Source organism: Micromys minutus, assembly GCF_963924665.1.
Source record: "Micromys minutus genome assembly, chromosome: 8".
In the NCBI taxonomy this organism is placed as follows: Eukaryota; Metazoa; Chordata; class Mammalia; order Rodentia; family Muridae; genus Micromys; species Micromys minutus.
Genome location: NC_137977.1, coordinates 38,570,354 through 38,642,442, shown reverse-complemented (window position 1 = coordinate 38,642,442; position 72,089 = coordinate 38,570,354). Strand labels below are relative to the sequence as shown.

The 72,089-nt window shown below is 39.9% G+C and overlaps 2 protein-coding genes across 4 annotated transcripts; one reads left to right on the top strand and one right to left on the bottom strand.

Moving 5' to 3' along the window:
- Nucleotides 1–13,048: 13,048 nt before the first annotated feature.
- LOX (lysyl oxidase) lies at nucleotides 13,049–26,442 on the top strand (the record flags this gene model as incomplete). Of its 3 annotated transcripts, XM_080919979.1 has the most annotated exons (8): nucleotides 13,049–13,067; nucleotides 13,296–14,181; nucleotides 14,507–14,615; nucleotides 15,838–15,975; nucleotides 17,717–17,873; nucleotides 21,247–21,342; nucleotides 21,687–21,802; nucleotides 23,200–26,442. In XM_080919979.1, the coding sequence occupies exons 2-8, from the start codon at nucleotides 13,569–13,571 to the stop codon at nucleotides 23,204–23,206; spliced, it is 1,236 nt and encodes a 411-aa protein (XP_080776105.1). In that variant the 5' UTR covers nucleotides 13,049–13,067; nucleotides 13,296–13,568. The 3 variants fall into 3 exon arrangements, with proteins under 3 accessions (XP_080776105.1, XP_080776104.1, XP_080776106.1); XM_080919978.1 differs by lacking the exon at nucleotides 13,049–13,067 and having other exon boundaries at nucleotides 13,216–14,181; XM_080919980.1 differs by lacking the exons at nucleotides 13,049–13,067; nucleotides 23,200–26,442 and having other exon boundaries at nucleotides 13,216–14,181; nucleotides 21,687–21,806.
- Nucleotides 26,443–47,408: 20,966 nt separating this feature from the next.
- SRFBP1 (serum response factor binding protein 1) lies at nucleotides 47,409–71,574 on the bottom strand. Its single transcript, XM_080919872.1, has 8 exons — nucleotides 71,465–71,574; nucleotides 65,656–65,744; nucleotides 64,684–64,756; nucleotides 56,391–56,462; nucleotides 51,406–51,487; nucleotides 50,055–50,769; nucleotides 48,998–49,035; nucleotides 47,409–48,611 (listed from the first exon to the last, which is right to left on the bottom strand). Exons 1-8 carry the CDS (start codon nucleotides 71,528–71,530, stop codon nucleotides 48,424–48,426), a joined length of 1,323 nt encoding a protein of 440 aa, XP_080775998.1. The 5' UTR covers nucleotides 71,531–71,574; the 3' UTR covers nucleotides 47,409–48,423.
- Nucleotides 71,575–72,089: the final 515 nt, after the last annotated feature.

The window sequence follows — 72,089 nt, the reverse complement described above, 5'->3', positions numbered from 1 at the left end:
GTTTTATCTTTTTATTGAATATTCTCTGTATTTTAAATTTCAGATGTTATCCCCTTTTCCCAACCCTATTCCCCTTCCCCCTCGTAATACCTCCATGAAGGCGCTCCCTCTCCCAACCACTCTCTTCCCACTTCAATGCCTTGTCATTCCCCTACACAGGGAAAATGAGCCTTCACTGAACCAATGGCCTCTCCTCTCATTGACACCAGAGAATGCTATCCTTTGATGCATATGCACCTGGAACCATGAGTCTCTTCATGCAAACTCATTGGTTGGTGTTTTAGTCCCTGGGAGCTGTGGTGGTTTGATTAGTTGATCATTTTGTTCTTCCTGAAAGGGTTGCAGATTCTTTCAGCTCCTTCAGTTCTTTCTCTAGCTTCTTCATTGGGGTCCCCGTGTTCAGTCTAATGGTTAGCTGCAAGCAACCCCGTCTGTATCAGTATGGCTCTGGCAGAGCCTCTGTGGAGACATTCATATCAGGCTCCTGCCAGTAAGCACTACTTGGCATCAGCAATAGTGTGTGAGTTTAGTGGCTGCATATGGGATGGATCCTCAGGTGAGGCAGTTTCTAAATGATCTTTTCTCCAATCCCTGCTCCTCCATTTGTTTCTGTTTTTCCTCCCATGAATGTTTTGTTCTCCCTTCTAAAAAGGACTGAGACATCCACCTTCTGGCCTTCTTTCTCTTTGAGCTCCATAATTTCTTTGAATTGTTTCATGGGTAGTCCGAGCCTTTTGGGCCAGTTTCCGCTTATCATTGAGTACTTTCCATGAGTGTTCTTTTGTGACTGGGTTACCTCACTCAGGATGATAGCTTCAAGTTTTATCCATTTGCCTAGGAATTTCATAAACTGTTTTTAATAGCTGAGTAGTATTCCATTGTGTAAATGCACCACAATTGTATCCATGCCTCTGTTGAAGGACATCTGGGTTCTTTCCTACTTCTGGCTATTATAGCTGCTGTGTGCATGGTGGAACATGTGTCCTTGTTAAATGTTGGAGCTTTTAGGGGTATATATGGCCAGGGTGGTATAGCTGGGTCCTCAAGTAGTACTATGTCCAATGTAAAAATCTTTTGAAGTTAAGTTTTCCCAGGAAGAAACAGCATTGAAACTGAATCTTAATGAATGAGAAAAAGTTGGCTAGAAAAATACAAGGAGGAATGGTTTATGTAAATATAACAACAAAATGAGAATCCTCAGCACACAGGAGTTAAGGTTGTGGAAAGACAGAGTGACAACCTTGAGGCCTGCAAATGTAGGCAAAGCTAGAGTCTGTCAGATTTACATTTGAACTTTAAAACTCTACCCTAAAGGCAGTAGAGTACTTCTAGATTGTCTTTAAAAAGAAAGGACAGAGTTTCACTGTGCAGCTAGACTAGAATTCACCATGTAGCCCGGGCTAGCAAAATAAAAGCTTTATTATCAAAGGGCTCATGGAGAGCAGCTAAGGCTGAGGAGAGGCTGTTGATGAAGATGCAGACTTCACTGCAGTTAAGCCCAAGAATTATAGGGGTCATGGAAAGAAGAAGTAGAAGATTTCCACACATACCTGCATTACATTCTGTAAAGAGAGGCCAGGAGAGGGTAGTGGAAAAGGGGCAGCCTTACTTGCAGTAGAGACCCCAGCATAATGGAGACACTGAGACCCTAAGGCACTCATCAAGGACAGAAGGGTGTGGAGGAAAGCCAGTCTGAGCCTATAAAACAAGCTGTGTGTGTTGCAGATGTCAGAGGTAGAGAAGTGCTCTGTTCAACTGCCCAAGTCAACTAGAACCCAGAAGATCATGAGTGAGTCCAAGACATTGGGTACTGAGTTATTGATACTGTTAGGGTTTAGGTTTGCCTTTTTAATTTGATTGTGACTGGGACCCAGTTTTGCTCTTTTGGAATAAAAAAGTATTTTAGGTATTTATTTATTTATTTATTTATTTATTTATTTGTTTATTTATTTATTTATTTTATTTTACAGAACCCCACGGTTAAAAGTCTTTGGACTTCTAATTACATATTGGATACTTTAAAGAGAGTGAACTTTTTAAGTGTTGGGATTTTTAAAGGACGGTAACATCAAGTTTCACTCTGCTTTATGTTATAATATTGACATGAAATCTTGGGAATAAACAGAAAAGCAACTGTTACCGTTTGAAGTGAAGTATTCATATGTCAAATTGATAATTGTAGTAGTTACACTTTTGTCAACATGGTAGAAGCTGGGGTTATCTGAGAACAGGGACCCTCTACTGAGAAAGTGCCTCCGTCAGACTGACCTGTAGGCAAGTCTGGGCACTTTCTTAGTTAATGCTGGTTGTGTGAAGATTCATTATACTATGTGCACTGCCACCTCTGAGATGGTAGGGGATCATGGACAGAAAACCAGTAAGCAGCTTTCCTCCATGGCTCTTGTTTTAGTTACTGCCTCCAGATTACTGCTTTGAGTTCCTGCATTGGCTTTTCTTAGTGAGGGATTGTGATTGGAATATGAACAACAAGTAAATTCTTTCTCCCTCAAGTTATTTTTAGTAACTAAGAGTAACTAAGAGCAGCAACTGAAGAGTAACTAAGTCAATAACTTTTGCACATCTAAAGCACTTAGGAATGATACTAGCATAAAAAAATGCAAGCATTTTATTTTGGGTACTCAAAAGAAAATTACTGAGAAGGTCAAGAATGCCCAAGTAAACCAAATAATATGCCATGCGCTTGAATTGACATATTTATATTTTTAAATGCAAAATTTCCACATTTCTTTATAGATTCAAGTCAGTCTCAAAATTTTAGTTGCTCTTTAAAATAGAAATTGTCAGATTCTTTTTAATTGGGCACACATACACACACATACACACACAAACACAGGACCTAAAGCAGAACACTGCTGAAAAAACTAATGCTGGAATGTTTCCACCACATGATCTCAAGACTCACAGTAAAATACAATAATTAGGAGAGTATGATCTATGTATAAAAAATATAAAGATATTTATAAGCAGTACAGGGAGAATAAATTTATGTACACACATAAGGCACTATCCTGGTGATTTTATTGTCAGCTTGACACATCCTGGAATCAGTTGGAAAAACTCAAATGAAGAAATTATCTAGATCCAATTGGCCTATGGACCTGTTCGTGGAAATACTAGTTGTTTTTCCGGTACTGTAATAAAGAACCAGGACCAAGTCAACTTATAGAAGGAATAGTTTATTTGGCCTTAAGTTCCACTGGGCTAAAAGCGTATGATGGCAACATGTAGCTGTAGAGACTGGATCAGGATGCTGAGGGCCCCTATCTTCAAACCATAAGGACAAAGTAGAAAAGCAGCTGGGAAATGACCAGTGGCTTTGACACCTCAAGTACACTTCTGGCAAGGCTATGACCTCTAAACCTACGTGTTTTGGCTATTTCTCTATTGCTCTGAAGAGACACCATGATCAATGTAACCTTTAAAATGAAGCATTTAACTGGAGCCTTGCTTACATTTTCAGAGGGTTAGTTCTTGTGGCAGGAAGCATAGCAATGAGCAGGCAGACATGGTGCTGGAGCAGTACCTGAGAGTTCTGATCTGTAGAAAGGCAGGAGAGAGAGAGAGGATGAGAGATAGGGAAGGGGGAGGGAGGGTGGGAGGGGGGGGAGAGAGAGTGAGGGAGACTAGTTATATAATAAGCTTTAGAAACCTCAAAGTTTCAAACCTTTGTGACACATCTCCAAAAGTCCACACCTTCTAATCCTTCCTGAACAATCCAATAACCACAAGCCAAATGTTCAAATATGTGCACTCTTGGGGCCATTCTCACTCAAACTACCATGCTGCCCAAACACAGTCACCAACTAGTAGCCATTATTGAAACAGCCAACCGATGGTATAGGGAATGTTCTCATGCAAACCACAAGACTGGGATAGTACCTTGGTTGCTTATGGGGGGTTAGGTTGTGGGCTAGATAACCCTGAGCTATGTAGGAAACTTATCCAAGCACGGGCCTATGAGTAAGGGAGCCAGAGGATGAGACAGCAAGCAACATCCTTCCATGGTTTCTGCTTCAAGCTCTTGCTTTGGGTTCCTGTCCTGACTTCCCATGGTGATTGTTGGAAATGCAATTATAAGTCAAATGAGCCCTTTTGTTTTTATCTTAAGTAGTTTTTGGTCAGTGTTTTAGAATAGCATATTTATTTTTTCACAAAATGCATCTAGAAAAAGAGTAATCTTCACAATAACTAGTACTGGCTTAACTGTGTGTGTGTGTGTGTGTGTGTGTGTGTGTGTGTGTAAGGAAACATAAGCCTTAACTCTTACCTCATATTTTATATAAAGAAGGTTTAGAAATGATTATAAACCTAAACATAAAATTAAATTTGAAAACTCATAGACAAAAACATAAATACTCAAAATCATCAAAGAAATTCAGATTAAGTGACAATAAGAGGAACTGGAAAGGTGACTTAGCAATAAAAACACTTGCTAAGGAGCCTGATGAACCCACATGGAAGACAAGGACCAAGTCAGAAAGCTGGCCTCTGACCTCCACATGCACAGTGCGAAGTGTGTGTACACCTCCAACACACATTCACAAAATAATGAAATAAATGTGAAAATTATATTAAGGTAATACAAAGAATGCAACGGAATTCTGAATGCTATGACTGAAGAATTTTTAAAAAATATTTAAAACATTCCACATGTCCTCACAAAGTTAAATATGTATATGTCCTAAAGATATGGCAATTTTGTCTCTTAATGTTTACCCCCAAAGACATGGAAGTCCGTGTGCAGAATAATTTGCTGAATACCTGCAGCAGCTTTATCCATAAACAGTAGGGAAGCAGCAGATGATGACATGTTTATAGTATTAACACGTGAGCTACAGATAGAGTGAATGAATTTTACAGTCAGACTCCTGAGCAAAAGCATATACGCAGAAAGGATGTTCTGTGGGATTTCCACTTATGAAAACTTCCAGAGTACATAAGACTATTGTGGGTCAAAAAAAAAAAAAAATCAGAACTGTGCTTTAGTGCTTGGAATCAAGTGATCTCAGGGTGAGTCTATGGGACTATTCAATGCCTTGTATCAGATGTATTGACATACATATTGCTAAAATTTATCAAGCCAAATGCTTGAAACTCGTTGTACGTCTTATTTTACATGCATTATAGATGAAAAACAATGATTTATATCTTAATCTTGCCAGATTAAAAACTAGGCCACTCTTCACTGCCTCCAGAAAACTTCACTTCGTAGTGGGTGGAGGTCAACGCAGAGGCACAAGTGGTCACGGTGATAAGGATAAGTGACAGAGGAGCACTTGTCCAGAAACAGGGCGTCTACTTATCAGCAAGTCTCAGAGAAGGCGCCAAGGCCGAGGATTGTGAGCCTGAAGTTGGGGAGAAGGGCTAAGAAGCAGCATCTCTGGGACATGCCTTGACCATTGCACTCACGAGCTCCCTACAGCTGTGGTTAGCTGAGAAAGCCGTCACAAGAGTGGGTGGGTCTATTACTATTTCATCATTCATGAGGAAGGAGCTCACCAGGCCTCACCCCTCACTGAGGGTCTGTGGTCAGAAAATGGGTGCTAGGTGGTTCTCTTTTCCTTAATGGTGTAGCCAATGATAAATAAATAATCCCACTCATGCTTATATAAGCAACTGTAATTAAACTCAGTAGGACATGGAGACATATACACACACCACCACCACCACCACCACCACCACCACCATCACCATCAATGTAGATGGAGGGACCTTGACCCTGTTTGGAAAAAGCAGGGTTTCGGCAGGAGAAAGAGGAGAATAGGAGAAGAAAATGAGAAAGGTTAAAAATTATGAAATTCAAAATACATGTGTATAAGACTGCCAAAGAATAAAAATATGTGGAAGGGAAACTGGAGAAGAGGATAACATTTGAAATGTAAAAAAAGAAAATAGCCAATAAAAATATTTAAAAAAAAAAAAAACAAATAATGGCTCCCTTCCTCATGTTTATAGAAAACGCCTCTCAACATGATTGTCTATGTGCAAAGAATCTTTGTCTCCATTTAAATTCTACCATTTAAATGACAAGCAGTAATGCCAATTGCCCTCTATCCAGCGCCTAATAAGAGCTAGAGTCTCTGTCATGCACTTATAAACATCGCATGCTAGGAACAGAGCCCTTCAAGATTGGTTTTACTTTCTTTACTTTTGGTAGAGAAATTCAAGACTCAGAACAGTTAAATAATTTGTTCAAGGACTCGCTGTTACACATTGCAGGGACTGCTTGTCTCCTGCACACATCTTCTTTCTACTCACACTTCCTTTTCAGCCAACTTGCATATCAGATCCCGAAACCATAGGCACAGGAGGGTAGTCACTGCCAGTCTTGTAATTTAACCAACCTGGCCCCAATCTCCTGGCTGTGTAGCCTTTAGTGAATCACTCAGTGTATTTCTTCCAACAATTAAACAGCATAGACCTGGGTTCAAAAGCCAGTGCTGCCAATGCTAAGTAAGCATGTTGCTTAATCCTACGAAAGCTTTTGTTTATTATCCATAAGACAAAAACCATAAATAACCCTGTCACAAGATGGCTAGGAGGACAAAATGGGGCAGTACAGTAAAGCACCAGGCCTGCTGCCACTGATGTTGTAAGTGACAGGAGCTAGACATCGTTATTATCAACAAAAGCACAGGGCAGTCTCATAAGTGGATAAGTAGGATGCTAAGTTCTCTCACTATTTCCAGTTTTATGATTATTTCTTCTTCTGCTCAAAGGCTACCAGCTCTGTTACACAGGCATCAGAGATTTCTAAGCCACAGATCATTTTGAATGTGTATAAGTTAAAATGGCACTCAATATTAATTTGTAAATAATGTATTCAATAATTTTTCTACTATTCCATTATTATTGGTCCTTGTACTATTAATGTTCTCCAGAAGAACACAGACAGCATTAAAAAATCAAGTTTAAGTGGTATGTCTCATGCCCATCAATAGCTTAGGATAGTGTCCTAGGTCATCAGCTCTGCTTTGTGTTTTGTTTATCCCTGAGCTTTCTAAAAGTGATAACTACAATTCATAAAGACAACTGAGATGTAGAAGAAAAACAGGTAGAGGGCAGAGAAACCCATGCTTGCTGTGATCCAGTTACAGTGTTCACTGACCTTCTTTGAAAGATCTTCATTTACAGATTTGTCTCAGAATGTGTATGTGCAAGGTCCCGAGTTCAACCTGAAACTAAGAAGACTTCTTGACTTCTCTTAAGCACAAATAGGAAACAAATAGCTGAGCTGATGGCCTTTTAGTAGAGAAAGAAAATAATCATAAAACATGCAATAGTAAAAGAACTTAATTAACTACTGGTGGGAGTGCACTTGACGCTTTCGTTAAAGGTTTTCTCTTTCATGGCCACATCACCTCTTTCTTTCTGCCTCCGCCCCAGACACACAGACGACTTTCAAATGTTCTTATAACACCACTGTGTAGAGCAAGTTCCATGGAACTCCATTACAGAATGACAGAATTTGTCATCGTGTTTCTGCTGGACTGCAAAAGAGAGCTGTGTCCACAGATCAGTTGAAAGAAGAGAGATGCCTGTTGGGAGATCATCAGTGGTGGAAGTACCTGACACAAGCATACATGTCTTTCTGAAACACACTCCTGCATAGCAGGACAACATTAATGTGTGAGAACATAACTGTTAGGGTAATGGCAGAGCAGAGGGGTGTGGAGGGAGTTAAGGGGCAAAGAAGCCAAGATGCAGACCTCATTGCACATCCTCGCCTATGGAAGCCCGGACACAGGCCATGGCACCTACAATTTCTCTTTTCTGTCACTGGACTGTCACCAGCCCAATCAAATTACTTGGACTTCATTTAGGTGTGGCTTTGCCAACTGGCTGACTATTTTTGTGGTCAATATAAACAAATTACTTTGCCTGACTCACTATGTTTCAAAGATCCGTTCTTCTCTCCTGAGGCCTTTCTTCCCATTTTTTTCCATTTTGCTAGGCTGACTAACATTCTTTACTTAATCACATATGGATAACCATTAAAGAAAGCCGGATAAAATACTTTTCTAGTCCCCAGACTTAAATTCCACTTTTATTTTAAAGGAGGCCCAAGGGGATAAGTAACCAAGCCAGATTGACTTAAAATTCATTATTTCTGGGCTATTTCAAGCCAGTTTGTTTACTTATTTTCTTTTTTAGCTCAGTCTTGACACACAGACAAATGTGTACCAACTGTCTACTTTTTATATTTGGGTGAATACCTGGAAGCAGTATGTGGCAAATGCTGGGATGCCGCAAAGGGAGGGTAAACTTGCTCAGGCTTCAAGTCCACGGGCCAGCATCTCTCCACTCAACTGGAAAGCGTTGGGTTCCGTTTCTCTGTTACTCTTCCTGATCATCTCAAAGAGTGTATTCAACACCTCAGTTCGGCTCTCTGTCCTTCCTCTACTGTTACCTGTTCTCATCACTTCTTTTCCTAATGGTGTCATTTACACTTAACCTTTCCACCTCATTTGCTTTGATTCCCTTCGATGGGTTAAAACCACAGGATGACAAACTATACAAACCATCAACTTTACCGAAGAACGAGACTCGTACATGTTTCCTCGGCGTCCTGACTTTCTATTTCTGTGTGTGCTGTGGTGTGTGTGTGTGTGTGTGTGTGTGTGTGTGTGTGTGTGTGTATGTGTGTGTGTGTGTGCTGTTGTCCCCAGAGGGCAGAAGAGAAAGCCAGATTCCCTGGAGTTGCAGGTGCTTATGAGAAGACAGTCTGGTGTGGGAAAACTAGTCTGAGTTCCTCAGAGGAATGGGATGTAGACTAAATCTCCAAGCCATCTCTCCAGCCCCCAAACAAAAGAGGTGATGCTCACACACTGTTCCCTTGATTACGAAGTTATTGTTCTGTTTCTAACAACTCAGAGGTCCTGCTCTGCAGTTTTACCTTTCTGAATATTTCTATATCCTGTGAATAAAAAGTTATATAGCAAATTCCTGATACACAACCTTTTAACTTTTTTTTTCAAAAATAGAACTTCTAATTTGTTGCTATTAAAAGTGTGGGTTTTAAACAGATTCTTGGACTCAGGTCGTACCCATCAGCTCATTCAGGAACCGCCTCACCATCCATCGTTTTCCCAGAACCACCACCTTCAGCATAGCTCTCCATGAGTTCTCTCAGCTCAAACTTGGGTTTCTTCAACATTTTTACTTTTCTAATGAAGACACCACAAAGAGAGTAAATGGGCAGGCAGTTTTCTCTGTCTATCCCATTGCTTTCTATGACCAATTTATTCACCACTTCCTTCAAGTCATTTGTCTACACAGTCCCATTATCTCTGTCATCTATTTCCAGGTCTGAATGACCTGCTGGTGCTGCACACAGGACACCTTGCATTTCTGACTGTTGAATTTTTTAGTAAAACCAGAATGGACAGAGTGAAGAACCATCAGTTGTCTTGACATCAGCCTGAGCTTTAATCATGGTCCGGTCAACTGTCTTTTGACCATGCAACACATTTTGTCCTGGATACAATCCATGCCATGAAAGTTAGCCAGATTTTTGCCCTTCTCATCCTCAGTAACTAGATTGAATTTTCTAAATGACACCTTGTTATTCTATAGATAAGCAAAGGTTACCTAAAAACAAAAAACAAAACAAAACAAAAAACTTGAGCCTTGAGGCCATCAGATGCAGTTTTGGTTCCTTCAGTCCTTGTGCCTAGTATTTCTCCAGCACGTCTACTGAACACAGCCAGAGCTTCTATATCGTACCAACCTTCCTTAGCAAATGGATCAAGCCCGTCTTCTTAGCTCCCTCCCTGCTGCCAGGTGTGTGTTCTTGCTGACCATGATGGTGCTGCTCAGAGAACCAGCAAGAAAAGTACAGGAAACTTGTGAGAGAACTTAAGTGAAGCGGGGCGGGACTAATTTTTATTTCTTAATACAAACTAGAACCTTGCTCTCAAAAAACAAGGAATTTGGATGAGTCCCTCCTTTATGGCATAAACCATAGAGCTGTCCCAAGAGAGCCGGTCTCAGATTGGGATTTGCTGTGTATCTTCCCAAAGTTAACGAGCTGGGGCATCTTAATATAGCTAGTTATTCTCGTCACTGTTAGCACTACTAGTATTGTTTGTGTTGACTTCAGTGGTGAGCGGGATGAGACTGGCTTTTCTAATTTTGAAAAGAGAAGTTTTGTCACTGAGAAAAGAACACAGTCCTTAGCTACGTGGTCTCACTCCAGGGTCGCAGATACTGTCTATTTTCCTCAATGTGGTGACCACATGTTCTCCTTCTTTCTTTTTCTCCCAGATAGCTAAGCCTTAAGCAAGAGAATTTGGAGGAAATGAAAGAGGGACAAAATGAACCGTATTTTCTCCTCTCTTGTGGCATTTAGAGTATATGCCAATGGGTTGAAGTTGAGGGTATATGTGAGCATGCATGTGTCTAATAAAAGAAAATAACAAAACACATTGTTACTGTTCTGATTAGTCATCTCTGTTTTCATGAAACAGTTTTAAATCTTTTGAAGCAAACTGGGAGAAAATGATCAGCCTTATCTGTTATAAAGGATCATGTGTACAACTCATTTGAACAGTAAAGCATATATGTGTTCATGAGATACTGTAAAATAAATAAATGCACAACGGAATTTCACTGATGGAAAATAATTAAAAAGTGAAAATTGTGTTCTGTAGGCTTTGCCTTCTAGAGACACACAGCTACCCAATATTTTAAAGTCAAACTCAAGGAACTATCTACTCAATATCAATGGTCATAATGAAATCTTGCAGTGAATGAATTAAAAGTAAGATAAATTGGATATTCAAGAAAATCAAAAAAAATTGAAACTTGGAAAAATATTTTGAAGACGATTTGGATTAACTGTTAAATCTTTCCAAGAACTGAGAACCAATAAATAAATAAATAAATAAATAAATTGCACATACAAAGAAACCTCTTTCCTCTCCTTTTCCCCTCATGCCCCTCCATTTTATCCTTCCCTCCCCAAGTACCAGAACTGAAAACAAAAGTATGTTGACAGAGATTTAGGATGAACGTTCTACCCTCCCATAGGAGCTGCTTTGTTCTTTTGCTCTAAGTTGACCTCCATAACGGTCTTCCCCCAGGAACCCATGGTCAGGTAGTAACATCCCAGCCATCCCCTTCTGGAAATAATCTGCTCATGGGCAGAGGTAGAGCCTTTTTTTCAGATGAGTGGTAACTATAATCAATCTCTTCCTGTGTCTCCTTATATTTCTTGTGTCTATCTAAATTATATGCATCTTTCTTTCTCTTTTTAAAAACTCTAGCTCCCTTACCAGGTCTAGAGAAATGCAATAGTTAATTGTAAGCCTTGTAGATACTCAGTAAAATGACAGCTAGTGTTATCTTAGACATAGGTTTTTGTCAGAAAAGAATTCACTGTTGGCTTGTGTGAGAGAATTTGTTCTTACATTGCATTGTCATCATATAAGCAACAGGTGGGCAAAATTCTGTGTCAAGAAAGGTCATGTGCAGGTTCCATCTAACTTGACTCCAAAAGCCAGGCTCCTCACATTGGACTCTGACATGTGATTTAACTGGCTGAGAGAAGCAGCTTCACCCTCCTCCATGCCAAGCAGGATTCCTCTGTGGCAGAAGACAGAAACTGGCAATGTTAATCCACCAAAGAATGCACTAAAAGTCTGAAGGAAAAGCTAAGGACCCAAGACTTTTCACTTTTCCTAGCAGTGGGAAGAGAAATATTTTTGGCCACCTAAACTTTCAGATTCTAGGAAGATAGTTTAAATAGGGCAAACCCAGGTCTCATGACCAGCTCTTGAAGTGAAGGAATCCCACAAATACCCTTTTAGTCTGACCACACTACAGTGGGTTGGAGGAGGATCCAGGCAGAGTTTAGGGGGGAAAGAAAAGAAAAGAAAAGACAAAAAGAGAGGGGGGAGGGAGAGAGAGGGAGGGAAGGAGGGAGGGAGGGAGAGAAAGGGAAGGAGAGAGGGAGGGAGAGAAGGGAAAAGGATATGGAATATGGAATATGGGATATGGGTAGGAAGCAGTCAAACCACCCCACCTCATGAGGTTATGGAAAGACAGAGGCTAAGAGGTGAGTTTAGACCACAGCTCAAGGCTGGGAGCAATAAAACGGATACTAAAATCTGGCATTGTCTAGAAGTTTAAATCAGACCACGTAGTAGCAATTTTTTTTCCTTTGAATTCGGTCCAGAACTTCCCAGACCCTGTGTAGGATGTGAACAGCTGCTCTATTAAACATCTCTCTGCAGTTGCAGATTATCCTCCTACTCAGTCTCCTGGCCACACCTACTGCCTTCTTTGTGCTAAACCCAGAGGCTTCTTTTCTCTCACAACACCTTTGTTTAAATTGGAAGATGAATTAAAAATCTGCTGAACGCTTTATTGAATTCCAATATTTGACATCAGTAATTTGATTTTACAATGTGAAGTCAATCCTCCTTATTAGACACAAGAGAAAACAAGAAGCCAGATAAAAGGTCTACTTGAAGGGGCCTCTGAGCGCTGCCTTGCCCTGCTAGCTCTCTGGTATACAGTGGGGATGAAAGAATTCTTGATACTTAAAGTGTGAATTGGCTGGTTCCTTTAAGACAAAAAGAAATTTAAGGGGGGGGGGTAGTCGAATTTACTCACTTTTCAACGTAGCAAGCTTTGTTCCCTGTAAATTTTCACTTTGGTTATTAAAATATTCACTGTAGGAAACAGATTTGTAACCCATTTCTCATATTACCTACAGCCAGAAAAACAAAATTTGATATCCTGGGGTTTATTCGCTGAGGGCGCTTCCCATAAAAGTGGGGTGAGTATGCATTGGGAAATCTGTCTGGTTAACTCCTTTATGGATAAGCGTTAGTCACAACCTCCCCCATCCCAACGCACACAGTTTGGCCCCCATCGCTCTCCCCACCTCCTGCTTCCCGCCTCTCCAGGGCTGGTGACCTAATAGCATTTTTCTTCATGCATATTTTGGCTTGGGCCCATGGCCTGGCTGCCTTCGTCTGTCTGAGTCTTTTGAAATTCCTGCATGTTCGGCCCAGATTAAGTCGAGTGTGTCTCAGGATGTGTGTTCCGTTTTGTTCTTTCCCCTTAACTCTCCCTGTGCAACGTGTCTGGGGAGGAGGGGAGGGGGCGGGAGACGGAAGGAGGGGCAGAGTGGAGGAGCTGTCCGCCTTGCACGTTTCCAATCGCATTACGTGAACAAATAGCGGAGGGGCAGCGGGGCCAGAACGGCTTGTGTAACTGCAAACTTGTCAGAAAGTTTAAAATCTCTCCTCCTTCTTCTACTCCAGACACAGTGCGCTCTCCTGGACCGTCGTGCGCCGCTCCCTGTCGCCTTCAGGACTGGGAAAGAGGAGAGGAGGACGGTGCCACGTCCGACGGCCGCCTGGACTGGGGGCAGGGTCTGCCGTTCGCCTTTGGCACGACTCCCTGCGACCCATCCCCGCGCCTCGCCCTCCTCCTCCCTGCTCGAAGAGGTCTCCCTCCTTCGCGGGATCTGAGTCCCCTCTTCATTTTTCTCCTAGCTACGTCCTCCCCCCAGAAGGGACGAGCCAGGGAGCATCATGCGTTTCGCCTGGACCGTGCTCCTTCTGGGGCCCCTGCAGTTCTGTCCCCTTCTCCGCTGCGCCCCGCAGGTCCCGCGTGAGCCGCCCGCCGCCCCGGGTGCCTGGCGCCAGACAATCCAATGGGAGAACAACGGGCAGGTGTTCAGTCTGCTGAGCCTGGGGGCGCAGTACCAGCCTCAGCGACGCCGCGACCCCAGCGCCACTGTCCCAAGACCCGACGGCGACGCAGCCTCACAGCCGCGCACGCCCATCCTGCTGCTGCGTGACAACCGCACCGCCTCTGCCCGTGCGAGGACGCCAAGCCCGTCTGGGGTCGCCGCGGGTCGCCCCCGACCCGCCGCCCGCCACCGGTTCCAGGCTGGTTTCTCGCCGTCGGGGGCTCGGGATGGAGCCTCGCGGCGCGCGGCGAACCGGACTGCGTCGTCACAGCCTCCGCAGCTCAGTAATCTGAGGCCACCCAACCACGTAGATCGCATGGTGGGCGACGACCCCTACAATCCCTACAAGTACTCCGACGACAACCCCTATTATAACTACTATGACACGTACGAGAGACCCCGGCCCGGGAGCAGGTACCGACCTGGATATGGCACCGGTTACTTCCAGTACGGTAAGCACCCCTAGGTCCACGGTAGGTACCAGCCACCCTGGCCGAAGGTCAGTACTGTCTAGACGTGGCGGTCTGGGCGCGGCGGCGGGATCCGGTCCCGCAGACTCAACAACCCCCTCCCCTCCCCCCAATCCTGTCCAGCCAGTTCTGGAATCTGATGGAAACCATGCTCCTGGCCCCAGCAGCTTCCTTTTCCCTTTCCTTCCTAGCCCCAACTTTCCCTGTTCTTCTACCCACTCAGCCCCACCCTGCAGACTTGGCCGGTGAAAGGTGACAAACAGGGTCTGGGAGTCAGAGGTCATCCATCAGCTTGTCTTATCTTTAGGTCTCCCGGACCTGGTGCCGGACCCTTACTACATCCAGGCATCCACGTACGTACAAAAGATGTCTATGTACAACCTGAGATGCGCCGCGGAAGAAAACTGCCTGGCCAGGTATGGTTTTCCACCGCCCAGTTCCAGGTTTTGATCCTGGGATCACTCCTCACTCCGGTTGCCTAGTTTTGACTGTTTTTTGGTGCAGACAAGGGCTCGGAAGTGGGACAAGGGCTGGGAAGTAGGACGTGACCTCCTGGGCATGCTGACTTGGAGAGGGAATTAATTTGGAATGTTTTTATGGGTACCGCCTCAATGAGAGTCGCAAATAGGAGGAGGGGGAAGAAAATCTTTATTCTGGAGAATATTCTGGGTATTCTGGGTCTCAGGTCTTGCCCAAAATACCTATTGGGCATTAGTGCCAACTATCTCCAATAATGTTATAGAAAACAGAAGTTCAACAACCAACAAGACGGTGTGTGTCTGGGAGGGGGGTTGTATCAGGGTGGGGGGTGAAGGAAGCACTTATTATTCTCTAATGGTCTAGGGGTGTATTCGTCACGGTGTTTCCCCCCTCCCCCAACTATTGGTAAAGAGCACATTCCACATTTCTTTCAGGCCGTGATTAACTGGGTTGTTTTGGTACAAGACCACAGGCAAGAGTTTTGTTTTCTGTCAGTCCTAAAATAAAATAGCTATTCTGGTCTTGGAATGCTCCGAGTCTGCCGCTGCCCACCAGCAGAGGGAGCACAAGATGTTTGCGTGATTCTGGTAGTACGCTAAGGAAAATGGGTCACTAACAGACCTATAAAAAAGATAGGCATGGTACAGGATGTTTATGTGAACCTTCCATGTTGACTTTTTACAACCGTCGGGCTAAGGGAAAAAAATTCAAGCTCGTTTGCGTTCCTTACGGCATGATCCACATCACGTAATGCTGAGGGATATTAAGAAGCGCCCTCAGTTTGGTAGTAGTCAGGTATAAAGCTAGGTGTCTAATTATAGTATTTTATATCATAGACTTTATATCATAGACATATCAAGTAATTAATGGACACCTATGGATCTTTTTTTGGCATGGAATCATTATTATAGCAATTTGACAGTTTTTAGATGCAGAGTCTCTTCTCTATAATCTTTTTAGTATAAATCTTAATCTCAATTTAGATAGTCGCTATGTGTTTATTCCTCCAAAACTGGACAGGAGCTCGGGATCTGCTCCTTGAGTTGAGAGGCTAGTTGGGGAAGGAGATGCCAGGACCATGTGGTGGGGAGCGGTTCTTTCTATTTTGTTTTTCACCCATGTTCAGTGAACTAATGTTTCCTTCCTACACATGTTCAGTTCAGCATATAGGGCGGATGTCAGAGACTATGACCACAGGGTACTGTTACGATTTCCTCAAAGAGTGAAAAACCAAGGGACTTCTGATTTCCTACCAAGCCGCCCTCGGTATTCCTGGGAATGGCACAGCTGCCACCAGTAAGTGAATGGGCCTCTTCTGGGATGCTCTTAAATTTTTCAGATGACTAGTCATACACATCTTACGGTGTTAAACTGTAAGACAGCCCCCTCGCCCCTAAATCCCGTTATCTCTTCAATTGGAAATTGTAAGTCATGCTCATTAAAACGACTGAAGGCTTAATGAAGAAAATGGCCACCAATAGAATTCACTCTTACATTAAAGTGTCTGCCATAGGGAAGATCGTGTGCAGCTGGTTACATTTGATAAAAGCATGGCATCTTTAACCTAAAGGATGTACAGACCATCCTCAATGAAAGATACACTTCAGGACCCAATTCACTTCTATCTTTTGAAAGGCCCACGTCAGCCCCAGAGTGGTTGCCCTGCCCTTTCTAAATGTAATGCCTTTGATTTTTTAATTACATGTGGTTATGCCATCATTTGCCTAGGTAATGTGCTCAAGTAGTTGATGCCAGGAAATCATGATGTGTGGTCTCCCACTTACAGAAATTCAAACTGGTTCTCATGGTGGCTCCTCCCCCACAGGAGAAGAGGAAGAGCTCAGAGCTTTCTATTTAAGGCATAGAGAAGAGTGGGCTCTAGCTGAAGCATTCCCATATTAAAATAGAAAGATTTTATTTTGAAATAAAAGTTTGTGCTTAAACAATAGCGATAGAAGATTTTGCTGTTGCTTCCCCTTTGCATTTCTAAAGAGATTTCATGAATGTCTCAACTCTAGTTTTTAGCATCTCACAGCAAGCCCTCCAGGGTATACAGTTCTTGTTTGAACTCTTCACCATATCAATAGCCACAGTGGCAGCCAGAGAAATACCCTAGAAACTGCACAGGTCACAGGCACAGTCAATCAACTGTCTGTATTTAATGTTCAAACATAAAACCTGCACAAAGGAACAGATACCATTGTATCTTTACCACGTTGTGAAGTTAAAACCTTGAAATGTTCATATAAAAGCATGTGGCATGAATATCTCTTTAAGAAGATAAACCTGGGAGCCAGGCATGGTGGCATATACCTTTAGTTCCAGCCCTTGGGTGGCAGAGGCAGGCAGATCTCTGAGTTCAAGAGTCTACAGGACTGACTAAAAAATATATTCATACAGTTTTATGTAAAAATTATTTTAAAATCTGAAAAAAAGTACTGACAAAAATGTATTGTATAATTTTATGCAAACAATGCTTAAAATCTGTACATTTATCTTTGTTTTGTAAAATAAAGTTGTTAAAAAAAGAGTCTACAGGACAGCTGGAACTACACAGTTTAAAAAGGAAATAAATATACATACATACATATATAATATAGACAGATAGATAGATGTAGATGTAGGGAGATAGAAATAGATGTAGAGAGAGATATGTATATATATGTATGTGTATTTATAGTATATGTATATATGTATACATATTTAGGATGGAAAGTTGGCTCTATAAGAGCACTTGCAGAGGACCCAGATTTGATTACCTGTACCCACATTGAGGTGCACAAATCTCCAGCTCCAAGGAATTAGAAGCCATCTTCTGACTTCCTCTGGCACCAGGCACAAAAATGGTGCTCATACGACTTGTAGACAAAACAGTCACACACATGAAATAAATAAATCTAAAACCAAATTAAAGACAAGAAGATAGACTTACCCTGTTTTAAGTTGTGAGCACAGCACACAACTTAAGGAAGTTATTTAGTGTCCCCGTTCTTTTCTGTGTCACTGATGGCTGTGTGTTTGTTGTGTGGGACATTAGACATTACCACAGCATGGATGAATTCAGTCACTACGACCTGCTTGACGCCAACACACAGAGGAGAGTGGCTGAAGGCCACAAAGCAAGCTTCTGTCTGGAGGACACGTCCTGTGACTATGGGTACCACAGGCGCTTTGCCTGCACTGCTCACACACAGGTAGGCTGTCCCCTGACATAAGGAGCCCACAGACATCTAGAGAAGATGAGGACCAATCCTTTGCTGTTCTCTGTCTTCCTGCTCTTCTTTTTAAAAATATTTTGTTTCCTTTTTATGGTTACTTAATCAACATGGAGAGTAATTTGGAAAAGACAGATGACTGGGTGATGTAGATTGTCTTTAAAGTGTTCCCAGCTGTGCGTGTAACCCCTGCTGGTCATCACGGAAGGTCAATCTGGATCCTTGCTACATAACACAATGAAACATTAACTTTCCAAGTACACAGGAATGACCTACAGCATCTGCCTTCACCCTGTGTTCTTCAGTGGGGTATAAATATGGTTGGCAATGTACATCTGTCTCTCACCTGTGAACCCATTCCGTGATCTGCTTTCATGCTTAATACGGAATAGTGCCTGAAGTTAGAACAGAAAGTTGAAGCCAGTTTCTCAAAGATTTTAAACAGCATCACTTTTAATAATGCAAATAGGAACAGAAAGACACATTTCTTACTCCACACATGTATATTTAAACCTCCAGTGTAATTAATGTCAGATGTCCTTTGGATGGATTTGTTTTTAATAGTGCTGAGTTAAGCACTATTGTATGTCTTAGAATTGGAAAATGTGTGTCAGTTAAAAGCTGTGCCAGTATTTCCATCCAAAACCCTAATTTGTAAAAGGACATTATAATTTTACTCCAGCCCAGTTCTTGGCTAGTAGTTCCTGAATGTACATTACCCAGGGCACAAAGACTTTAGTGGTGATCATCTTGGGAAGCAGATTCCAGGACTGTGGCAGGAAGCTTTTTGGTGACCTACATGTGGTGACCATTCTTTCCTCTGGGTTTAGCTCATCAAAGTGGTTAGAAAGGGAGAAAGTTATATTTAACATAGGTTGGGAAGGGCAGGACATATGCTTTAAGTGAAAAATATAACACACCCATATATTAAGCATGAACACATTGCTTTCTCATTCTGTGATCACCCTGAGAGGACCTAGAGCAAGCATTTCCCCTATTCTTAAAAGGACACTCTCTTTCTCTGTTAGGATAATTGCCTGGGGGATTGATCATCTCTCTCTCTCCCTCTCTCTCTCTCTCTCTCTCTCTCTCTCTCTCTCTGTTAGAATAATTGCCTGGGGGATTGTGCACATATCAGCCACAGAGGCAGGGGCACCCCTATTAACTTGTCTAATCTTACTTCTTTATGTGGTAGCTTTCTTTTCTATCCTTCTCTGTGCATGCCTTAAAAATTCTTCATATGGTCTTGCATTGTAAGTGACTTAAACATTTCTGTTTTTTTTTTAAGTCTTTTGAACAGACCATTTATAGAAAAACACATTAGTTTTGTTATATTAATCATCCTCCTTAAATGTATATAAGAATCTAACTAGGTACAACATATGCATATATTATATAAAACCACATGTTCTAAGATCACAAAATTTGCATGCAAAATATACACACAATTAAAAATAGTTACATCACACTCAGTGACCAGACGTTGCAGACAGGTATGTTTTGATGAAACCAAACAACACATTTAGATAATCTAGAATAAAGTCATATTTTCAATTTATTTTCACATTTGACTTCAAATACACGAAATTTCTACTTGCTTAATGGCCTTGGCAACTTCAGGCATTTGTCTGTTAGTTCAAATAAGCGAAGCTCAAAATCAACATATTCTGCCAACTGGCGAATTGTAAAGTAACAGTGTCAGCCAGCAATTTTTGTTCGTGTTCATGTGGGTGCGCGCGAACACACACACACACACACACACAACACACACACACACACACACACAAATAGTACTTTTAAGACTGTGTGACCTAGGTTGCTGTCACATTCAAGGGCTTAAACTGCCATCCAGGAATTAGGACTATAAATTTAGGCCAACAGGCTACTGTCAGCATCTTCCAAACACTTTCATTACCTGGCAGTGGCATTACCTGTACCCGTCTTCCATGGCTATCTGATCCCGTGCACATACAGTCCTATGTGAGGTAGCAGTGACAGCTGTGGCAGCAGCTACTACTTACTGAGTGCTTAAGGTGCCACAATCAGAAAAGGATGAGGTGGAACCTTAAAGCTCTTCCTTTTGTGTTTCCTACTCGACATGTGAAATGAGCATGAATTATGCTGGGGATCCAGGAGATTAGGGCTCTCTCTCCTGTGGTTCCAGTAATCTCCAATTGTCCTGTCCATGCTGTGCTGTGCTATTGACAGCAAGATTTCTCACCCTTCCCAAATCCAGCTGCAGCCAAACCCACGGCGCTGAAGCACATTGAGATAGATGTTTGGGCTATCTTTGCTGACCAAAATGACCTTAAGCACCAAAGCAAACTCAAGTGACAATTTTAAATGACACTGATGAGTTCAAACGATTGTCACAGACACCTTTAAATCAATTTGGATTACACCAATGAAAATGCAACAGTTAAAAGTTCTCATAAGGAAATGAAAAGATACACATTGTTCTAATAGAAGAAATTTCTGCAGACTCGTGATTGCAAGAAGCAAATGTTCTTGGCATTTTTCTCCAGGCAGCCTTGTGAGATTCCCATTGGCTTGCTGGTGTGAATGTCTTAGCAAATGGACTGATGTGGCTTTAACCAGTTTGGGCATCTATTCAATCTTCTGACTCCACAAAGATCCCACTGGTTACTTGAGAGAGGGAGTGAGATAGCTGAGGAAAGGTACCCTGGACCTTGTTTATATAATCCTGAAAGCAGCTCAGCCATTGCCCAGGCGTTCATTGATCTTAGCATGCCTCACTTCCTCATCTATAAGAAGGAGATGGTAACACACCTGTCTCATGTACTTGTGAGAACTGACTTTATATATTTGAGATGGTCTTGGTTAACAATATATGTTAGCTATTCAAATATGCAATTAGCCTTCACCTATCTGTAAGGTGTTTATATTACATTATTTCAATATGGCACAGAAGAGGAGGAAGGCTATGAAGCTACACGAAACAAAATCCCATGGACATCCAGAACATAGGAAGGTCATTGCAAGGAGTCTCACTGACAGGACACTGGAATCCAATTCCTATGAGACCTTTCTCCCTGGTGTGCTTGCTACTCTTGAATTGTGCTGGGGGTCTATTTTGCTGCTTAAGACTATTTTCCGCTGGTGACTTCACCAGCAGGGCACATTACTTCATGTTATAACCTTGCAGCTTTTGAAAAACTAGATATTATAAGACTGGCTAAGGTGTCTTACATGTTTTTTTTTTTTTTTGTGTGTGTGTGTGTGTGTGTCCAATTCTTGTAGGTACTAACCCAAAGTTTCATTTGCATATAATATCATACAGGCAATCTGGCCATGCCCTATAATTTAATTTAAAACTATTTTCTGATTTCAGGGATTGAGTCCCGGATGTTATGATACCTATGCAGCAGACATAGACTGTCAGTGGATTGACATTACAGATGTGCAGCCTGGAAACTACATTCTAAAGGTAGGGCCTTGGAGTACATGTAATTTACCACTGCGATTCAACACACTTCCTTTCTCTGCCTTCAAATATTAAGTAGCCATGTGCTTGAAAGTAATTAAACACCTTTCGGAACAATTTTTATACAATCCACGGTATGATTTTGTTTTAAAAGAAGAACTTAGGGAAATTTACACAGCTTTCTTTTGTATATGCATAACTACCTGCTTTACTCAGACTCACTTTTTTTTTCTCGATGTAGCTGAGTGCCTGGTTAGTAATTTCACTGTAGCAATGTAGAAATAGGAGGGGATGGCAGTGTACATTCAGCATGAAATCTTCCACACCATGCTATTTTTCTTTTTTAGGTCAGCGTAAACCCCAGCTACCTGGTGCCTGAATCAGACTACAGTAACAATGTTGTACGCTGTGACATTCGTTACACAGGGCACCATGCCTACGCCTCAGGCTGCACCATTTCACCGTGAGTATTATTGGGCAAAGCAAGTGAATTTTTTAAACAAAGTGGTTCATACTTGATTTTAATAAGCAGTATTGATCAAATGGGAATATAAAGTTAATCAAACTTAATTGTTCTTAATAAAATAAATATCCTACTTAATCTATGAGTGAAAAAATAAATGCTCAGAGGACGAAAACCCCTGGAGGATAGTCATATTTGCCTCTTATATTCTGACTTTCACCTCCAAGTTCAGAAGAAAGAGAGATTTCCTCAGCCCATAACTGGAGAGTGCCTTAGAGCCTGTATGAGTCTGGCCTTGAGGGCTCACAAGAACAAAAGCAGAGCTGGGAAAGCATGCTGGGGAAAGAGCACGCACTAGGGGTTAGAGTCAGGGGCAGCTGCAGAGCAGGAGTGAACTGCAGGCAGTGTTGGCAAAGGCGGCTTCCAGTTGGGTTTGTCTGAGGTGGTCCGATCAACAGAACAACTGAAGAGCAAGCTAAGAATTTTGAGTTTCTCTCTGAAGGCAATGAAAAATATGACATTTTTTTGAGCAGGAATGTAGTACATCTGAAGCTGTGAGGACAGTCTGATGGCCATGTGTATGTGTTCTCATGCTGTCATTACTGGCTTCCCTCCCTCCCCCAACTCTAATGACATGTCACTGTTAGTTTAGTACTGGTTGTTTTTTATGTCAGTCAGATATTTGAAACCTTTCTGATGGGATATAAAATCCACCCAATAATTTGGTGTGTCCCATTCATGTAGCCTCTTTTCCCCAGTCTTCCCAGATGTCTTAGGCCCTGTCCATTCTGCAAGGCTATGCCCAGGCTTTCTCCTCACGGAACTTGTTGTGTAGAAATTAAGTTTATTGTCTGCACCCTAATGCATTCTTCCTTATATGACGACCACTGCTCAACATTTCAACATAACAATACCTATTTTGTGGTCTATGTTCCTAACTCTGCCCATTAATGTGTCATTCTGTACCCAGAAGCATGCAGACATGCAGACAGAGAAGGACAAATGCAAGATGGCGCAGAAGTCATGACTATACCTCCTGGCAAATGTGTCATAGAATGGTCCATAGAATGAGCTCACCTGCTTGGCTGCTAGATCCATTAGTCCATTGGATTCTCCTCATTTCAGTTTTATTTTTATTCATTTATTTACTTACTTGTTTAGCCTTTTAAACAGTCAGCCTGTGGACATCAGACATGCACTTCATATTATCAACACATTCCGTCCCTCCGATCACTGGCCAATCATGTTCTAATAGTCATTTTACAAGGTGATAGTTGCTGGGGCAGAGGGAAATTGCTATATCAAGTTTGGAGAAGGCTGAGTAAAATGTTCTTTGTTCTGCTTACTCATGATATTACCCTGGTAATAACCTGTCCCATTGTGTTTTCTTAACCTAGGTATTAGAAAGAAGCCCACTTCCCAAAGGATAAAGCAGTACCTGGTGTTTGAACATATGAAAACCATAGATTAGCTTAAGTAGGAAGGACTTAACACATTTCAAAAGGCAAACGGAAAACAACAGAGGTTTTGTTTGGACTCTTCCACAACCTGGATTTGGAGTGTTTAAATCAGGAGTAGTTTGGCACATTTTAAATATTTACTTATAGTGTTTTATGAAGTAAGGGTGTTTCAATTCTGGGGTGCATGCTGGGCTCTTTCAAAGAACTCTGAATTTCTGCTTTTGAAATGTATAGTGCAAAAGAGAAAATGATACTTTAATGAATGAGCCACAATTTGAACTGATTATTTTTCTAAAGTGCTAAAACCCATGAGACAATGATGATGGGCTTTTATTTGTCTCAAAAAATAGACTGATTTTTTTTTTTTTTTTTTTAAAAAAAGGTGTTCCTATTGTGTAAACAAAAATGAATACACTTGGTGCTGAGGAAGGGTCAAACACCTAACCGTTGTCATGAAATACAGCTCCACAGCAGAGAGATGGTGATTTATGTATTCAGATAGTTACATTCCTATATAAAATTATGTTTACCTTTTAGAATTACTAGATACTTTTCTTTCTGTTAATTGCTTAATTTCATTCTGACTTGAGTCAACTTCTCTTTTGGAATGAATTAGATAATTCCAAATTCCTGTTTGACATTTGTAGATATCCTCCCCACGCTTAGTTTTTCTGTGAGCAGAAATGTCTAATGTGACAATCTTCACATTACCAGTTTTGAGGATTCACAGCACAGGGACATCACTCTGATGACAGGTATGACCAATGGAGAGCTAACATGCCCTGCAGCACATTGTCCTGTGAGCCTGAATTAAGTCACTGTCAACACAGCAATGATACAATGAATCTCTAATATCACAACCATCTTTCAAATACTGTAAAATAAAAATACTGGAATACCTTTTTAGATTTTTTTCCAACTCTTCAATGCATCTGAAATGTTCAGCTATTTAAGGGGACTGTCAATATATATTCAACCCAAATTAGGGAAGCCCAAATCAGTGAAGCACATAGCCCTGCATACTTGAGAGGTTGGCAAACAAGAGGGAAGCAGGTACTTTCTGGAAAGACAAGGACTGTGCACCACAGTGAGACCGCTGTGACCTTACTTCAAACTGTGAAACTGTGTGCAGCAGTAAAATTTGAAGAGTATTAAATTCAGAAGGAGCAGAAAGAAGTCAAGTTAGACTTATGAATTTCTGGTGCTTATGCTGAGGTTTTCTTTTATTTTGCCAGCATGAACATCTCAAGTAAGGTATCTCCTGTGCCAGACTGTGTCAGGCAGACCTTTCTAAGTGAGCTGGAATCCTGCCTTATGAGTCACAGAGCTGTGAGAGCAACAGTTACGAATCATCATACTGTATATTCATGCTGCAGGGCAAGTAAGAAAGGCCAGAGATGGGCAGTCACCGGGGGCGGATAGCGCGGTACACATAATTCTCATCCGCCTGAAAGTACACTTGCCCGTAAGGGAATACAGACAGAACTTTGACTGAGCTGGTATCTGATCGATAGGATTGCTTCTTTGATGCACCTCTTTGCCCTAGCTAGCATTTCAGTTTTAATGCTGTAGAACGATCCTTCCCAATAGTAATCATTCTGATAGAGATATTTTAATATGCGTGCTTTTAAAAGCAAAACAAAAACTACTGTTAGTACGAATACTGAGCCAGACTGGCATAACATAGATTTAACATCTTGTCTTACTAAGATTCTTAACTCTATAAAAATAATACGGTTTTTAGATACATAGGCTAGTAATTTCAATGAGACCGTTATCTTTTAACATTATGTTAGGGACAGTATAAACAAGCACTTACCTGCTGCACATTGGGAAATAAAATGGCTGTCCCCAAGCTTAGTAAGTACGAAAATTAGGCTCAACTTATTTCATTTTTAACTGCTAAAGGTAGGTCTATAGAGTTTGAATTCAAGCACCACTATTTGTCATGGCCATATATTATTTTCCAAAAATTAGGTTAAAAGCTATTAATTATATACATGTATGTATTTCTAATAATTAAAATACCTTTCAAATCCATGGAATGCCTGCCTTTTAAATGTAATTCAGCCTTTTTGTTTGATTTGTTTTTAAGTAGCTGTTTATTTGTAAACATTTCTTCCCTTTCAATGATTTAAAAATACTTCCAATTGACTTTAAATCCTGACTACTTTTGACCCTTGGGCATCTGTTCTCCGTTGAAGTGGTGTAGAATAATGACAGAACAATTCTCAGACCAGTCTAACTGAACTCTAAATTCTTAGAAGTACTAAGTGAGAATGACTTAGTCACCAAGAATTGAAAAGAAGCAGGTCTTTAAAGTAACACCGGCCATGAAGAAATGGAAGACAGTGTAGTTAAGTCTGCTCTTTGCCATCCTAGTAGAATCAGAATATGGAGACCACAGACTCCATCTCCTATGGGACCACCATAGAGCACGCCCAGTTCCTGAAAATATTCTTCTCGTTTTACATAATAATTTAATTACAGTTTCCACTGAGTTCTTCGTAACCAGAGTGTGTTAAAATGCTAACGTTAGATACGTGTGTAAACATACTCCCTGTGTTTCCTAAAGTTCCCTCCTCACTGATCAATCACTAATCGTCAGCAGATTTTATAAAAATACTGAATTCTTAGTCAGGAAATATTTTAGAAGTAATTTTGCTAACAGTATGTTAAGCAATAAAACTACCCACTTTATGTATGTTTTATTTTTTAACTCACATATACAGTATTTTTTTTTTTTTAAAAAATATGGTTTAAATTTTATTCCCAGCTACCCAAAGTCCCAGCCAACTTTGAAAACAGATTTTGTTAGCCTTCAAGTTTAAACGGTGCTGAATTGTCTTAACTTGAATGTAAAAACGGACTGAGGCTTAGCTCATGGGATACAAACATTTAATATGTGACTGCTTTCTACGTACTAGGGGACATGTCATTTGATGTTAAATTGTCTATAATAAAGTTCTGTTTCTTCCAGTTTTTTCCTGAATTGTTATTTGTAAAGTCACTTGTAACTTGTACGATGAGCTTTGATGTTTAATGTCCAGACACAGGCTTTATGGTGCCTTCTCATAGCCTTTTATCATGATAACCGCATGATGTCATAAAAAGTACCTTAAGTAAGCGATTTCAGCATCTCACATGGTTGTTGCTGTTGCCTACAAAAAATAAACTGAACTTCATTTTTGATTAAAACATTATAGCCATGTATATGGTTGATATTCTTGTTTAAGTGCCTTCTTCCAGTAAATTTTACTTTTGAAATTATAACTACATACTTTTCCCTTTCCCTTTCTACCCTCCAACCCAGCTCTCGCCTTCTCTTAAATTCATGTTTTTTCTTTAGTTATTGTTAGTTTTATACACACACACACACACACACACACTCCTAAATACATAAATAAAACCCTCTCAGTCCATACGATGTCACCTGTATGTACATAATCAGGAAACTGACCATTGGCTGACCGGTTCAGAAGCGTGCTCCTATGGAAGACCCCGCTGCTCTTTCTCAGCTTCTAGACTCCACAAGTTTTCCTTCCACGTTTGCACCTTCATTGCTGTCAACATTTTTCAGGTCTTGCTTCAGTAGCCGTGTTGATAAAACTTAATATCAATTTGGTCTGACGTCTCTGACATAGGAGACACAGTCTTAAAGAAAGCTCCCCATTCCTCTGGCTCTGAAAGTCTTCTCAGTCTCTATCCCACAGTGATTCCTGAGCCGTAGGTAGACTGTTTTGTAGGTTTATCAGTTGTGACTAGGAACCACAAGATCTCTTGCTCTCTACGTTCAGTCAGTTGTAGTTTTCTGCAATGATCTTCATCTGATGCAAAGAAAAGTTTTCTCTTTTTATGGGCAAGAACTATATTTAGCTATGAGTATAAGGATAAATTTTTAGCATGTAGTTAAAAATGTGGTGGTTTGGTAAAATGACAGATATGATTCTTCAAGACCCATAACTTTACTAGTACCAAGTAGTTAGCTAGATTTCCAGTGCCAGAGTGTTTTCCTTCTTGTTGCACGGGAGCTGATGGTTATTGCCATCAGCTTAGTAACCTTAAGGTTATAGTGCCATGATGGTTGTTGTAGTTCATCGCTGTGATAGCTCGGTAGTGTGGGTCTCCCTTGGAAGCTTGCATGGTGCTTTCTGTTCTGTAAAAGCTAGTTCTCAACGAAGAATCTTCAGGTTAATTCCAAGTCTCTAAAGAGTCGAGGAAGCCACATAAGGAAAGTTTGTAGGTATGAAAGGTTGGCCTATGAGGTTTAACACTAAGCACAAGTTCAAGAAAGTAATGGTGTATAAGAGGTCACACTTGTATAGCTCACCCAAGCTAACTAATGTAAGGCATTACAGTAGCAACAGATTTTCCATTCTGACAAAAAAACTTATATGAGAAGATGTCTTCTAGGATTTTATGAGGCAGATGTAGGGAAACTAAATACCTAGTTTAAAAACTCCAAAGCATCAATGATACTCTTGTTATGAGGCAATACCGCTGTTGACTTAAAATTGAAACATTTACCTATGTGCCCTTACCATTCCGAAAATCCTAGAGCCTTATTCTCCATCAATGGATCAATAAACCCTAGGTGACATCTGTTTGAAATATGACTTACCTAACATCTTAAATTCATCTTGCAGAGCTAGTTTTTAGAAACAAAAATTCCCACGAAAATGTCACTCCCCACTGGCAGGCAACACACCAAGAGCTGTGAAGAACGTATACAGTGAGGTACATTGAGATTGTCTTTGGGCTTGTGAGCATGTCACCCATCCTGCAGCTCATAGATCAGGAGGAGTTTTAATATTTAACTATCACAATTTAAGCAACATTTCTGAGGCTCTCATTGCTATAGACACTGAGTCATCTGATGGCCCTGTACAAAATGAAAATCTTGTGAAAGTTTCACCCTCCCAGATACAGTTAAGGACGTTTGTGAGGAGGAGGTCAAAATAACCCCAACCTAAGGACATGAGAAGTCAAAATAACCTCAGCAGGATGTTGGATGAAGTTGAATGCAGTCTTCATGGGTGATTCCTGGAACTCAAGGCTTCATTGAAAGGACAACTGCAGATGTAGGAATAGAGAGGAGCAGAACTGGAAGCTCAGCCTGGAGATGTGGCTACATTGTAGTGATTTTATGAAGAGACATTAACAGGTGATAAGAATGGATGGTTGATGGGAGATGGGAAGCATCTTGGAGTAATGTTTCCTGCTAGTAAAGATGCTGGGAACATTGTTGAAATGGCAACAAAGAATAAACTCATTTGGAAAACAAATGGCATCAGATATAATTCCAGTGTTTGTGAATGGTCATATAATGGGTCAGAGGCTATGAAATAGCATCCTCTGCTGCAGAGAAGACATTCATAAACCTGAATCAGGTAATAAATCACTGAAACCTTATTTTAAGGAACCTCTACACTCAACTTCATCTTCAGCAATCTCCACCATGATCAGCAACTACCAACATGGACCTTCTAGTATGAAATATATTTCCAACCCATTCAAAGCTAAAATTGTTAGAATCTTTTTCTGCAATAAGGTATGCTAAAATTTAAGTCATGTGTACTTTAGACACAATGCATATTTCATAGGCTATAGCTTATATAAGGCAGTTTCTATATGCATTGGGAAGCCAACACACATGACTCATCCAATTATGGTACTTGTTCTATTGTAGTGGTCAGGAACCAATGCACACCTCCTTGGGCATGCAACTTGCACTTACTAGAATGTGAATGCGGTGAGAGTAGCAGTTGTAATACAGTATTTGTGGAATCACAAGATTATGTTGTACAAATTTGGTACAGACTCATTTATTTTCCATTTGAATTCTGTTGAGTGTGGGCTGGCAGAACATGGAAATTTCAGTTTCACAACATGCCATACTCAAAAGAAATTTCTTAGCAAACCACATCTGGCACATGTAATCTCTCTAGTGGAGGTTTCAGTATATATTAGTATATGGAAAATTCTTCAAAGCCCTGCAGTAAAGACATGACTTATTTCTACCATTATTTCTCGAACTTTATTTATTTTATTGTATTGTATTTTATAGCACTTATCCCACTACAGTAATTTTGTTTAGAAGAATGTTGGAGTCTCCATGTTAAATCATTTTCATTACACATATGCAATCATTTGTAAATTACTTAAAACAAATACACAATGATGTGAGCATTTGAGCTGTGGGTATAGGTTTCTGAACCTAATCAATTTGTAAATTGTCTTTTATTCTGAAATGGTATGTATAAGTGGGACCTCTTCAATGGGAAGGACTACATTGCCTAAACTTTCTTTTCAAGAAATATAAATCATCCTATTTATTAAATTAAAGACTTGACTGCTTTGGTACCCCTATTAAAATCTCTCTCTCTTCAAATATTAGCTATGGACAGCACACCTAGTGGAACCAATTGTGATCTTCCTGGCTCTTTTATTTTGTACATTCACTACTTTACATTGTACTTAATAATACAATTTAGCTGAATTTCAAGCGAAATTTAGTAGTCATTACAGGAGGCAGGGAATCGGGAGATTGGATGGAGTGACTTGGAAAGGAGGGTGTGTGCATTCACATCCACAGTTTTACTTTTGTTTCTTTCAGTTACTTGTGGTTATTCATGGTCCAAAAATATTAAATAGGAAATTCCATAGATAGACAATTCATATGTTTTAAATTATACACATTCTAAGTAGCACACTGAAATGTCATGCATTCCTGTTTCTTCCTGCCCATTCCTGTTTGTTCCTTGTTCATTTGAAAAGAGTGTTGATAACAGTGTTGGTTACAGTACTGATGCTCAAGTAATCCTTATTTTAACACAGGGAAGTGCTATGCAAGCTCCCCAAGCAGAGAAGCAAACAATAGTCCGACCTATCTGTGAGCCTATAATTTACACAAATTACTATCATGGTAATATATTCCTAAATGCACAACAGTGGCACACATATCTTCATGATACCCAACCACTATCTAATGGAATGAAAGCTCCACTCAACAGGAGGGCCTAGAAACAGCCAACAACTCATAGATTTTAAAGGAGAATCCATAATTGCCACTTTGCCAAACCAGCATTAACTTTTAACAACTGTATTCTAAATACTTTTCCTTATATTCATCGAGGAGTGTAGTTCTTACCTTTCATCAAAGAAACTTCTTTTTGCAACAGTAGGAGGCTATTACAGAAAACCGTAACTGATCAAGATGAGAGAAAAATAATCATGTGGTAGCCGGTCCCTGCTGGAAGCCTCATTTATGATATTCAACATTATAATTGACTAAACATGACCTAGACAAATACTACATCAATCAACATCCTAATATGGAAAGGGGGGAAAATCTTGTGGGGTTCCAACATACACAATCAAAGGATTCGAGAATGAAAGGAATAGTCTTCCTCAGGAGTGAATCCCCGAATTCGTTATCCAATACCAATTAGTCAGCCATTAAATCATATATATATATATATATATATATATATATATATATATATATATATATATATATATGTTTGTGTGTGTGTGTGTGTGTGTGTGTGTGTGTGTAACATTATATAGACTAAACAAATTGTATTTGCATGTCACACATATATATGTATAAACACATATATACATATATATCTGTATCTATCTATATCTTTATATAACAATTTTAAGAAATGAAACAAATAGAGGCAAATGATCTTGGCACCTGAAGGTACTGGTGTCTACCACCTACTTTGTTAACCAGAAAGAAAATGCTATTAATCTGTGGTTTCAGCTAAGAAGGTCCAGAGAAAGCATTTAGTAGATTTTGTCTGTTTCATGGAAACCATTGAACCAATGTGTACAGATTCTATGACTGGCCTAGATGGGGTTGTGATCTAGCTTCTGGAACCACCAAATCAGAAGAGCTGGGGTGGAGTAAGAGACTGATGGTTTCCACCCAAGTCACATGGCTGAAAAGAAGAGGGGGTGGGGAGAGGACAATTGTCACCCAGAAGTGGGTAAATAAGATTCTTCCACGCCAGAAAGTCACTTTGTCTGTGTTTAGTGAAACAAAGAAAAACTATAAAATCCTAATTTTATGCCCCCTCTCAAAACGTTTTCCTCTAGTCTGTTCAATAAGATGGATTTTGTTAAGAGAAAACCTACGTTCTCAGATCTAAAATAGCATATTTTCTATCCATCATCTTTTTCCATTATGTGCTTCTCTTGCTGACAGGTCTAAATAGTTCGATTACGATTACTACCATCTCATCTTCCTGGTTGCGCTGATACTTACTACAGCATCTTCAGAAGGAAGTCCATCCTTACGCCTGAGAGCAGATCTCAGTTTCTTCTCACTTAACCACTCTCACTGGAATTTCAAAAGCAAGGTTCAATCAAAAAATAAAAGAAGATGGAAGAAGAGGAGATTCTTTGAGCTTTTGTTCTTCTAACTGCTCCTCACTATCTCCACTGACTCCTATGTCTCTCCTAATGTCTATCTGAAAAAATGCCTTAGTCTATGTGTTACTGCTTCCTTCTACTTATTACACTGTATTCAACATATCCATAGATTCTGTGGAGTGGCTGTAGTCCAACTGTACAATAAGAAAGGAAATCTTAGAGACAACCAAAGCAAGATGTCCATGTTTTGATGAAACTGTAGGGTATCAGAAAGCTCAAGCCGAAGCAGCTGACAGTCAGCTTTATCTATTTCTTTCCCCATCACTCTTTGTGGTATCCTTTTTATCTCTTTAAACTCTGGGTGCAAAATCATACTCATGGCTGGTTCTGAGATGAGGCAGGCAGGACTTTACTCATGAACCCTGAATGTTTCTGAAACCAAGTCCAAGAGAATTAGTATCTGCTTTAAACATGCCTTTCAGTCCACAGCCCAAAGAAGATGTGGTCAGGAAGATAAAATGCAAGGCACACACAATGGGCCTTCTTAACCAACTTAGCTACTTACTTGCTCTCCAAAGGATGACAAACTAGGTAATGTATATTGAAGGCCCAAGCTGGCCAGAGATGCCTTTTAGTCCACAGGACATTACTCTGTTATTATTTTGGATTTTGAGAAGGATCACCAGCAGCTAGACCCAGATGCCCTTATTTCTTCCAACACCCTCTTGGTTTCCTCAGAGGAATACTTCTAAGGGAGGCATGGAAAAAGCACACATTCTCCTTTTTTCTCTCCTCACATGCAGAGTTGCACAATGTGGCTACAGGAAATCCTGTGGGACTTTCTTTCTCAATGTCCTGGCAGCTACTGTCCAGTGGGAGTGCTTTAACCTTAAGCATTCCTGTCATTTGAATTTGCTTTAAAAATAAATAAAAAATAAAATGAATTAAAAAAAAACCCAAACTTTGATTCATCCCATGAGAATATTCTGGATCATCACTCAAAATCGGTGCTTTCATCTTGGCTCTACTAAGATATCATTTAGATGGTTGTTGTCATCAAATGACACTTACTTCATTGGAGTAGCCAGGCAGTCTAAGTGCCTTACAGTCTTTTCTCTCAATTATATGCCACTGATTTTAGGTAATTCCAAAAATATTAAGTCAAGTGCTCTTATAGTACAAGAGGCTTGCTTTTCTCAAATGAAGTCTCACAAAGGCAAGCAAAGGTCAATATTTTGGGGGGCTAGCTGAAGGGAAGTGTGGAACCTTTCATGACAGACATCAGAGGTATAGTAAATATTAAATGCCTGGAAATGTCCTTATCATACTCTATACATAGAATTATTCATTGAATTATTGTCTTTTTACAAACTATTCAGAAGAAATTTTATTTTTCTCAATTTTCTTGATTGCAGAAAAGTTTCAAGAGGTTGTCACTGTTTAGGTTCCAAAGACAACCCAGGATAAATACATGAGAATTAATATAGATCTAGTGGGATATCCCAACACAAGATTCAAAATTCTTTGCTATGCTCGTAAGTCCTGGTTGGGAACAATAGCTAGATTTTGCAGAGGATCACATGTATAAACATCCCTGGGAATAATCTTGGAACCAGGCTTATGTGAAGAAAGCTCGAATTGTCTGTTAAACAAGAAAGTATACTAATTTATATGAAGACTGAGTACTATATATAGTTATTTAGATAACATTATCTTACAGTGTAATCCATGAGGGGAGAAGAACGTGATCATACAATTTCAAGAAACTTAAATTACATTAGAATGGGGCAGCGGTCTCACCAAGAACAGCAAAAATAAGAAGACAGTTTTGTTCAACACAATTCACTAGCCAGCGCTGGCTCAAACATCAAGAGTCTGACACTAGCAGGTTTACTTTAGGCATATTTAAGCACAGCACAATTTGAAAAATTATGTTGATAATTAACTTCTACGTGTACAATGAAACTGAAGATATGACTACACAGAAAACTTGTATTGAGTACAAGTGTGCAAGTGACATCTTTCATAATGATAGATTCCATTCATTGACTTTGGAAACAAGCTCAAGATAGACAAGCTCATGACGAGGGTCTGGGAGGGCCAGTGTGTCTGGCGAGAAGGATAGTGTGATAGGTTATTAGCCACATCTGTTGCCAGTTTTCTGGGTGAAAAATGGGTTATGCATTATTCTCTTTGAAGAGTCAATGCTGTGTGTTTAACATTCTTGGTTTCTCCAGTGTTTTTCTCGGAGCATAATGACCTATACTCCGCCTATACTTTAGGACTGCATATAATAACCAGACTTAAAAAGAGTGACTTAGGCAGCATTAGCAGAAAAATTTTAACCCTTAGACAGAATCCGTGTAAATGTTACTTTCTAATGCTACTATAACAAGAATTACAGTGTGTCCTTTAATTATTCTACTTTAAGTTTGGCCTACTGAGAAAATAACCTTTGCAATCTGAATATAGCCACACCCTAAAGGTTTATACCAAGAGACTGCTGAACTTTCTGTGAGTGAGACTAAAATGTAATACAAAAGTAGTCAAATAGACCTTTACTGTGTCATCTTGGTTTTAGAATCTTCTTGAAAGCTTTTCTTTCCGTTATTCTAGATTGCCTCTAGTGATGGTCTGCACTACTTTTTATTAGAGTACATCAAATGTAAAAGGGACTAGAAGGAACAGTGTGACAAGTCTCCATCAGCTTTAGTGTCACCATTAGCCATGATCAGAACAGGGTTGGGGGTTTCTATTCCTTACTTCTAAAGCTCTTGCTTACTCTATTAGCATAAAGTAAACACACCATACTGCATGGTTTGATCCAATTGTTCATTGAATTTCTTATGGTTAGGAAGTTTTATAAAACACCATATTATCATCTTGCCTAAAACACTTAACATTTCCCTAAGATTATCACATACCTAGCCAATATATATTTCCCTTCTATTGTATTTAAAAACTATTACTTTAATTTGCCAAGTCATCATGTTTGAATCAGAATTAAACTACGTCAGCGTATCAAAATTGTTTATTACATGTTTTATATATATTCTCCCTTCTTCTACTCCATCTTCTCCACCACCTCCTCCTCCTCCACCTCCACCATCTCTTCCTCCACCACCACCTCCTCCTCCACTTCCTTTTCCAGATCCTTCTCCTCCACCACCTCCTTCTCCAGCTCCTCCTCCACCATCACCTCCTCCACCTCCTCCTCCAGCTTTTCCTCCTCCACTTCCACGACCTCATCCTCCACCACCTCCTCCTTCTCTACCTCCTCTTCCACCACCTTCTCCCCCTTCACCACCTTCTGCTCCTTCTCCTCCTCCACCTCCTCTTCCTTCACCTCTTCTTCCTAATAGTGTCTGGGAAAATACATATTTTTATTGTATTATATGTTATGTATTTTGTTAATTACATCTTGTGGTGCTCTTGAACAAAGCCTTCAGTTCTTCACAGAACTATGAAAGAGCATATCCAGAGACTGAAGGAGATGAAAGCCTTTAAGAAGGCAGCTGCATCTTACAAAGAAGCACCATATATATATATATATATATATATATATATATATATATATATATATATATATATATTTTTTTTTATATGATGTTAAGACTAGTAGGTCCATTGATGGCTGTAAGGTCAACTGATCCATTACAAAATTGTGCATCATATTTTCACCTACTTATCTTGCTAGTTATTAATGAACACTGTTCTATCCACTACCATAATTAGTGTTATTTTTAAAGAACTAAGACTGTTGCATAATGGCATATTTGCTTTTTTATGTGAATTGAACCATTGATTTCATTCATTAATGTAATTCATTAAATTAAATAGTATTTAAGATGCAAACTTGATAATAAACTACTTTTTCCTTTTAGTAATTTGAGAACGTTTTGGAAGCTCATGAAAGACCTCCAAGGTGCGGTGTTCCTTCCTAAGAAAAGCAAAAACATTGTTTTTGGAGTTGTTTTTACTCTGTGTATGTGTATTTTTCCCTCATGATGGTCAAGTGTAACTTTAACTTTCCACAAATTATCTGTTGATTTGAAATATCATAGGAAAAGTTTGACCTAGAACATTTTAAGAAAGGTTGGTTACTGGAAAGACAGGAGGCTGAGGACACTTGGCAAGGTGACTGACTGTCTTGCATTCTTTACATAATATTCTTCTTTCTCAAATCTTTTATTTTAAATTTGATTTACCAGTTTCTTGTGAACTGATTTTCAAGTACCCGGAATAGCACTCAAGGCCTTCTTTCATCTGTCACACCCATTGGCTTCTTTGGGTTTTCACTCAAGTGCAACACAAATATACCACTGACTACAGCTGACTGCTTCCCTCAGAACTGACCCTCAGGAGTGAAGCACCTGTCCCTTAGAGGAGTCACACCCTACTGTGTTTCTGTCTCTCAGTCTGTCTCCCTCCTTCCCTCCCTCACTCCTTCCATCCACCCCTCCTTCCCTCTCTCTGTCTCTGACTCTGTCTCTTCATCTCTCTGTCTCTCTCTGTCTCTTTCTCTGTCTTGAGCATAGTTTTTTAAAAACAAAGTTTCTCTGTTCATCTGTGACTGTCCTGAAAACTCAAAGATTCAAGAACAATATTATTTTTTATGGAGGAAAGTAACTGTAGAGGAAGAAAATTATAGTAATTTAATCTTTATTTAGCAAAGGCACAAAGAAGACACTGTCTAGAGAAGATCTTGATAGACATGAGCTAAAGATAAATTCAGGCCTTCACCTGCTTTTGCCAAGTTTACAGGAGCTCTTTGCACTCAACATCTACATATTGTCACTTTTCTACTCTAATAACAACATGGAGGGGCTGCCAAGATCTTATGTCTTGAAATGCTTAGAATATGTACAATCTTGTCCCTTACAGAAAGTTTGATGATCTTTATTCTAAAGCAACTGACTCTTAGTGTAGTCTATAAAATTACCAGTATAAATATCATTAAGTGGCAGAATTACTGAATTTGGTGAGAGAATCACTATCAATGCAGAAGGTCCAAGTAGAAAGCAATGGCAATGTGATTAATGGGCTACATCTCAGTGGAAAGAAGGAAAATTAGAAAAAAGAAAGACTCATAGTGATGTATAATAGTTACAAGCTTAGAAGCCAAAATGAATCAGAACTTGTGGGCTATTGCTAAACGTTGACAAAACAACAAATACTTCAGTGGAATAAACTGTTAAGCAATTAAGCTAGAAAAATGTGAAGGATAATGATGAGAAACTAAGAATAAAGTCCATTGTCAAAGTGGCCAAGAACCTGAGACACAGATGGACCACAGGTTTAGAGGCAAACCTACTACAATTACTCGACTAAAGGAACACAGCAATGCAATGAGTCCTAATGACATATGGCTGACCCGTCAAGCCCAGCATCACTCAACCCTCATCAGAGAAGCCGTTTCTTACAGAAAACAGAGACTCACTACTGAACAATGTCTAGGGGAGCTCAGCCCTAAAAGCTCTCCCTTCAAAGCTCAGAGACCTATTTAAAAGAAGAGACTGAACGTTGTAAGAGACACGGATGAAGCAGCATCTTCCAGACCCAACAGTGCTGATGCACATACGCATGCGCAGAGCCTGTGGACAGTATGGTGCAACATACACAGGTTCAAACCAGAGGAAAGCCTCGCACCAAAGAGGGGAGTGGATACAAAGTGCCACCCCTAACTGCAATAAGATATTTGCAATTGATATTTTCTAGGAAAGGAAAATCAGTTTTCCCCAGTGGGGTATCACTAGGACTGTCAACCACATCCCAAAGCAGGCCCCATGCCCAGGAGTAGCTGGTCATCGTAAAATGGTGTCCATATATCTTGAGTACTTTTTTTTGTTTGTTTACTTATTTGATTTTGTTTATTTGTCTACTTTTTACATGTTTATATTTCAAGAGAGAAAGACTATGAAGTTGAGTTGATAAGGACGATTAGGGAAGCCTGGCAGGGTTGGAGAATATGAAAGATTATGATCAAAATATATTGTACAAAAAAAATTAAAGCCAATGAATACAAAAAAGTTTATTTGAAAATAAAATAAACAAATAAAAATGAGTTAAGAAGTTGCATAGATAATTTAAATTTTTCACCTCTTGCCTTTAGATAAATAAAATATACATAATTAATGAAGTGGTTGTATTTTTAAGAAAAATAAAAACTGGTTTTATATAATAATCTAAACATAATAAAAATATACAAAGTGTCTAGATTTACTAAAAAGTTTTCTTCAGTTTTTCTACAAAATCTTTAGTAATTATATATATTTGTGGATAATTATATATGTAATAAAAATTGAATCAAGCAGTGGAAAGAATTTTCAAAATTAGAAATGGTTTTGTAATTCTCTTAGTATTTTAGATGATGTAATTCTTAATATTAACATATCCAGTGGATCGGCATGGCTCCCAACTGAGAGATGGGGCCACCCACCCATGTCAAAAATTTTAACTCAGAATTGTTCCTGTCTAAAGGAAATGCAGGGACGAAGAGTGGAACAGAGACTGAATAAAAGGTCATCCAGAGACCTAGGGATCCATCCCATCTGCAGACGCCAAACCCAGACACTATTGCCGATGCCAAAAATCCCTTGATGACAGGAGACTGGTATGGCTGTCCCTTGAGAGGCTCCGCCAGAGCATGACCAATACAGATACAGATGCTTGCAGACAACCATCGGGGCAGCACAGATACCACTATGGAGGAGTTAAGGCAAAGAATGAAGGAACTAAAGGAGTTTGCAACCCCATCGGAAGAACAACAATATCAACCAGAACCCCCAGAACTCCCAGGGACCAAACCACCAACCAAAGAGTACCCATGGAGGGACTCATAGTACCAGATGTAGCAAAGAGTGGCCTTATTTGACATCAATAGAAGGGGAGGTCCTTTGTCCTGTGGAGGCCCATGCCCTAGGGTATGAGGATGCAATGAGGAGGGAGTGGGTAGGTGGGTGGGGGAGCACCCTCATAGGGGCAGGGGGAGGGGATATAGAATAGGAGGTTTGTGGAGGAGAAACCAGGAAGGAGGGATAACATTTGAAATATAAATAAGTAAAATAACCAATAAAATAACAATAACTGAATAAATATTAAAAAGTGAGAGCTATGTAAACTGTAAGAAAACTATGCATCTGAAGAATTCCACAGCTTTTCTGTACACCAAGAACGAGCTAAGAGTTAAAAAGTTAAACTCATACACGTCATGAAAAAAATTGAACGACAACAACAACAATAAAAAAAAAACACACACAGAACAAAACCCAGGAGAGTCAACAGTGATTCATGGTAAGCAGAAGATTAAGTCTTTCAGCATAAAATCCCCTACAGACTAACAAGAAAAATGATCTAAAATGGCACAGCTCACAGAAATGAAAGCAAGTGGTCATCCTGATCACTTCCATCTTATTGATAGCAAATGGCTTCCTGATGTGGATCGGTCACCATGCTGCTGTCTTCTTCCTTTTGTTCAGCATCCAACTGGGTGCTTCCCTAACAAGCCTTCAGACCATCACTCTCTCATTGTTATTTTCCTCAGCTGTTATCTAGCTCCAACCCCCCTTCTCTCTCATTGGCTTATTTTAATCCCAACTGATAGAATGAAAACGTTCATCCAAAAGAAAAAGAGGAGAAAGTGTTTAACTGTGCTTAACCTGTCATATACCAAACACTCTTCCAAGGTGGGCTACAGAGAAAAAGAAAACATATTCTTTGAACTCACAAAGTTTCTGGAGGAAGTTGTTGGACATTCATAAGCAGGTGATAGGCGGAATAGGAATAACCAATTACCAGTTGAACGGAGGCCTTCGAGACTGAAGGACTCATAGCTATCAAGTGCAGAGCGTGAGTCCAGCACTGAAGAAAGTATATTCTAGGCGTACTGGTCATGAGATGACAGTGCTTGAGATTTAAGAGTTAACAGGCTTGAGCTAGTGAGTTTTAAGTCAACTTGCCACAAGCTCGAGTCTTTTGGGAAGAGGGAACGTTAGATGAGAAACTGCCCCCGTCACATTGGCCTGTGGGAAAGCCTGTAGTGTATTTTCTTGACTGATGATTGATGGGAAAGGACCCAGCTCACTGTGGTCAGTGTTGCCGCTGAACAGGTGGTCCAGGGAACCATGAGAAAGCCTTGGGGAGCATTCCTGCACAGCTCTTGTTTCCGTTCCTGCCTCCAGGTTCCTGCCTTGAATCCTTCCCTAACTTCTCTGGATGGTAGAGTATAACCTATAAGATGAAGTATATGGACCCAACTCTAACTTATGTATGGTCATAGTGTTTTATCACAGAAACAGAAACCCTAACTAAGACAGGACTTGAGTCCCCATCCTGTATCATAGGTGGTACCTATGATACAATAAAAACAAAAGAAATGAGCTTTACCTCACACTGACTTTGGAGATGACCTCAGTTGGTTGCTTGCTAGTGTGCGTGAAGCTGTGAACTTCTGTCTGTGACAGAGGAACTAAAACTCCCCGTGGAATATTCATACCAGCTTTAGTTTAAAAATAAACACAAATAACCCGCATCCCTTTGGTGACCCTCTAAGTGTTGGCAGTCTTCACTGAAAAACATCCTTTTAATTTTATTCTGAAAACAACATGGAGAATGACTTTCTTTCAAAACAAGTTTACGCAGGAAGAGAAACACATGTTCCAAGGACAAACAACATTCCAGGGTCCAGCTTAAGGCTACTTGATTTCTGCAGGATGATGTCATATTTCAGCTACTGAACGTGTCTTCACATATATTATTTGCTCCTTCTTTGTATAATTTTTTACAGAAGGCTCAGTTTTTCTGCAGTTAATTACAGAACATGCTTGAAATACAGTTACTCCCCAGGTTATTAAAGAATCTCTAAGAATAACTAAAAGTTCCATACTGGCATAATTTTAAAAATAAAACTTGGCAAGTGGATCTTAAAATTCACTCATAAAAAGGCATTTGTGTATGTAAGGGACTGCATATGTAAAAACGATTTATGGGTGAGGTGCTTTAATTTTCATCACAAACTTGAAGGGATTGAGAATTGCTAGGTTAAGACACTTACTAGTGTGTCTTGGATGGGGTCTCCAGAGAGATTTAGCTGAGGAGGGATGACCCACCCTGAATGAGGGCAGCTCTGCTCATGACTGGTACTGTAGAGGAAGTGAAAAGAGAAAAGCTTACAACTGAAATACTACCATCTGACTGCAGACAGCAGTCATCAGCCGTCACATTGCTTCCTGGGCTCCCTCACCATGGTGGATTATACATTCAAACCACATGCCAAATCTTCCCTGCTTTAAGGTGCTTCTGTCAGATGCTTCATCATGTCAACAAGTAACTAATCTAATGGGTTAGCCAGGACACTGCCTTTCTAAATGAAATATAGAGCTGCGATTACCCATGGCATAAAGAGATGGGTATGCACCCGTGTCAGTGCCCATGTGCCTGCACACACACACACACACACATTTACACACACACACACACACACACACACACACACACACAGAGAGAGAGAAACAGAGTCACAGAGACAAAGAAATACACACGGAGAGAGGTAGACAGAGAGACAGTCAGAAACCAACTAGGAATATTACCATGATTATATAATGATACTTTAAGTTAATAGTAAAAGAATGACCCACTTACCCAGCAGTAGCCTTAAAACAACAATCAGAATTGAAAAAAGTCCTAACTACACATTGAACATGTGGTAGAACATAGTTCCAGTGACAAATATTCCCAGTGAGTTAATCAACCACTTTTTTGCTTGCTTATGTGAAGGAAGTTCAGTGGGTAGTTAGACATGGTTGAGACATTTTTCCATGTCATCCACAAGAGACCCTGGCAAACAGAACCTCACCACCTTTAAATTCTGTCTTGCAAGATTGCTAGACCCAGAACAGCAACATCTAAAAGAAACAGGAAAGAGTTCCTCTGATGTTCTGAGACACAGGTAAAAGCTACATTACCATTTTTATCCATATTTCACTGGTTAACATTGGCCTACCTTCAAGGAAACTGGGGAACACAATTCGACCAGGTGCCAAGATGGGGTGGAGATAGTCAATGAACATTAGCCAATGGTCATTCATAGGTTATCATGGGATGTTTTGTTATTAATTATCCTACCACACTTAGAATATAATGATTCCTTCTTTCTTCATGGGAGCCAGTTCAAAAATCCCATCCTGTTACTCCTGTTAGCAGCAACTCTAAGTGGGTGATCTGTGAGTTACAAGTGTTCTATCAGCTGTGAGATGGTTCCTTGAGGAACAGCGACCCTTGTCCAAACACAATTTACAGTGACTATTGCCACTAGCCCAACATACAAGAGGGACTGAGGAAAGATTGGGTTTATTGTTGTTGTCTTTCTGTTTATTTATTTTTAACAATAACAGTCATCTAGTAAAGATAAAGGAAACAGAGAAGACCCACATATGAGGTAGCCATATCCCTTGAGCGGGCATCTTGAAGTCTTCTGCTCTGAAGTGAGGACATTTCTTTGACTTCAATTTGCTTTTAGGAAATAGTAGTTCTTTGTTGCTCTTTGTGGTCCTTTTGGACAACATCCCATTATTACCTTTATCCCCTTGAAGGGTCTTCTTTGCACCACCAGCAAAGGTCACACTTGAAGGTTATGATGGGGATTCTACCCTTCTTTGGGGACTATGCAATCTTTTGTCACATAATTTTTCCTTAAGTGACTACAGTGGCCTGGGCTTACTTTTCCTAAGAGGCAACTTAAAAGCTGCTAAACTTAACTCTTGCAATGTTTTTGACATTACAAACACTTCAGTACAAAGACATGTGGTTATTTTTGCAAATAGTATCCTTCCAAGTTGTTTTCCTAATTGCAGCTTTAAAGTCTGCTAATTGGTTTCTCCCTTTGTCTTTATATTGACGTATTTAGGAGGTAATTCTATACCTTTCCTATTATCTATGATGGAGCTCTAAGTCTCAATTAAACTTACTGCTTGGAACTGAAAACATCGAATTTTCTTTCATTTTTGCTCGTTTTATCTGCAAACTCGCAGATTGTTAACACAACTCATCTCTCTGTCTCTTTCAAACTCCATTTGTTTGCTAAAAACAGATAACAACATTCACTAAACACTCTAAGTTTCTACCTTCCTCTTGAGACAAGGGGTCAGTAGGCGTAGGTCCGTCCAACGTGCAGGTAATTGTGAATGACCTCTTTAATAATTGTCATATAACATAAGAAAAGCTCCTGCTCTTCAGACCCGAGGAGTAAATCTCATCTGACTAAGCGATGTATTTTGTAGTCACCCTGTCTTCTGTGCATGATCTCCCTCCAGCACCAAATTCTGCAATAGAATATGCTACATTAATCCAACTGCTCTTTAACTTAACCCCTCCCCCCTTTTAGTGCATGATAAGAGTTTGTTTAGGTCATGGATGAGTTAGGAGGGTAGTAAAGGCAGAGAGAGAGAGAGAGGGGGGGGAGAATAGAGGAGTAGAGGCTGGCCATGAGGCCAGTGGCGGGGTGGGGAAGAAGAGGAGGAGGGGTAAGGGTATAAGAGCAAGAACAAGAGAAAGCAAGCCCTTAACACACACTTTGATGAACACTCAAGCTAACTTACATAGAGAAAAGCTTCTCTTTTTTTCTGACAGTTGCTCCTTTATAGGAAAGGTGAGGCAGGAACATCTAACAGAGGGACAAAAGAAGATAAAGTTTTGTGGGCCAGGACTGAAGTGACTGACATAGTTTTCTCCCTCATTCTTTTCATGACTTATGAAATTCTTAAGTTCTTTGACTTAAACCTAATTCAAAAGAGGTTAGTTAGCCATAGGGAGGCTGAGGCTGGTGAATTTGTGTGCTTTTGAGAATAGTTTGAAGGTGAGATCCTGTCTTTAAAAACAACCAAAACAATGAAACAATAAAAACAAATTAGATCTCTTTCTTCTCTCTCTCTCATTCTCCCTTTACCCCTCTCTCACACACACAAACACACAGAGAGAAAACTAAGATATGAAAATTAGTTAATATTATAATAATTGGTTTAAGTAGCTTGCTAATCTGCCAGAATGCAGAGGGATAAACTCCAGATGGATTAAGAATACACATTTCAACACGAAGCTATTAAAGTACTGGAGGAATAGCAGGGTTATTTGGGGATATCATAAACTTTACAGGGCATGAGAACTTTCATGGCTGAGTGGAGGAATGAGATGCTGGATCAAAACCAAGTAATTTTATTACTCACAGTAAAAACAAGACACACAGTATAAATATGATGCCTATGCCAGCTCCCCAGGAGATTTTGATCCTGAAGACTACCCCAAATCTTAATGGTTCACTAGACTCAAAGGACTCAGAAAAAATTGTACTTGTTGAATGTCTTGTGATTTACTTCTCCTCCTCCTTCTTCCTCTCATTATCATTACAATAGGACAATGGACTAAAGTTAGCACAGGGAGAAGAGGCAATGGCTTGACATTCAAGAGACAAGTGTAGCTTGTAGGCATCCTCTCAGTGGCACCACAGACACATTCTACAAAAGGACATTACAACAGATGATAATGTCAGAAGTTGGAGAAGTTCGTCTGAATTCCAGGTGAACAGAGCTATCTAGCTGCTTGTCTGTCCATCCGTTCTTCCTTCCTTTTCTTAATGGAGAATCTGTCACACAGGTGCAAACTCCCAATTTGACCTCAGCAACTCATGCCTACATCTTTTAGAATAAAAAAATGTTAAGCACAAACCATATTTCTAGCAATAACTCATCGATCACATTGTCAACTTAGAGTCTAAGTTAATCTGCTAGGAAACTGAGAGGTTCTAAGTAGGATTTTCTCAGGCTGTGCTCATTTTCTTGCGATGATATATTACAGTCCATGAAATGGGTTTCCAACCAGGCAAGCTCACTGGAACTTTAGTGTCTTGGGTTTTTATTGGGTAAGCACACACATTTTCATGATTGATATTTGGTACATATCTTCTGTTTTTCTAGGGTACACACATTACTTTGGTAAACACTATCTGACCAAGAAAGCATGGCTCAAGTTCATACATACACAAACAATTCTTTTCAGGCAGGAATGTTAATTCAGAGCTTGTGTCCTAAAAGGTTTAATCCAGAGGACAGGCAAAGCTTAGGAATGTGCAAAGCTTGAGTAACCCACACCTAATGATTGACCTTTCCTATACGCCTATATTGTCCAAAGTCCTGCAGAGGAAACACAATGATCTATTGTAGACTCTTGCACATGCAGTGGATTGTTACTAAAGAATGGGAACATTTTGTGCTAAGGGGGTATTACCCATCCCTTGTGAATGGTCAGCAGAAAAACAGCTTGAGAAATGAACATGGTGAAAAGCTTGATACACTGAACAAGATGGCAGAGATGCTCAAAGCTTATGACAGATATTTTTCCCCCTATCCTGTGTAGGCTTTCTAGAGCAAGGTATAAAACAGAGTGTAAGTTTGCAATGAGTTATATAAACTTGATCATATAAAAAGTATAAATGCTACTGCCACAATGAAACTAGGACACAGAACACAGAAAGCTGAGAAGATCCTTGAAAGGTTTGAACTGGATAAATTGAAAATTGAACTTTTCTTGACTCTATCAGAGAACTGAGGTAGGTAGTGGGTAAAACAGACCTAGTGAAGCCCAGCCACTTTCTGAGAGTGTATGATCTGGCTTACTTACATCAGCACAGGTGATGGGGTTGCTCTAGAGCAGTGGTTCTCCTATAGGTCATGACTCAAAAATATTTACACACTGACTCATAAGGGCAGAATTACAGTTATGAAGTGTCAACAAAAATCATTTTATAGTTGGGGGATCACACAGCATGAGGAGCTGTACTAATGAGCTGTGGCAGTAGGAAGGGTGAGAACTGCTGCTCCTGAGGGTTCAGCTCAACTTTTTGATGGGTTACTACAGCTGAATGTGGACTAATTTAGCGCATATTGTCCAAGGTCCGTCAGAATAAAGAGCTCAATTCCTCTTCTGGACTAGTGGAGAAGATGCTACATTGGGCATGCATGAGAAGAGATGAGGCAAGCTCCTGGTTGAATTTCAGTTGAAGTCTTTGTTCATGGACATTTATGCTACAGTCAGAGCATCATATGGGTTGACAGAAAATTGTTCTGATATGGGTGTTAGGGTTGACTTGGTAATGCCACTGCAGTCTGCTTCACTCAGCTTAACACTGCCCTAACTAGATTCCCTCAGATGTGCTTTCATCACATACACACAGGATGTGATCTGCCCCCCACCAAGTGCTGAGGTTTCTTCAACTAGGTCTTGAGCAGGTGCTACAGCCTGTGCTTGTGCACTGATGTCTAGGAAACACCAGAAACTTCCAAAGCCCAAGAGCAGACATTAACTTTTCGGATTACCCTCTAAGCTTTTTGATTAATGAACTTTTTACCTCAACAGCTTTCTGCTGCTTCACGTCAAACTGCCTGTCTTTCTGAACAGCTAGCTTAGGGGAAAATGTGATCAAGCTAAGCAACCTTGCAACTTACATCAAATAAAGGCAGCTTTGACAAGTGGGTGACTTCCAGTGAGTTAACAACACAGTTCAGACAACTAATGATCCCTATGGAGGTTGCGAACTTATTTCCAGTAGCTGGTCTTCACTGTGATAATAGGCAGTTTGCTTTCAAGCCTACCATGGAGAGGAGAGGATGGGCAAATTAAAGCCGACAACCATCACTGTTTCATCAGTAATCTGTAGTTTCTGAAAATGCACACACTCCTCGGTCAGCAAGCCTGATTAACTCCTGAGTTCAGAGAAGTACTGAAGTTTGAGGTAAGATAATGTGAATAGAGCTTGTGATGTTAAATATTAAAGAGGAAGGATTTAGAACGACTTGCAGAGCTCCTTCAAGGATCTGCTGCAAGTCAATCTATGCAGTGTGTAGAGAGACTATATGAAGGCTGAGACAAAAATCACCAAGAAGCAGGTAAGACAGGGTAGGCACTCACAAGCCCAGGCAGTTTGTGATCCTGGGTAACAGGAAGACTTACTAGAACAATATAATATAAGATAACCAAATGCCTCAAAACCAGGGCTTTTCAACCTTTGAATTGCATTTTAGTCAGAAAAAAAAACCAGAATTTTTATTGCTAGAGTTCAACAGTATGTCTAGATGATTTGATTCCTGTGGTACTATTCATTAAACAACCCAAATGTCTCCAGACATTAAGAGCAGTCTCCAGAAACTGACATTCCCTACCCTACATTAGCAGCTGTTCCATCTGGACTCACAGCCTTAAAACAGGAACCAATCTGGTTCTACGGTAAGTTCACTGCCATTGTAAAGTGTCAGGGCAACAAACTCTAGCAGGAAACGTAAGTCTGCCTCCTGCTTTTAGGTGGACCTTTTCTGACTTCTGGACCAGGGAACTCTTAGGCAAATGTGCAAATCTGTAGAGAGCACTCCAAGTTGCTGAGGTACACACACACCCACACCCTCTCTTTTGTTTTTTAGGAGAAGAGGGGGTTGCTTAGAATAAAGATTCAAGAACTCTCCACATCTCTACCATGAACTGAACCCACTATTCTAGTTACTGACATTCCTAAAATGTAAAAACAGAACCTAGACTTGCTAACAAGGCACTGGCAGGCTGAGTGGAAGGCTTCACCTTGTTCTAATAGAATTAACACGTAGGCCAAATGGAATTTCCTTAGCACTGTTTAATTTATGAATGATCTTTGTCTTCCAACAGAGTAAAAAGGCAGTTGAAGGTCTTTAGAAACCTTTTCCTTTAAAGTTACTGTATAAAGCAGGGAGTTGCCGAGGAGTCAAACACCTCTAAGCAGCCTCTTCAATCTCTCCCTCTTCTACATTTCAATACAAGACAAAATACCTGCATCCCCAGCTCTGGGGAGAAACACCCAGCCCTGTGTGAGCTACAATCAAGGATCTCAGGGGTAAAGCAAGTTCAAGACCTAGAATGCACGAAGCCCTAGATTCACCACCCAGTGCTGTGCCCCATCACATGGCTAAGTGACTAGACGCCATACATAACTTTTCTGTAACATGAACATTTGTAACCTCTACTTGGTCCATGGACAGGAAAAAATTACAGCTCTACCTATCCATTTTCTTCAACGAATGGAAATATTAGTGCAGGGGTACTCAGAACTTAATTTTTGGTTGTGTTGCTATACATAATCAAGTTGCTTAAACACTGCAAGGATAAGTCACACGTACGTAACTGCAGCTATGACAAATTGGTATTTATTTATGTATTAGTTCTATATCTATCTACAATAAAAATTGCCATTTCTGTTTTGCTTATAAAAATAACATTTTTAGTCCTGATATATTTTCCCACTATTATTTAAAAATGTCCTAACACGTATACACAGGCATGTGCCACACTGCATGTGCAATCAGAGAACAACTTTGGCGCTGCGCTCACTGGCAATCTCAGAGGTCAAACTCAGGTCATTAGACCTTAGTAAGTGAGCCATTTCCTGAGCCCTACTTGCCTTATTTTCAAGGCAGAAGGCAAAGCTTAACTGGCAAAATACATTTTGTAATCATGGATGAGAAATTCCGTAATGTCTAAATTATTTTACGTAAGAAATAATTTGAGGCAAGCACTCTTATGAAACAAATTTAGAGAAGAATCTGTAAAAAGATTATGTAAATATCCCCGAACTCACATTAAAAAAAGAAAAACAAGCAATATATTTTATAACTCTTTCAAAGAGACTTATTTAAGCGCAAGTTTAAATAAAAGGGCAGTTAAAAACAAAACCAAAAAAACGTTGACAGGAAGCTGGAAAGAGGCAAACAATCAGTCATCAAATGTAATCTTTTTCCCCTGAAACACAGCGATTTTGGACTGCTGTTCCTTCCGCCTCCTGCTTGCTTCCCAGGAAGGATGCAGAGGCGCCGAGGACGATGGCTGCTTCACACTTTCAAACCCTCTGTGTGCATGCTTAGTAAACTGATTCTTGACTGGGGCTTCATTTTCTGGAAAATCTGGGAAGAGAAAACAAACATGACAAGTAACTATACCCGAACAGGACAGATTTCACTTCTTTACACCAGTTATTAATGAAAATCTCATTTTACTCACACACAGTATCTCACTAATTAAAGCTGAACGCCAACAGAAGACAGCTTCATATTACACAAGGAGGAGTTAGTCTGCTAATTACTGTAAGGTTTTTACCAACATGGGGAAACAAAACAAGCCAAAGGGAACCAATAAAAACTGATATTGGCAGTGCTATGGCACCTGTGTCTGTCTGTCTGTCAGTCTGTCTGGGTACACACTTCAGGAACACTAAGAGGAAATGACCGTTCCCCCTCTCACTGTGACAAAGCAGTGTCTGTCTGCTTGAAGGACAGCAGTCTGTACACACCTGGGGCTTTATTCTTTGGGGCCTGTTCTCTGGGATCCCTAAAAGAAAACAGAACAACATTAGGACCTAGAAGATAAAACAAATGCTCTGATGACAGACAGGATGATAAATCTCACCCACAAGATGCATCATTCACTTGCTCACTCTAATATCCAAATAATCAAGATTCAGCTAATCACATATTCAATTTCACTGACCCCCAACCCCCATTTTGGCTGTCTTGCCCTTGCTCTTGTAGACTTTCTATAAAGAACTTCAAACATTTTCTCAAGGGTAGAATAATTTACATATAATGAAAATTAAAGCTTACATTTTTGGTGTATAACCAAGAAAAACTAGAAACTTTTTGGGCACAACTAGGTCAGGTAAGTAAATAGTCTAATTACTCTCAAGCCTCTATGCTTCAAGTTTAGGAAAAATATTGGTATTTTATCAAAGATGATCTCTGACCAATAAATACACAGAAAAAAGTCATAATCTTTTTAATGACCACTTTTAGAAGATTTGTTTAGATCGTCTTTCTAAACAAAGCTAATCACAGCCTCTACATAAAAATGTACCATCATTCTCTCCAGCTAAGAGTGAGAACTGAAAGGAAACGTTACTGCACATCACTAGGAAAAGTGCGTCTGCAGGCATGGAGAACAATATCCTAACAAAGAGTGGTCTGCAAAAATGCAGCCCCATGCACTGAACCATGGGCGCGAACGAAGCTTATAGTAGTAGCAGGCTCTCAACACTTCTCAAAAGATTCTGTTTATCAGGACAGACGTGAAACTTCAAGTTTCTCACTAAAAAATAAAGATTCCAAAGTCTGAAACCCCGAAAATTGAAAAAACAAACAGTAAGCTAGTCAGTCAGGCACATCACTTGACTGTTAGTCGCCTTTTATGTAACATGTTTCTACACGCTAATTTACAAAGGCGAAGAGAAAACGCCAGGCCAGACCCAACATGGCTGAGACAAAGCAGGGCCACAAGGAGGCCTGAGGATATGTAGCCACTTCATACGGCAAACAAATGAACCGATGCATTTCAGAGTACAAATACGCCCTTACCTTCTGGAGCTTTTAGGTCCAGATAAAGAGTGGAAAAACACAGATTCGAACTTCCTGGCTTCTGGAATCAGTTTGTGTTTATCGTTTCTTATGTCCCAATGGGTTTCGAGTGTATTTGTTTTGGATGACACTTTTGGGAGGGGCTTCTGTTCCTTAGCTGAGGAATGGACACCACCTTCCTTCTTTCGTGTCCGCCTGACTTTCCCAATGAAGAAGTCGTCACCACTGTCGCTGTCCTCAGACGCAGAAGACTGTTTGTAGAACCGTTCTTCAGTGCTGTCATCAAAATATTCCTTTTCCTCCTCGCTCTCCTCTTCCTCACTGCTGCTGTTATCAGCTAGTTCATGCATGCTGTCATCTGTGGTTCTGGTTGAGGCTTTTCCCAGGTTGTCCCCTGGGGTTGGGGCACCCTGGCCTTCAGAGTTAACCCCAGCACCCTTTCCTGAAGGCTTCCCTGGAGGATGTGGAGTGGCCGTTGCTTTGGGTCCCTGCTCTGTCTTAGTCAGTTTTTCTTTCGAACTGCTTCCTGCCTTCTTTGCTGTGTTGGCATCCTTCCCCTTCTGCTCACATACAACAGTTCTCTCAGGGTGCTGTGACTCACTTGCTTCAGCCTTTGACCTTGGAATTTCCTTACACTGGCTTTCTTCTGAAGTACTCTTAGATGACTCAGCCTCTGGAGCATTCTGCCTAGCATCTTTGAAGGCCTGGACTGCAGCTGCAAGCAAGATAGTGCAAGACTTGTTTCAGCACTGGTATATACAAAAATGTCACTGTCCCCTTACAGTACTGCTTCATCTATGAGAAACATTTATGTATGTAAGAAGTCACAAAGAAATCTTTTCAATACTTAATACCATAAGGCACACTCAGAGGTTACAAAATGAAAAGAAAATTATTTTCTTCATGTCTCTTTAATCATGAAAAACAGTAAAAATATTGCTGAAAACAGTGAAATGTCAATTCTAATCTTTGTGTTAGTGCACTGATTATATTTCCAGACATCAAAATAAATACGTGGTAATTAGTCTTTGACAAAGTACTTAATTTCATAAATGTATTTTATAAAACATACATTAAAACTATGTGACAGTATAGAACTGTATCAATATTTAAAATATCAACAGTTCAACATGATTATGTGACATATTTTACATAAATTTTATATATAATACTAAAATTTTGAAAAAATACAAATTTAGTATCTTTTTATGTCATAAAACATTTTTCAAACTTACAGGCACATGTCCACAGTTCTATACATTAAAGATGAATATTAAAATTTGAAATAAATGAAATCATCTATCCAGAATCACATGGCTAAAGGTATTGAGCATGCTGCCTTGATTCAGACCTTTTAGTGCATCAATTTTTTTCTTCAGAAGAGGGTGAACTGCTAATCTGGCAATTGCTCTTTCAGCTGCAGTAGCATCTGGCTGCAAATTGAAAGCAATAAATATAGAGCATCAAAATTAATCTGGCACCATTAGAAATAACAACATTGCAATCTACTAATATTTTGTATGTATTAATTAGAACACAGAATTTGCAAATACTCTCTCTGGATAAGTTACCTATGTAATCTACTCTAATGACAAAGATCACACTGATTAAGTAGTATCTTTTAATAAGTCTCATTTAATGGAGACCTAGAAAAGTATAATGTTCTCTCCTTATATTTTGAATGTGTTTTATCTGTGATATATGCTCAAAACCCAACACAGTACTCGCCTCATTACTAACACTTTACAAATATTTCATAATGGGATAGGAACATTTAGTTCTGTAGCATTTATTGTATTATCAAAATAAGAAATTCACAACACATGCTACTTGCTTTCCATACTCACTGGGGCCAACCTCTTCCAGATCTCTAGCTTCCAGCTCCACCTGGGGAGATCTCCCTTGGCACATCTAAGCAGACCTTCAAAAGTTCCTGTCAAGGAACCTCCTGCACTGTTGGTGGGGTTGTATGCTGGTACAACTGCTCTGGAAATCAGTCTGGAGCTTCCTCAGAGAATTGAACATAGTACTACCTGAAGACCCAGTTATTCTACTTCTGGGACTATATCCCAGAGAGACTCCAATATACAACAAAGACACATGCACCACCATGTTCATAGCAGCCCTATTTCTAATAGCCAGAAGCTGGAAAGAACCCAGATGTCCTTCAGTAGATGAATGGATACAAAAACTGTGGTACACTCAGCTATTAGAAACAATGACTTTATGAAATTCCTAGGAAAATGGATGCATCTAGAGAATATCATCCTGAGAGAGGCAACCCAGTCACAAAAGAACAGACATAATATGCAGTCACTGATAATTAGATACTAACCCCAGAAAGCTCTGAACACCCCAGAAACAACTCACAGGCCATATGAAACTCAAGAAAAACAAAGGCCAAAAATTGAAAGCCTCAGTCCTTCTTAGGAAAAAAAAAAAGTGTATAGCACCCTCTCAGAGTCTGGTACACCTAGACCTTAAATCATTAATAATCCAAGAGCTAGGAGTATAGCCTTGTGGCGATTTTTGGTATTCAAAGATCATTATTTTTAATCTATACACACCAAGAAAACTCTGACTGTTTCCATGTTACATTCTGTCCTACATGTACTTTATGCTTATGGTAACTAGTGTTCTTTCAAGGCATGCTATCAAACCTCTAAAAGAAGTAAGTACTGACAAAAATATATTCATATAGTGTTATGCCAAAATGCTTTAAAAAATCTGTACACGCACCTCTCTTTTTAAAATAAAGTTGTAAGAAAAAAAAGTTCCTCTCAAGCCCATTTCTCCTACAGTTCCCCCATTTCCATGTGCCTGCATGTCTCCCCTTCTAGATGCTCAGGTAAAGATTCTACTAGTTTGTTTCCATTCACATACCACATGATGTCTTAAATAAAAATGGTGCCATGACAGACTGTTCTAAGAAGGTAAAATTTAACATGTTATGTATTGCTTTTACATTACTCCTAAGAAAGCAAATTTAACATCCCACACTTCTAAACCATTAAGATGTTTTTTCTTAGACAACACCTTACTTAAATTTTAAAATTCAAATGTTAATAAGAATGTAGGCCAAAAGCTTTTTGCTATATGCAAACCAACAACATAAATGTGATTTCAAGATCATTTAAATTTAGCTAGTAAGGAACAAACTGAAACTCAAATTCAGATTTGTGAGTTTAGTCTAATACTTCCCCACCAGTTTTCCTCTAATTCACAAGTCATTTGTGACTTAACCCAGAATTATTTCTGCACTAAATTGTTTAATGTCCACCTTAAGTGTTTCTGTAAAGAGATGAAAACATTGGTGAAAGAGCCAAACCCAAACCACGGCTTAGTTTGCTGTATCGTGGCTGCTGTCTTGTATACATCGTGTGTTTTACAAGGAGCCCTGCATACCCACCCTCCGGTCTGTTTTCACTAGAATATCTCCACAAACAGCTATCCAAAGCAGACTGCAATGAACTTTATAGGAGACAATGTCAGAGAAACACAGGACAGACACTGACTCATCTCTGTGCAGTCTTGGTGTTGATACCTGCATCAAAGCCTTCACAGGGTTACACTGGATGACGGAAACCACAGCTTTCCTTATTTAAAACTGACAACATTTGCCATGGAAAATTCTCAGGAAACTGTGGTTTTTCACACACCTCCAGTTTCTTCCATTTCAAATAAATTAAACAAAAAAGTAGAAAATAACTTCATCTTTTAATGGAAAATTTTTACTTTGGTATTGGGTATTTATTATCAACACAAAGGCATTTGTCATTTAATTTTGAAAACAGTTCTTCTATACTCAGGATGAAATTAAGTGTCTGAAAAAGAAAGATTACTTACGTGCAGCACTAATTCTTTGAAATATTACCTAAACAAACTGTATATCCACTGGTAGAGCAAGAGTATTTAACACTTGTAATAATGAATTGGGCTGAAGCTCAACTCGTTTTACTTAAAGAACAAATGAGCACATCACAATTGCTGATGTGCAGTTGGTTCTTGTCATAGACACTCAGTGTGTGTGCTCTGGAGCTATTTGACTGAACCCAAGAAAACAGATTTATGTTACCCAAATCCCATATCCAACATGCAAGCAGTTTGATGAAGTTTTATAGTTTTACAGAACAAAGAAGACCAAGGCAAGACAAGAGAGAGGAAGATTTTCCACCGGCCTAAGAAGCTATCCAGTCTTTTCCTCAGCAGCCTTTCCCTCTAGACACTTAAATGCCACTGAGGCAGTGTCTGGGCCCCTGGCTAACAGATGTGACCACATCTCTTTTCTGAGAAAATTAGTTAATAAATTCCAAAGCTTTATCTATTAGTCATATGATCTTAGTTCTGACCCAGAGAAGGAAAGGCATTCATGAGACTAGCACTAGCCAGAGACAAGGGAACCCGAGTCTCTGCAACTGTGCCGTTCCACTGTCTGCAGCACTGCAGCTCCAGCCTCCTCAGCTCTCCTTTACACTCCGCAAGACTTTTAGGAAGGCATTCCAAAACAGTTCATTTGGCTGGTCAAATGAATTGTGGTAAATCCCTGCATAATACTTTGGCGATAACAAAAAATTTGAAAGTATCAATCAATATATTATGTAGAAACACAACAAAGATCTTTTGGTTAGACACTAAAAATAGACAAGGCATTTTTCATTAGAGAAAAAGGACATAACTGATTTTATACACTACAAGCAGGATGGATGTATGTGAAGAATTTCATAGAAACTAAGTAAAGCTTAAGTGCGTACACATATAAAATGGAACAGATAGAAGGCATTGCACGGTAAAGGTAGATATATCTGCAATGAAACAATCTCTTCAATGTTAGAAGGCTTAATCTTCCACACTACTTTTCAAAAGACTCATTAAAAGTAGTAGGCAGCTTATTTAGCTACTGGCTTTTGTTCCCCTGCCTCAAAGGGAGGAACTCATTAATACTGAACCTGTAGATCTGCACTGAGGAGCTGGTGTCTTACAGTTAGCTTACATGAAGTCCCAGTTACATCTTAGGTTCTACTTTTAGGCCAAACTCTATTTTACTGGTCGTAGGTTGTATCTTCAGTATGAAATTTCTTCCAGTATCAGGTGATTCCTTGGACCCTTCTAGTAGCTGTTCTGGGAGGTTACAGATATTTAGGAAGCAGGGACTACTGGTACAGTTAAGTAAGTAAGTGCTTGGAGATTAGTCCTGCCCACATCCATCTTGTCCTGTTTCTGGATCTATCAAAATGAAACCAAGCTTCATGGGAAGCCAATGCCACAGATGCAGCAACCCTAGTACCAAGCCTTCTGTACCCTGGTGCTGGATAGAAGGTAATGGTAGAATCTGGCTGCAGCAGCCTTTCCCTTCTAGATATTTAAATGCTACTGAGGCAGTGTCTGTGAGTCCCAGGCTAACAGACTCCTATGTGACAGCATCTCTTTTTTTCTGGGAAAATGTATATCAACGGAGGTATCAGTAAGCAGTCTCCAGATCTCTACACCCACCTGACTCTGGAGTGGGAATCATGTGAACACCTAGTTCTAGACTTGTGTTGTGAAACCAGCATTCTCAGAAAATATAAGAGACTCACGCATTTATGTGTGGGTTCTGATTTCTCCTTAGACCCTGCCGTGTTGTCTGCCTCTGATAATAGGGTCTGTTCTCTCCTCCGACTCCATCATACTGTTACACATCTGCCTAGCTGACAGTCCACACTATCACCAACACTATTACTTAACTCTATACCAACAATCCATCTCAGTGTACAATAATGCCAGAATTTCTGAGCCAAAATAAATTCTTTCTGCTTCTGTTGTTGTTTTAATGGAGATAAGAAAAGAAATAGATATTCTAAAAGCAGAATGTCTTTATGTTTCTGGTTAACATAAAATATAGCTTATGAAGAACAACCATTAAAAAAACAAAATTGTTAAAAAAATGGAACAAAAATAGAAATTGATCCATGTATCACATACTTGACATGAATTTTAAGTAGGATGAGGGCAAAATAAATTTTTTCTTTAACAAGAAAGCAAATTTAAAAAACTATTGTTTTAATACAGCAAAACCACTGGGCAATAACAACAGGAAGAGGGAATATACTGAACACTCAAAACAAACAAACAAACAAATAACCAAACAACCTAAACTTTTAGTAGTAACGTAAGTTCTTTTCTTATAATACTTGCTAGGACCTTATGTATTTGCTACTAAAATTTGGTACTAGAGCTGGAGGGAGGAAGTGGGCAAACAGAGTGTGCGGAGTGGAGACAGTCACAGACTACAGAGGGACACGGAAAGTGGTCCACATTTCATGGAACCCTGCTACCTTGTCTCTATCACAAACATACCTTTTTGCAAGTTTTTTCGAAGCTGATATCATCATTAAGAGCCGACTTAGTTACGACATCCGGTTTCAATTCCTGTGGGAAAAAGACCAGCAATTCTAGTTAATCTATGAGCATTTTGAGTTAAATTCCTTTTGTGTTTTGCTTTAGAATTGAACACAGGTCCTCATGAGGAACAGTCAGTGTCCTAACCACTGTGCGATCTCCTCAGACCATATAAATTTTCATTCTAGAAAAATAAACACTATTGGTGACAGTTTCATCAGAACTTGCGACCTGCACACAGGTTGCTGGGCACTCAGAAGAGCCACAGGAGGGCTCTCACTCCTGAGATCAGAGGTGATTCCACCCAGAACTCTCAAGCACAGGTGACTGGTGCACACTGGGAGCATACACTTCCAGCCTAAGGCCAGACCTGGCACAGGTTCATCAGGACTAGCCGTTTGCCCAAGTTCAGAGCCAACCCAGGCGCATCAGGACTGGGCACTACAAACGGAATGCAAGCCCACCCAAAGAGCCAAACACCCAGGAACAATCTCCCTCTGGAGACCACCAGCCCACAGACCCACAGAAGAGACAAGCTCCAGAAAGAGACAACAAGATTACCGAGCATCACCTATAACAAGATGACAATAGTCTAAGAAACGAAAACCAATACAACCTGGGTCATCAGAACCCAGTAGCCTCACCACATTAAACAGTGGATATCCCAACTCACCAGAAACACAAGATCTAGACTTAAAATCATACTTCATGATGAGGATGGAGATTCTTGAGAAGCACGTAAATAACATACTAAAGAATAGAAAAACCAGGAGAACACACACAAATAAGTTGAAGCCCTTAAAAAGGAAACACAAAAAAAACACAATAATCATTTAAAGAACTAAAAGAAAGCACAAACAGGTGAAAGAACTGAAAACAGAAATAAAAACAATGAAGAAATCAACAAAAGGAGACAACCCTGAAGTTGGAAAACCCAGGAAAGACATCGGGAGTCATAGATGCAAGAATCACCAACAGTATACAAGAGATGGAGGAAAAAAATCTCAGAAGCAGAAGATACCATAGAAATCATTGACACCACAGTCAGAGAAAATGCAAAAATTAAAAAGATTCTAACTCAAAACATCCAGAAAATCCAGGACACAATTAGCAGATCAAACCTAAGGATAATAGGTGTAGAAGAGAGCGAAGATTCCCAACTAAAAGGCCCAGTAAGTATCTTCAACAAAATTATAAAAGAAAACTTCCCTAGCCTAAAGAAAGAGATCACCATGACCATATGAGAAGCCTACAAACACGAAATAGATTGGACCAGAAAAGAAATTCTTCCTGTCACCCTAGAAAAATTACGAAACTAATCTTGCAACAAACCCCAAAGAAGAAAAGCACACAAACATTACCTCTAACAACAAAAATAGCAGGAAACAACAATCACTATTCCTTAATATCTCTTAACATTAATGGACTCAATTCCCCAATAAAAAGACACAGACTATCAGACTAGATACTTAAACAGGACCCAGAATTTTGCTGGATACAAAAATCTCATCTCAGCAACAAAGACAGGCACTACCTCAGAGTAAAACATTGGGAAAAAACTTTCCAAGCAAATGGTCCCAAGAAACAAGCTGGAGTAGCCATGCTAATAATAAATAAAATAAATTTCTACCAAAAGTCATCAAAAAAGACAAGAAAGGACACTTTTTACTAATAAAAAAATTATCAAAATGAATTCTTAATCCTAGACAACTATGCTCCAAATTCAAGGGCACCCACATTCATAAAAAAAAAAAAAATCTCTAACAAAGCTCAAAGTATATATTGCACAACACCACAACAATAAGGGGAAACTTCAACACCCCACTCTCATCAATGGACAGATCATGGAAGCAGAAACTGAACAGAGACACAGTGAAACTAACAGAAGCTATGAACCTAATGGATTTAACAGACATCTATAGAATATTTCATCCTAAAACAAAAAATAATACCTTCTTCTCAGCACCTCAGGGCACCTTCTCTAAAATTCACCATATAATCAGTCACAAAACAGGCCTCAACAGATACAAGAACATCAAAATAACCCCATGCATCCTATCAGATCACTATGAACTAAGGCTGGTCTTCAATAACAAAAACAACAAAAAGGTCATATACACATGAAAGCTATACAATGTTCTATTCAATGATATCTTGGCCAAGAAAGAAATAAAAATTAAAAAAAAAAAAGACTTTTTAGAATTTAACAAAAAAGAAGGCACATTATACCCAAAACTTATGGGATACAATGAAAGCAGTGCTAAGAGGAAAACTTACAGCTCTGAGAACCTCCAAAAAGAAACTGGAGAGAACACACACTAACAGCTTGACAGCACACCTGAAAGCTCTAGAACAAAAAGAAGAAATACACCCAAGAGGAGTAGATGGCAGGAAATAATCAAACTCAGAGCTGATATCAACCAAATAGAAACAATCAAAACTATACAAAGAATCAACAAAACCAAGACTGGTTCTTTGAGAAAATTAACAAGATTGATAAACCCTTAGCCAGAATAACTAGAGGGCGTAGAGAGAGTATCAAAATTAACAAAATAAGAAAGAAATGTGGAGACATAACAACTGAAACTGAGGAAATTCAAGAAATCATCAGATCCTACTACAAAAGCCTATACTTAACAAAACTGAAAGATCTAGGGGAAACGGACAATTTTCTAGACAGATACTAGGTACCACAGTTAAATCAGGATCGGATATACCATCTAAACAGCCCCATAACCCCTAAAGAAAATGAAGCAGTCATCAAAAGCCTCCCAATCAAAAGAAGCCCAGGATCTGATGGATTTAGTACAGAATTCTATCAGGCCTTCATAGAAGACCTAATACCAATACTCTTCAAACTATTCCACAAACTAGAAAGAGAGGGTATACTACCCAACTCATTCTTTGAAGCCACAATTATGCTCATCCCTAAACCATACAAAGACTCTACAAAAAAGAGAACTTTAGACTAATTTTCCTCACAAACACTGATGCAAAAATACTCAATAAAATTCTTGCAAACTGAATCCAAGAACACATCAAAATGATCATTCACCATGATCAAGTAGGCTTCATTCCAGGGATGCAAGGATGATTCAATATACAGAAATTCATCAGTGTTATCCACTATATAAACAAACTCAAAGGAAAAAAAACACATGATTGGTGCTCAGAAAGCATTTGACCAAATTCAACACCCCTTCATGTTAAAAGTCTTGGAAAGGTCAGGTAAAAGCAATATACAGCAAACCAGTAGCCAAATCAAACTAAAGTGAGAAACTTGAAGCAATCCCACCAAAATCAGCTGCCCACTCTCCCTACCTATAGTACTGGAAGTCCTAGCCAGAGCCATCAGACAGTAAAGAGGTCGAAGGGATTCACATTGGAAAGGAAGAAGTCAAATATCACTACTTGTAGATGGTATGATAGTATACTTAAGTGACCCCAAAAATTCAACCAGTGTCTTAGTCAGGGTTTCTATTCCTGAACAAACACAGATTCAATGCAACCCCCAACAAAATTCCAACTCAATTCTTCATAGAGTTAGAAAGGGAAATTTGCAGATTCATTTGGAATAATGTAAAACCCAAGATAGCAAAAACCATTCTCAAAAAAAAAAAAAAAAAAAAAAAAAAACCAACTTTCGGGGGGAATCACCATCCCTGACCTCAAGATGTATTACAGATCAATAGTGATAAAACCTGCATGTTATTGGCACAAAGACAAGCAGGTAGATCAATGGAATAGAATTGAAGACTCAGAAATGACCCACACCTATGGTCATTTGACCTTTGAAAAAGGAGCTAAAAACATTCAATGGAAAAGGACAGCCTCTTCAACAAATGGTGCTGGTTCAACTGGCAGTCAGCATGCAGAAGAATGCAAATGGATCCTTTCTTATCTCCTTGTACAAAACTCAAGTCCAGGTGGATCAAAGATCTCCAAATATACCAGGTACACTTAAACTAACAGAAGAGAAAGTGGGTACTCTTGAACAGAACACCAATGGCTTATACTCTAAGATCAAGAACCAACAAATAGGACCTCATGAAATTGCAAAGCTTCTGTAAGACAAAGGACACTGTTAAAAGAACAGACAACCAACAGATTGGGAAAAATCTTTGCCAATCCTACATCTGATAGATCGCTAGTACCCAATATGTACAAAGGATTCAAGAAGTTAAACTCTATAGAATTAAATAGTACTATTAAAAAATGTGGTACAGAGCTAAAGAAAGAATTCTCAACTGAGGAATGAATGGCTGAGAAGCATCTAAAGAAATGCTCAACATTGCTAGTCATCAGGGAAATGCAAATCAAAAACCACCCTAAGATTCCACCTTACACCAGTCAAAATGGCTAAGATTAAAAATGTAGGTGAAAGCAGATGCTGGCGAGGATGTGGAGAAAGAGGAACACTTCTTCACTGTTGGTGGGATTGTAAACTGGTACAACCACTCTGGAAATCAGTCTGGTGGTTCCTCAGAAAATTGGACATAGTACTACCTGAGGACCCAGCTATTGAATTCCTGGGCATATACCCAAAAGAAGCTCCAACATCTAACGAGGACACATGCTCAACCATGTTCATAGCAGTCTTATTTATAATAGTCAAAAGCTGGAAAGAACCCAGATATCCTTCAACAGAGGAATGGATACAAAAATTGTGGTACATTTACACAAGGAGTACTACTCAGCTATTAAAAATAATGACTTCATGAAATTCCTAGGCAAATGGATAGAACTTGAAGCTTTCATTCTGAGTGATATAACCCAGTCACAAAAGAGCACTCATGGTATGTGCTCACTTATAAGCAGATACTAGCCCAAAAAGCTCAGAATACCACAGAAGTTAGGAAGCTCAAAGAGAAGAAAGGCCATAAAGTGGATTCCTCAGTCCTTTTTAGAAGGGAGAACAAAACACTCATGGGAGAAAATAAAGGGACAAATAGAGGAGCAGGGATTGGAGAAAAGATCATGCAGAGACTGTCTCATCTGGGGATATACCCCATATGCACCCAATAAAACTCAAGCACTATCGCTAATGCCAAGTAGTGCTTACTGGCAAGAACCTGATATGGATGCCTCCTCAGAAGCTCTGCCAGAACCATACTCATATAAAGGAGGGTGTTTGTAGCTAACCGTCATACTGAAAAGGAGGACCCTAATGAAGGAGCTAAAGAAAGGACTGAAGGAGCTGAAAGGGTCTGCAACCTTATGGAAAGAATAAAATAACTAACTAAACTTACAACAGCTCCCAGGGACTAAAACACCAACCAATGAGTTAGCATGGAGAGACCCATGGCCCCAGGTACATGTGCAGCGGAGGATAGCATTTTATAAAATCAATGGGAGAAGCTTTTGGTCCAGTGAATGCTTGTTTTCCCAGTGTAGGGTAACACCAAGGTGCTGAGGTGGGAGAGGATGGTTGGGAGAGGGAGCACCTTCATGGAGGCAGTGAGAGGAGGGCATGGAATTATGGGAAAGGGGTAACATTTGAAATATAAATGCAGAGAATATCCAATTTAAAAAAAAAATCAAAACACTATTGAGCTTCTCTTGCTCCCAGAAAATTTAATTCCATGAGCAAAATTTTAATGCTTCTTAACATACAGAGAAAATACAAAAGTATGTGATTTCCATCATAAAAATTCAATAAATGTAAGATATGTTCAAATTGATTTGAAATGAATTTGGCTCCACACTGCATGCTTTTTCACAGTTGTTACTCCTATAATTAATAGATACATAAAATCACATACATCCTCATGATTTGAGAACAGATGCAGAATAGACTAATGGAAGGAGAGAGAAAAAAAGAGGGACATTACAAGGCTTGGGATAGTAGGCACAAAGTACATTAATTATGTACAATCATGAGAAAGCTCTTACGGTATATCATTTTAAAAGATCAGTTTAATGGAGAGAAGGCTTAGTGGTCAAGCCGTACTTCTTGCCCTTGTAGAGGACTTAGGTTTTATTCTCAGCACACACATGACAACTTACTGTTCAAGTTCTTGCGGATTTGAGGCCCTCTCCTAGTCTCTGTGAGTACCAGGCACTAAAACATGTATGCCAAGCACTCACCCACACAAAAATAAAATCAAATAAATTACAGTAAAAAAATCCATCAGCTTAAAGAATACAGAAACAAACACATTTCCATTTTATAAGAGGATCTTTTTATCCCTGTTATTTCCTACAAAATATGTTGATAATATTTTTATTCTTTTCAAGTACTGTAAAACATCTTACTGAAGTTACTGTAGGTCATGAGCTACCACTCAATGAGAAAAGAATCTGTTTCAGAAGCCAGTATGTACATTAACACTTTAGAAGTGTGAATATTGTTTGCAACTGCATTAAAAATGGGGCTCATACTTACAGTGTATAAAAATTAGAACCCATCATTTTACAGAATCTCAAAAATCTTGTCTTGCCCTTGCCCGGCTTTGCCATGATCAAAAAGAAACTTACTCTCATTTCTAAAAAATATGGGTTTTCTTCATGAAGATGGCACCTTGCAACCAAATACCCTGTTATCCTATCAAGAGAGTAAAGACAGTATGGCCTGAGAGCAGCTATGGAAATCTAGTGGTGTATGAATAAAGGGGAAAAATCCTGTAGAAAAAGTAGAAAGTAGAGGTTTTCCTCCAAATTCAATTGTGGCTGTGAATCTACTGTATTGTGACTATTTCTTTGATAGTCCTAAATGTACAAGAAACACTTCCTCACAAAATTATCAAAGATATTTCAGTTGGAAAAATGAAATATAAAAGTACCACGAGCTAGAAATGAACTTAAACACTTTAGCTAAGTAAGCATGGAGCTGACTTAGTATTCTATTCTTAGTTTTTATATTTCAATGTAATTCTATGTTTGAGTAAACAAAAGGAAGCAACAAGATAAAACCAGGCTAGCCAACCCACACTACCTTAACCTCCATCAGGAATATGCATACTATAAAGTGTATGAATTCACTACACAGCCGTGGCTCTCTACAGTAACAATAAGTGGTCTTAATTACAGGAAAGACAGGCACGGTCACCTTGGAAACTTTTCTAGTACTGGGTCTGACCTGCCTGCTGATAAAACAAACTAAAGAACAGAAAACAGAACAGAAAACTTCACATTTAGATCAGACAGTCCCCCAACTAACACAACTGAGTACAAACTGGACGTGTTGCAAAGATGAGGAGTTATTTGTCGTCACATTTCTTACAGACTGCATATATGTCCCTTGTATGTACTGAACGCTTCTTACAAAAAAACCCAACAATCACCCAGTGTTCCAAAGCCTGTGCCTAACTAAAATTATAAATATTAATATTTAGAAGAAATCACATGACAAGCTCTATCATATGGATTTTGTGCACCTCAAGTCCTACAGGAGGAGTAACAAATACAAATAAATATACCTCATACTAAACATTTCGTATACCTCTCTTTAGGTTAACCGGAATAAGTGTATCCTGTTCAATACTTTCCTTCTCTTAAAAAGGCATAGTGAAAAGCACTGATAATTTAACTCAATTAAAATATTGTTAAAGAATTCTCTTGCTCTTTTATTTAACTTGAACTTAGATGTTATACTAAATTATCAAACATATACAAAATTACCCTGCAATTAAGATAACTGCTGGTACCAAATGTTGTTTTTAAGTTCTGCAATAAAGAGGCTTCCAGACGTTAAATGGTATGTCATTTAGTAAATGAAAGTTTCCACTATGAAAGGGCAGAGAGAGGACCTAAAAATGACACCAGAGAGGAGTCTGGCTGGAAGGACAACAATATGGACCGTGTTGGTCCAACACTGAACTTATTTTAAGTTCTACAGAACCCAGTAAAATGCTGACACCACTCCATAAAAATTTACTGAGTTGGCAACAAGAGAAACATGATGTCAGCCACCAGCATTACCACCCACATTCCCAAACAACACAAACACTTAACTGTTGGTCGTTCTTTAGAACGCATGCCCAAGAAACTGTGAAACAAAAGCCTTAGGCATGAGGCACTATAAAACACAAATGAGTTTAGTTTGGCAGTTTTGACTCAAGTTAGTCTAGCACTTCGAACCAGGGAGACACGCATGCTCACATATAGCGCAGTATTGCAAACGTGCCGCTCCTCACCAAGCTCAGCTACACAGATGAGCCTGGAGCAGCTTAGGAGACCTCCAGGCTTCACTGAACCGAGCTATGGGCTGCCAGGAGACACATAAGCACGATGCTTACTCACATGCCTTTACCTTCATGGCATGGATTTCTTCAAGCAACCTTTGAGCTCGCCTTTGGTTTTTCAGCAGTGCATCTTCAGTGCCCCTACAAGAGATTACCAAGAGGAGTGTTAGTATCCAAGCCACGTCACGGTCAGCAGTGTTTTAGGTTTAGAGAAAAGCCTGTGTGAGAAGTGCTGCACCCTGTACTGCTGTTTTCAGGCCACAGCGACACCCACTGATGTCACTGCACCGGAAACTGGAGTCGTTTCACTGGTAGCTTTTCTCTGGTTCTTTAATGGCAAGGTCAGCGATATCCTGTGATCAAAAACCTCTACTTAATGTAATATAAAGCCTCCTAAGATATGGTTAAAGTTTGAAGATGCTTTTAGTAACTGAAAAATTGTTTTCTGGAACTAAAAAATAAAGATGTTCAATATCTGCTTAGTCAGAAAGGAAGGGTATCTTCTAGAACATTTATGAAAGAACAGAAACCAGAAACTACACATTTGAAGGCTTTCTAAATCCTTGTGTTCTTGTGTTTAAACGTTAAGAACTATAAGTAGGTTTCTGTTAATGCTGATACTGGAAATATATTCTTTTACTAAAAACAAAAATCACATATATAAAAAAAAACTGAAAAATACTTCCACAGATACTAAAAATTTCAAATTATTAAGCCAAAGAAAGGCTGACGAAGTAAAACCATAACTGATTCAAGGTAGACGTCCTAGACCATTAACACCTTGAAATAACTTCTAGTTACATAAAACACATATGGAATACTAAGGCAACTTCATTTTAGAAATTTAAGAAAGCATTCTGTATCTTAAGCAACAAAGGCTCAGAGCACTGCAGGGCATGCTGACTCAGCTCATTTTCTCCCACCCTCATCACCGAAACAGAGACTCAAGTGCGGAGGGCATGCTCAGCCCTCTTGGTTTGTAAATATTGAACATATTTTGATATTTTATTAGTTGTAGCATTTTGACTTCCATGACTAACTTTCTGGACTTCAGTCTGCCAACACTCCTGACAAGTTTTCGGATGACCAGAACTCGGATTCGCTTCACTTCTTTTCTCATCTTTACAACCTTAGAGAGAGAGAAAAAAAGACAATATAAAGCAATTTTTAGTGAAAATAAAGACATTCTCAACATTATTACACACTTAGGTCTGTCTGTAGTTTAACCAAACTTCTGCTTAATCATGCTCAGTTAGATCAATTCAAGCTTCTTTCTTAGCAGTGTGGGAACATGACGAGGCTGAACATGTATGTGTCAGCCAGGAATGGAAGGAGAACCAGTCAGAATTCTGATTTTAAAGTCAGAGCTTTCCCAGTAATTAGCATTTTACTCTTATATTCTGTTGGGACTGGAACACATTAAATTATATTTTTTTTTCTCTGAGAAATCCCTTTGTCATCGGAGACTCGGTACTCACATTTACTACTTTTGATATCACACTTTTAACTTTCTTCAACAGTTTCCAGCACTGTTTGGATACTACAGGCCTGTCTCTTATTCTTTGGCTTTACCATGCTCATATTCACCATAATAGCTTTTACTGGAGTCTTTCCTTGAGACAGGAAAATGTCTTTTTAAGGGCTTGTTAACATCTATTCTTCCTGATTGGTTCAACATCACTGTGGAAGACCACACATTTCATACTACTGCAATTAGGGGTACCTCTACAATTTACCACTAAAGTATTTTACTTTTAATCCAATTATGTTTGGTTAAAATAATAATTAATCTGGACTGAAGGAGCAGAAAGGGTCTGCAACCCCATGGGAAGAACAGCAGTATCAACCAACCAAACCCAGCAGAACTCCCAGGGACTAAAACACAAACCAATGAGCACACATGGCTCCAGGTGCATATGTAGCAGAAGATGGCATTGTCTGGCATCAATGGGAGGAGAGGCTTTTGATCCAGTAAAGGCTCATTTTTCCAGTGTAGGGGAATGTCAGGGCGGTGAGGTGAGAGTGGGAGGTTGGGAGTGGGAGCACCTCCATAAAAGGGGAGGAGGGGGATGGAAGGGGGAATGGGATAACCTTTGAAATGTAAATACATAGAATAGCCAATAAAAATGATAAATAATAATTAATGTGTGTCCCCTCCAGATAAATTTCACAGAAATCAACAAACTTATTTTATTCAACACTCGTTCTAAACATTTAAAACAGCACATGGCATATAGATTTTGTTCAACAGATACTTGCTGAACAGCTAAACCCACAGCCCACCTCTGTTCTCTTACTGCTTCCAGTGCACTGCATCAGACCGATTAAAAGAACATAACTACTTTCCCACTAGAACACAGCAACGCCTTTGGAATTTGTTTTTGCTATGCAAGTTCTTTTGAGGGAAAAACCAAGGTCCATAAGCACCAAGTTTTGTATGGCTTGAGCTCATGAGCAGAAGGCAGGCAGGCACTGTGGCTCCCGTCTGAGATCCCAAGGCTTGGGATGAAGGGAATGGAAAAGGGCATGTCTGAGAACAGCTTGGCCAGCATGCTTAGCCAGAAGCAAGCCTGGGCTACAGAATGAGACTACTGCAAAACAAAACTAACTAAAAACCAAGAAATAGAATCACAATAGGTTATGATACACTGTAAAACTAAATAGTTTATAAAACAATGTACTACCAAGTGACAATCTGTACATTCAAACATTAATATTCCTCAGGGCTTAACCTTGCAGGGTTATAACTGATAATATACCACTCACCATTAAGTATTAACAACTATTAACTAACAAATCACAGCAGGCAGAGATGGTCCCCAGTTACATTCCAGTCACAGGAAACTCTAAAACTCCAAAGAAAAGGTATGCTTAACACCACTTGGTAAGAAATTCTCAAAGAAGGGGGGGAATGCTTCATATACTCATTCACACCAAAACCAAACGTGTTCTCTTTTTTAATTCACTCAGTGTCTGTATATAGGCAATAGAGAAATTCAGGTGTAGAATAGACATTCACTATATATAAAAATGAAATTTTAAATTTTCTCACAATTGCTTACTCTAAATACTTAGCTGTATTTTTCTAAAACATTACTACTGGCTTTTTTATGAGGCCATTAAAAGTTATCAATTCATCCCTCAACCAGGAATGACAGTGCTAGTTGGCAAAAAGCCAGAAGCTGGCACATGTTCTATGTGAATGGCGGAATGCCGACCCACTGAGTGCATTACACTTGGGCAAATTCTCTGGGTTTGGAGGTACACCGATGATCCCAGCACGTACAGGCTAAGGCTGGGGACTGTGGACTGTGGGGACTGAGTGGACTATACAGCAAGACCCCGTTTCAGAAACTAAAGAGCAGACAAGCACACACACCCGGGTTGAGGCTGGGGAGTGAGTGCAGCAGACTCTTCTCACACAGTGCCAGCCTCCCCTAGAAATCAGTCAAGGCTGGAGAATGGGTGGGTTTGGCTGCAATGGGCGCCTGGCTACCAGGACTTCCTTCAAGTTTGGCAAAGAGGATATGGTGGCTATCAGTGATCCCTTCACTGACCCCAACTACATGTTCTACATGTTCCAGGATGACTCTACCCATGGCAAGTTTAACAGCAGAGGCGAAGTTGAGAACAGGAAGCTTGCCATCAATAGAAAGCCCATCCTCCTCATAATGGAGTGAGATCTCACCAGCATCAAATGGGGTGATGCTGGCACAGAATATGGTGTGGAGTTTACCGATGTCTTCACCACCACGGAGAAGGCCAGAGACCGGTTGACCCATAAGGGCTATTATCTCTGCCCATTCCGCTGATGCTCCAATGCTTGTGACGGGTCTGAACCATGAAAAGTATAACAATTCACACAAAATTGTCAGAAGTGCTTCCTTTACCAGCAGCTGCTTAGTCCCCCTGGCCAAGGACATCCAGGACTCATGACAGAGGCCATGCCATTACTACCAATCAGAAGACTGTGGATGGCTCCTCCTGGGGAAGCGGTGGCATGATGGGCATGGGGCAGTACAGGACATCACCCCTGCATCCCCTGGGGCTGCTGAAGCCATGGCCTGCACAGAGCAGAATGGAAAGCTCACTGGCACGCCTCCCATGTGCCCACTGTGATCTGCACGCTTCCTAGAGAAAGCTGCCATCAGCCAGACAGTGAAGCAGGCATCTGAGGGCCCACTAAAGGGCAACCTGGGCTACACCAACAGTGATGCCTACTCTTCCACCTCTGAGGCTGGAATTGCTTTCAATGACAGCTTTGTAAAGCTCATTCCCAGGTATGACAATGAACAGAGCTATAGCAATAGGGTGGTGGACTTCAGTTTACATAGCTTCCAAGGAGTAGGGAACCCTTGCCCACCCATCCCAGAAAGAAAGAAAAAAAAAAAAAAAAAAAAAAAGCAGCCTTTGGCTCTGGGGAATCCATGTCCCAACCCAACCCCTCCCAATACGGAGCATCTCTCAGTTTCCATCCCAGACCCCCAGGAGAAGGGGGTAAGGGCTCAGGAAGCCCAACTCTCTTGAATAGCATCAAAAAAGTTCACTGTACCCTCCCCTTTAAGAGACAGAGACAGAGAGAAACAAAGACCAAGAATGAACAAGCCATTCTACAATGCTGTTTGGGTGGCAGAGGGAAAACTTTAGGTAAAATAGGTAAGGAGATAATAGTAGAAACAAAATGAAAGACATGTATAGAGTCTGGAGAGAGAAAATGAAGTAAAAATCTCTAGCTCATCATTACTCAGACTGATGATCCCAAGCAGCAAAAGAGTGAGTTTACAATAACCCATTAGAAGAGTCAAAGATTATACTGCAGAGTGTACCTGTATGGACAGTGAAGCAATCTGAATCACTTCTTGGATAAATAACAAAACATAAGGTCAAAACCTAATATTCCCACTAGAAAGGGAACAGACATTTAACTCGAAGACAAGAAACAAAGAAAAGGAACCACAAACAGGCAAAAGCTGACGATGTAAGAAAGGACACTCTGTCCAGAGGGGTCTCTAGCTATGGACTTATCCCTTCCTGCAGTCTAGTACTCCATTGCTAGTAGTTACCAGCAGACAAGACAGTGTTTTACAATGTGACTGCACTCTCAGGATGTCAATATTCCATAATGCTCATTTTACTCATCTACACTATCTCTTAAAACTAATGTTCACCGCTTGTGAGAAAAAGAGCTCTATTTTGTGATTAACAATGAAAAGCTTTTGATACTATGGTCACAGACAAAATTAAGTGGTTTAAATTGATTTTTGCTGACTATGTGCCATCTTGTCAGTCAGCTAACACCAAGTAACACCTTTCGATGTACTTAGACAGGACTGATGGTTATTAGGAAAAGCTGGGCGTATCTGTGCACTTTGGAATACATTACAATTTCAACTGATTCCCTCCAAATACAAAAAGCATACTCTGACCAGGAGACTGGAAAACAGGCATGCTCTTACACATGTAGAAAAGACAACTTCTGCAGTCCACATACCAGGCATGCTCATACACATGTAGAAAAGACAATGTCTGTAGTCTGCATGGTGGAAATTTGGCCATCTTTATAAAAATCCTCCTTCTGAGAGTCCATCTCCAAGGCATAAATGAAACAACAAAGGATCACACACAATGTTTTCCACACCCTGAACACTAGGACATGCTTCAGAAAACATGTTTAAAGAGTACACAGAAGGACATACACATCTCTGCAGTACAGTATCTTGCATGTTATGTTTAAACATGCACACCAATACTAGGTATAGAAATGGTATAGAATGAGACATATAGTTAGAAGTGTATACCAAAAGAGTTAATAATTATCTCTAAGCTAGAAATAAATATGCTACTGCAAAATGCTTCTTAAATAAAAGTAGGCTACTAGGACACATGTTCTATCACGTTGCATGTGCTTTTCAAGTATTCCACAGTTATGTGTATTATTATGCCTTTATAAGGAAATTCTAGGTTGGTCATTTAATCTACAACTTACTATTAGAGTTACACTGTTGAGTTTTTTTTTTTAATCAACAAGAATTTCTAAAAAAACAAAACAAAAATAACCACTGCCAAGCCTATGCTGCCACCTAGCAAAGCTCATCAGAACAGTTCACAAGCAGACACGCTGGGTGTCAGTTTAAGGATGAGCAGATTCAGAGCTTTAGTAATTTTCAAAAATACTACGATGTTAAAGTTTTACAGGTACACATGCACACACACACACGCACACGTACACACACTCACACACCTTTGGCATTCTTATCATTCATAACAGAAAACAAAATTGTCCTTAGGCATTTTAGCGTCTACCTTTACAAGTTACCTCCTCTGAGGGGACGCACTACGGTGGAGATGGTGGTGAAGGTAAAAGCGCGAAACCAGGTTTGAGAAAAACGGAGATAGAGTGCACAAAAATCTGTAATGGGGACAAATGGGACCAGGTGAAAAGAAATGAGGTCGGCCGTGCGTACACTAAAGGTCTGGAATTTGTTAGGACAAATTATGCCTCAGTTTGAATTCTCTTCCCTTCATTTTTGACAATAAGAAATGAAGAGCTTAATCGGGGTCAGGCACTACACAAAACATCTCAGTAAATTTATATCTTACAACCTTGAGCTTCATTCTACGGAGAACAGGGACTGTACATTGAGTGACCGCCCTTCGGTCGCCCAGAGAGAAGTGTGTGGAGCCTGAGACCAGGGACCCGACCGGCGCGTGGAGGCGCGTGGATCCAGTCTCCAGACCGCGAAGGGTCCTCGGCCGCTGCGCTCCGGCTCTCCGGAGCCCCGCACCCCACTGCTGCCCGTGCCGCCGAGAGGGCGCCCACCATCCCACGCTCTCGGTCTGTGCACTCACCTCGTTATTGAGGTTCAGAGTTCCCGGCTGAGCCATTGCGGACGGAGGTAAAGGGTCTGCCGCCATCTCCGGCACGTGAGCACCGGCGACTACACCTCCGCTGCGTAGGCACGCCCCCGACGGCGGTCTTTTCCGCCCAAACGTTGGGATTTTCCGGCAGTGCCGGAAGTGGGGACAGTGACTTCCGGCTTGTGGGCGAGCCGCCGGAATTGAGCGTTTCCTTGGAAACCAAGCTAGTGCGCGCAGCAATGGGCGTTGCTTTAGGTGGTGTTAGCAAGAGAGTTTTTCTCCCGACTGTTCCACAGTGCACGGAAGGCCCTGAGGAGAGGAGAAAGATTTTCGTTTCGTTTTGTTTTGTTTTTTAACAGATCAAGCACTTGAGTTGCCGATTTTGCAATTTAGCGCTTGTAAAATTTTTGTCCTTTAAAGAAGAACATCATTACAAGAGCCTCAAAGCGTTTTGTTTCCTACTAGCCAAGGCATGAATATATGGAAAGGTTGAGTTTTGGTAAATGGGATATTTGACGTAAAATCGGAGCATTCGCTTCTGCCTGTAAGAACTGTTTTAAAGAACTGCACTCTAGGTAGAAGAAAAGTAAACAAGAAGTCTGAATTAGACCAACTT

Bases quoted from the DNA above. Each gene is read 5' to 3' on its own strand.
- SRFBP1 (XM_080919872.1), bottom strand. From the start codon at position 71,530: ATGGCGGCAGACCCTTTACCTCCGTCCGCAATGGCTCAGCCGGGAACT. The intron at 49,036-50,054 runs GTAAGGGCGTAT...GTTTTCTTTTAG, and splicing joins GGACCTAAAAGCTCCAGAAG to GGATCCCAGAGAACAGGCCC. The intron at 48,612-48,997 runs GTGTGTACAGAC...TTCTCTTCCCAG, and splicing joins CCCAAAGAATAAAGCCCCAG to ATTTTCCAGAAAATGAAGCC.